The sequence below is a fragment of the Pinus tabuliformis genome, chromosome 8, assembly GCF_031772625.1.
Source record: "Pinus tabuliformis cultivar Carrire ecotype Pingquan chromosome 8, CPIR1, whole genome shotgun sequence".
In the NCBI taxonomy this organism is placed as follows: domain Eukaryota; kingdom Viridiplantae; phylum Streptophyta; class Pinopsida; order Pinales; family Pinaceae; genus Pinus; species Pinus tabuliformis.
Genome location: NC_142294.1, coordinates 1,138,631,966 through 1,138,704,054, shown reverse-complemented (window position 1 = coordinate 1,138,704,054; position 72,089 = coordinate 1,138,631,966). Strand labels below are relative to the sequence as shown.

General features: G+C 36.7%; 1 protein-coding gene across 3 annotated transcripts; it reads left to right on the top strand.

Moving 5' to 3' along the window:
- The first annotated feature begins 45,541 nt into the window (after positions 1-45,541).
- On the top strand, positions 45,542-49,093 carry LOC149239354 (WAT1-related protein At5g07050-like). Of its 3 annotated transcripts, none has more exons than XM_089367119.1 (7): positions 45,542-45,808; positions 45,919-45,981; positions 46,122-46,238; positions 46,344-46,602; positions 46,700-46,858; positions 46,989-47,140; positions 47,316-49,093. In XM_089367119.1, the coding sequence occupies exons 1-7, from the start codon at positions 45,693-45,695 to the stop codon at positions 47,572-47,574; spliced, it is 1,125 nt and encodes a 374-aa protein (XP_089223245.1). In that variant the 5' UTR covers positions 45,542-45,692; the 3' UTR covers positions 47,575-49,093. The 3 variants fall into 3 exon arrangements, with proteins under 3 accessions (XP_089223245.1, XP_089223247.1, XP_089223246.1); XM_089367121.1 differs by having other exon boundaries at positions 46,989-47,225; positions 47,316-47,452; XM_089367120.1 differs by lacking the exon at positions 45,919-45,981.
- Positions 49,094-72,089: the final 22,996 nt, after the last annotated feature.

Genomic DNA, 72,089 nt, shown 5'->3' with positions numbered 1-72,089 from the left:
GGTGATTTATGCTTTTTTGGAGGTGAAGAGGGGACTCCTTTGCTGGGAGGTTGATGCTGGATCAGGAATCATCAATTGTAACTCCTCCTGGATCTTCTTGTTATATCAATAAAACTATTTGAGTTTCTCCTACATGCTTGTGTATCATTGATGTTTGTTATATTTGCATGTTTAGCTTAAATCTGATCCTAAGCTATTTATGAATATAAATCCATGTCTTTGTGTAGTTTTCTTCTTCTGTGATCTTACAGGAACTTGGTGAAGCTGGGCAAGTAAGGGAGCAGGTAGCTGGAAGCTGTCAAGGAGGAGAGAGAGTGGATCAAAGGACTAGCGCAAGACACAGGTTGGTTCATCCTATTCCTCTTCGTTTATAGTTCGTAAAGAAGAATACGAAAGTAGTTTTCCTTGTTTGTTTCTAAGGTCATTGTCACACCTTAGTGGGATAGGGTCGTTCTGAATAGACACTTTTCCCATTAACATTAACCGTATATACTTGTGTGTTATTTTTATATTAATTTTTATTATTAGATGTATTTTTGTCTTAACCGTATATACTTGTGTGTTATTTTTATATTAATTTTTATTTTCATATTAATCTTTTAGATGAATTCCAATGATGAGATTTTTTGAAACTTTTTCCTTTGAAATGGGTCTTTAATGTCTTTCTTAACCCTGGGGTCTTGGCATCCTTCCTTTAGAGGTTAGTAAAATTAGTTTCCTTGTCCTTTCTCCTCTAAGATATTGGTTCTCTTATGTGGATTCTGAGACATGGAAGTTGCTATGGGAAACATACCTTGAGGGGAATAATTGTTTGGTCGTAGACCATTATTATTTGTTCTTTTAATGACTTGACTAGGGATGAAATCTGTGCGAGAACATTATTCACTTGTAACAATTTTATAGGTCACATTTCATTTTTTAGCTTTATTCAAATAATACCAATCTTTCTTATTATGCTTGAATGTTTTCATTTTTTTACATCATGCTCTTATAGTTAATTAAAGAATCATTATAATATATTGAAGCCTTCATCATAACATGTTGAAACCTTCATTTCTCTCTGTCTTCTATATTGAATCCATCAAATTTGGTTGTGCTCTAATTTCAAACAATCTCTGTAATACATAGGTTAGCTTAAGTCCACTAAATAAAATTTCCTAATAATAATTTTCAATAATTCTATTCTAGTATAAAAGAATTAAGTCTAGATTAGAAATACAACTCAGTTTTTTCTTTCTTTTATTTACTATTCCATTAGATTTTCCTTCGACCAAATGATATGGTTATACTTTTATGAAACCATACTTGTTTGCAAAATAAATTTATTGTGCTACCTTATTCTACTTTATTTTCCTTGTACTTTAGTTGATCTTTAATACATACACTTCTAGTTAGGCATATTAATAGAATAAGCTATGTTATCTTATTTTATTGTGATTTTACTTTACTTGATATTTTATACACAAAATTATATTAGGAAGATGTTGTAGCTTCCTTAACATCCTCCAAAACTTTGGCTTTCACTCAAATTTCAGAGACTTCCTTGGTCTTTCCCTTGATTGTTGCAAACACTCAAACTCATTTCATGAGCTTTCTTGAAGTTCTTTTACCCATTTGGCTTAGTGTATTAACTATTGTCTTTCGGCATGTCTAACTGTTATGTAATTTTTGCGAGCCTTTCGTGGTGGTTTCGAAGGTCGTTTTTTGTGTCTATGATTTTTCATAACCATTTAAACATCTGTCACATTCACATAGAAGGTCTAGAGTGTTACTGCACAAGAGTGATCATGGTCGTCCCAAGATCTATCTTAAGTGTCGCACTTGTTGCATCTTGTCATGAGGTATTCTAAGAGAGGGGAATGCTTTGCTTGTTTTTTCTGATGATCAATGTTGCCATGTCATCAAAGTATGCTAAATGTGTGATCACAATTCAAGTTCATCGAGAGTCCATCTCCCTTACCAGACTTTTCCATTCTCAAGAAATCTTTTAGACTCAACAACTTAGCTTCGCTGGGCCCTAACAGAGCTATGCACTGTGCAATCTCAACCATTTTAGAAGTGACCTTGCTACTTGGAAATACAGAGTGCACAATCATTGTCCTTGAGGGTTGCTCTTTTGTGCAATTCTATAGCCCAACAAACTTCGTTGACCTCCAGAATTGTGCAGTTGTGCCTGCGAGTCAGCCTTGAACTACACACTTCACACCTTAAACCCTCAAGATTTTCCCTTTCCTACTATAAATTTACAATACGTAGAGAGACCAGCCTCCCTTAGCCTTTGAAACTCTGTATATTCTTCCCTTAACACCCTTCCCTCATCCAAAGCTCACTGGCTACAGAAATTGTGTAGATTTTCCCTGAAGGCATCTCTGTTACTCAGTCCCCCTTCCCTCTTGAAACTACGTAGTCTGTCCTCCTAGGGCCTCATCCTGCAAAAACCATTGCTCCCTTGAACTATGCAATTTTGTCCCTCAGTGGGCACTGAACATTTTTTCTCTTCAGTTAGGACTATGCAGAAAAGTTCCTGAGTCAAGCCTAAGTTGTGCTCTACATAGTCTAGGTGATCAAGCTTTATCCCTGACAACTGGAACTATGCAATGCTTAGTCACAAAGCCCTTTCTCCCAGTCTATCACTTGTCTTGGGATCATTTCATGGATAATAAAGCATCATCTTAGAGTAGGGAGTGTTTTTATTGATGTCATCCCATCATGAGTGAATTGTAGTAACATGTATACTATCAAGTGATGGCGAGATGATAAAGAAGGAGGAGAAGGAGGGAAGCATGCCTAAAGACTCACTTGCAGCTTAAATTATGAGTGGACCTATCAAGAGAAAGGAAAGGAACACAAGTTTGCACCACCTTCCAAGACCGAAGATCATTGAAGACCCTGGATCACCAAGCTATAAGGGGGAGAAGAGAAAGCACATCCAAGAACAAATCTAGCACTCAACAACAATAGTGACTAGACATTGCCACATCGTCAAGCCATTCCATGTCAACAATGTCATGTCGAGTTGTTTCATGAGTTTTCATATGCCACATCACTAGTGTGGACCATGTATATTGTAATCAAATGTATTGTAATGTGGAATTCCAAGGGACACACATCAATATGAAGAGTCATCTAAGTTGAAAATTCATAGGAAGTTGAATAGTCATGAGGGTAGTCAAAGAGTCACAAGGGGGAAGATTCACCCCTTGATTATATATACCCCCTCATTGTATGAGTAAAGGACTTTTCACCTTGTCTCTTCCCGCAAGGCATTAGGGAGATCAGCTAGTTCTTTGAGGAGCAAGGACTGGCTCCAATGTCCCATTACTAGGGCTAGTGATGTACAATGTAAACATGTGCCTTCGAACTTTTGCTTAATAACAAAAGCCTTTTAAGGCTAACACGTTTTGCATGCATGGACTATGAATGTTTGTAATTCTATTCTATGGACGCTTTCATTTCATGTTTCATTTCACATGTACTAAGATAGTTGAACTATTTCGGTTGTTGTAGTGATTAGCTTATTGAGAATGTGCTGTAATGGTTGTTAATGATGTCCCATCCTTATGGACTATTTAGCCAGATATTAGATAGATCATTACTTGCTTGTTATTTGTAACGGTTGTCGCGTCTATTGTGGACAATTACAATAGATGTTTGAAAGGTGTTTCCTTGCTTCTTGGTTGTAACGACTGCCACATTCATTGTGGACTATTTTGTTGGATGTTAGATGAATATTTCCTTATTTGTTGGTTGTAACGACTGTCATATCCTCTTTAGACTATTTCGTTGGATGTTAGATAGGTCATTCTCATTCATGTGTGTCTCTTCCGGGGTGGTACTATTACTTCTCACTTAGAGGCCCACTTTTCTCTCTCCCTTTGCAATAGAAGAACCTTGATACAGTTGCACTACACACTCACCAGGCACACTGCCCTTTCTTTTCGAAGACACCATTACATCAGTCTCTTATAATGACAACTATATCCAAGGAAAATATTTAAGTATTTAGAACCAGGCCTTTATACTGGATGAGACTCCTACACCAAATAGTGTGAGGTATAATTGGGAATTTATGTTAGGGAGATCCCTTGAATGTTCGTAGGTCCAGAACCATCAACATTTTTGGCACTAGAAGGAGGGCCACTAGTATTTTATGGCTAATAAACCCACCAACCCCATCATTCCATATTCTCGTCAAGTGAGCAACGTTCACTCCACCTCTCATTCTCATGCTTCTGAATTTGGTGAGTCTTTTTTGCCTAGGACTGAGCGTGAAATCTCATATGATTTTCTTCGGGCCATCTGCAGCATCACCTCTCCATTTGCAAAAGATGTTAAATTGATTCCATGAGTAAACAGTCTTCCATATTATCAAAAGAAGATTAAGATCACCCCTATAGGGATAGTAGTCTCGTTTGTTGAAGAAGTGTTTCTCGCCACTCTTCAAGAGTTAGTAGACATTGTGGAAAGGGAAGAAGAGCGTCCACTTTTTCATGGAGATAATAGAGGAAACCCTTTACATTAGGTTCAACTTTTGGTGGGACAAGCAAAGAAGAATAAGAAGAAGAAGAGGAAGAGGAACCATCAGATTCAAAAAAGGAAGAGGAGGACAACGAAGAGGAAGAAATGGCAGATCAAAATCTGTACTAGATGAATCAATGTCCACTAGCACTTCTGGTTGTCCTACAAAAGATGCCAAGGCATGCAGAGATGCTCCCGATGAAGTATGACCCTGACAAGACACTGAAGGCTCAAGACCACTTGGACAACTTTTACCTACATCTACAAACACTTGACGTATGTTATCATCATGTTGCATAAAAAAAATTCCCATGTACCTTGGAGGTAGAGTAGTTGTATGGTAACACATATTTCCTCCAAACCCCATCCAGAATTAGAGGGGATTCAAAAAAAATCTTGAAAAAATTGTTGAAGATAAACCCCTTTCATGTTATTAGAGGATCTGGGTAGTATTAAGATGGAAACAAAGAAAAAGTTAAATATTTCAATCAGAGGTTCAATCACATCTTGAACAAAATTTTCGACAACACAAAACCTCATGACTCCATCACCATAGATTACTACACTTCTTTGCTGCCAGAAAATATTGCGCAGTTTGTAAAGTGAATTGCAAGATAGACATTGACAAAAAACTGTGAATATACTATTACCACTTAGAAGGACTTGCATGCTATTGGAGTAATATGAAATGATGAATGAACTAAAGAATCCAAATACATGGGTAAGAGGTCTCAAACCTCTGTGAGTAAGGCTAGGGACAAAAAGCCAAATGATCTTGAAAACCTGACTCGTCTCATTAAGCCGCTGACCACTGAAATGATAGAACTTAAAAAGAGGACAAGTGAGAATTTTGTGAGGAACAAGCTCCCCAAGTTCCTATTGAAATGGAATTCAAATTCTAGTAGTGTGAGCAATTAGCTGGAAAAGTTTGTGCAAAGTTCCAAAGTTGTGCTGAAAATCGAGACAATTGGAACAGACTCATATTTCACATTTCATAACGAGAATCATTCATAAAAGGTGTGCCAATAATGGAATCAAATCATGAGCAGAATGGTTACACAGTTTGTTGATTCAGTCATGGTTGAGGAGTAGATTGAGCTTGATGAAGGGAAAGAATAAAATACTACAGTTGATGAATCTCCAAGTATTGGGCATGCAATAAACATGTATCATTACATTCTCATAGCTTAAAGGAGCATTAAGAGTAAGCAACCTCTTAGTGATAGTCCTAGTTAGAAGTAGAAAAATTGATACAGCATCAGAAGCTAAGGCCCAACCATGTAACTGAGGTGCCGAAATAAAAATTCAAATAAAATTTGTTTAGGAAACTCAACCAACTGGCTAACTCAATGCAGAACACTCAGAGCAAGTCCAGGAAAGAAATCTCAATGAAAAATGTTTCCAACAACAGTAAGGAAAAAACCATCCCTCCAAAAACCATAAATCAAGTTACATTCAAGGACACCTCGATCAGTCTTGTCGTTGTGGATTATAACATTGTTGATGTTGTGAAGAAGGTTTGTGCAAACATCTCCATATTCGAAATCACAAATATCATGAGCCAACAAGAAATCCTTCTACTAGCACTTGGACAAACCTCTAAAGTTAATGCTTCCTTTTCGGACAAGGGATTTGATAAGTCTCCTTATGCTCTTGCATCTGTACTTAATTCTCTCATGATGGATGCAAACACACTCTGTCTACCATTTTTGCTAACATTTGAAATATTTAACTTCAATGTACACAATTGCATAGTTGATTCAGGTGAATCGGTCAATGTCATGCCATTGTCTGTTGCCAAGAAGATCAATGCTAAATGGGAAAATACAAATGCACAGATTATTTAGTTGGAAAGAACTCATGTCTAGGAAATTGGTGAACTCAAATATGGAATCATCGGTTTTTCTGATGGATGAGTGAACCAATGTATCAGGATAGTGATTGTGGACATTCTGGAATCATACGAAGTGTTACTGAGAGGAGACTAGACACACAAGCTTCAAGGGTACTTCACCATAGACTGGTCACACCTACGAATTTCGTACAGGGTCAGAACAATCACATCTAGCTTGAATCATAGAGATACATGAAGCACATGGTGACTTCTTTGAATGGACACATTGAGCCAATGGCTTTCGCAGAACTATTATTTGGAATTATTTTATGGAAACATCGATGGGGTGTTATCATGTAGAGCCATCCCCAATCCCACCAGACACATAGTTGGATTTCGTTCAACGTCCAACTAGTGATAATGAACTATGTACAATTAGTAGTAGTAGTAGTAGTGCAGTTAACAGTCCATGTACATATGATATGTGGACTATGTATTGTGATGGATCAAAAATGTAGGAGGGCTCTGGAGATAGTTGTGTTTTAATAGACCCACGATAGATAAAACACTTGATCTCTAGTCGCTTGGAATTGAAGTTCACGTATAACACTGTAGAGTACGAAGCACTTATCTTGGGCTTACAAAAGGCCATCGACCTCAACATTTCCATTTTAAAAGTGGTAGGTTACTAAGAAATAGTGGTGCATCAGGTACAAAACACTATACATTTTATGTCACCTGATCTTAAAATTTGTCACCAAGAGGTATGGTGACTCATCTCACACTTCCAAGCTTTTAATATTATTTTTGTTCCAAGAATGCATAATACAACTACGGATGACTTTTGAAATTTATATAAACCATCTGTCCTGAATACGAAATCCATGCAATACTCTTTGGGGAAGATAAAATTCCTCCGTAAGTTCATCTCTGACTATGCCCAAATTTTTAATCCAATACAAGAGATGGTGAAGAAGGATGCAGTTTACAAATGGGATAGAAGGGAAATGGATGTGTTTGCCCGTATCAAGCAAGCAATAGCATAAACACCCATGTTGTACAACCTAGATTTTGGTAAAGACTTATTGCTCTATACTTTTTCTTCTAATACCTCTATAGTTGTTGTACTCACTCAGAAGGATGAGTTGAAGAATGAATGACCCATCTCCTTCTTGAGCGGAAGTCTACAAGGACTAGAGATTAACTACCCCACCATGGAAAAATAGGCTTATGTAGTGTACAAGGTGGTAAAGCACTTTAGACCATATTTGTTAAAGAATCGTTGTGTTATTTTTGTTTCGCAGCCAACAATGATGTCACTTCTTGTTTAAGAAGAGTTGGGTGAAAGGAGGACAAACTAGATGACTAGCTTACAAGAGTATGATATAGACATCAAGACAGTTCCAACAATCAAGGGTCATGGTCTCTACCAGTTAGTAGCAGAAGCAATAAACATGAAAGAGAAAGAAGAAGAGCTCGTAGGATGGGACCAAGAGATTGAAATGTATAACATTGACCGAGCTTCTCCCATTATAGACATAAAATCTTGGTAGGTAGATGTGTGCCAATACATCGAGCGTGGCACAATTCCCTCTCATTTATCCACACGACAAAATAGGGCACTCAGACTTAAAGCACCATCATATCAATTAGTGCATGGGGTGTTATTTAGAAAGCACCACAATGGAGTACTGCTTAGGTGTTTGAAGGATGTTGTACCGGCTAAAACTACCCTCCAAAATTTGTCATTAGCTTCGTTTCGGAGCCTCCCTACCAACTTTCACAGAAACATGTCTTTCTTTGTCGAGTACACAAGCTTGAGTGATTTTCTTACAGAAAGACAACCTGTCGATCAAACATTGATGCATTACCCTCATAGGTTGTTCACCTAGTCTTGGTCGAGCAATAGGCTAAGCATCTCGTTCAAGAATTTGCGCAAATCTGGAGCAAAACTAGCCTTCCCTCCAGAAAATGTGCAATCGTGACTGGAAGCCTATCAGGTCCCAGAATTATGCAATTTTGTTGAGCAAGATTCACCCAGAAAATTGTGCAATCCTTCCTAGCTAAGCTGCTTAGCCGAGAATTCATGCAAATTTTGGCAGCAGTCAGTGGATCTGCCCAGAAATTGTGCAAATCTTCTGAGTAGCCAACCCAGCTCCTAGCCAGAAATGCAAATTTTCTCCCAGCAGTTGAGTGTCCTCTTGCATGTGCAGCTGAGTTGACCTGTTTCCTCTGAGAGTGAGGAAAATAGACTTGCATGCATGGTTTTCTTCTCCCAAGGCAGCATGCAAAGGAATCCCTTGTTTCAAGGATCTATTTTTGGCAGTTGGAAGTTACATGCAAGGGTCATTTCAGAAACCTCCCACCAAGTGTCGATTTCCCTAGATTTGTGGCACGTGTGTCACAACCTTGATTTTATCAAATCTGATTAACCAAACACTGCAGAGCTCATTCCTCAAATTAGCCTTGTAGCTTTGATATCCCACATCACATATAGGAGCTATCGGCACATTCAACTCAGATTTGTTGGGGTAAGCCCCCTTTCCATGTCCTATGTTGCATTTTTGCCGCTTTTTGTGTTTTTCTTCGTATGGATGTTTTCCTCTTAATTTCAGTGAGTTCTTGCTATCATTTTGATACATAATAGCTTATACCTGTAGGTGTCAGTGTTTTCACACCACCGTTAGTGATCAAAATTCACTCTTTTGCATTCATATTAGGAGTCCCATTCTCAATGAGCTGCATTCCATTAGGTCATGGATCAACTGATGGTAGGCACATTTCAGTTTTTCCCTCATGACACTTATCTGTTGACCTCTTATCATGTGTGATTCAGTCAATGGTTTAGGTCTAGGTTCATTTTCAGTTTGTTTCATTAAATAGGCCTTAGGTTTTAGGGTTATAGTTTCATTAGCTATTAGGGTTTCACCATGTCAAATTTTCAGTAACCATTGACTAATAATGGTCAGCAGACACTTGAGGATGACAATAATTATCAGGAAGTTTTAATATCATAATTTGTAAACTTAATAAGTTTCTCACCTCAAAATAGTTTGAGGTGAAAACAGAGCATTGATATTTATTTGTAAATTTCATCTAATTTTATCATTTCTCATATTTAATTAATGGCCTCATGGTACTCCTGGTCACCTACTAATATTCCCAAATAAATGCCACTGCAAAAAGTCAAAGAAAACAAGCATCAGTTCACCTATTTCAAGCAAAATGCAAGCATCCAAAAAATAGAGTATTTGAAAAGGCTAATAGACATTATAAGGTGGGTTTTGAAGAATGAAAAATCAAAAATTTCCAAGCCATATAAAGGTCATTTCACTCTCAATTTATTTCATTGTTTGAGCAAAAACATGATTTTAAGGTGTTATTGAGCAAAGGGAGGAAAATTGCTATGTTTTTGGAGAAAATTGCCTGGCGCTATGCACCTGGGTTTTCTCTGCTATGTTATTTTGAACTGGTGCTATGCACCAAAGTAGCACTATGCACCTGGGAGAGTGCGCTACGCACCTGGCAATTGGGCTACAAACAGTTGCAAATTTCATCAAATCGCCTCAAAACTCCCAAATTCCTCCATTGCAAGTAAGTAACATCACTATTCTTGCTAAAAAGAATTGTTGCATCAGTTTTGGGTTGTGTTGTCTCTCAAAAACATCAAACCCTAATTGTCACTAAATTATCTCATATATTGTAAAAAATACACTCATTACTATTGTCCTATATCATTTATACCGTTTTCCTAAATCCCATGCTCCCATACATAATTCCCTAAACTTTTCCCTAATTCCAAAACCCTATACACATACATCCCAAACCCTACATTATTCACTAATGCTACTCACACCCTACATCCCTTTCCCATTCTTGTTCACCCTCACCTGTTTTCATATTTCAAATCTCTTCATACTCATCTCACCGATCCACCAATCTACCACTCTTCATTCACCACAAAGAGAAATAGTTGTACAACAATGGAGATGGATAGTGAGTATGAAATGGAGGAAGAAACCCATAGTGACAGTTCCAAGGAGAGAGTTACACAGGGCAAAAGGCATCATAAGGGAGGAAAACATATCAGAGAGGAGCCCACTAGTTTGAGGGAACTGCAAACCTGCCCATTGGCCCTTCCTGTTTCAGACATCAGCCATGCTTTAGTTTCTATGAAATGGTGGAAAGGGTTAAATCCCATCATGAATTAAAAAGGTTGTTTGTGACACATTTGGATAACAATTAGCTACACCATGCTGGAGTCACATTCACTTTGTCACCAGCTTTCAGAGGCTACAGGTATTCCAAATGTGGGTGAAAAGTGGAAAAAAGGTAAGTACATTGATAGGGAGTACTATGAGCCTTACATTAAGGCTAAATATCATAACAAAATCATCAAAGTATTCCCCTTCAAATTCTTGGAGGATAGGTTTGCTCCATTGATGAACATCATCATCAAGTACTTTACTTGTGAAGGTAGGTTCTCCAAACTGCATGCCTACCACATTAGACTGTTGATGCATTTCACTAGGGTGAGAATAATGAATATCCCCTACTTCATATTCAGAAACATTGAAAAAATGGCACTCATTGTAAAGAAGAAATCATACCCCCAACAGTTAACCAGCATCTACCACTTCTCTTTGATTAAAATGATTGTTTTACATCAACTGAACCTTCTTAACATACCACGGGAAACTTTTATTTCTCATGACATTTTCAAAGGCCCTCAAGTCTTTTCATCAGTGCCTCATGAGGAAGGTGGACCTTCAGGACATGAGAAGGTCCAAGAGACTGAAACTGTTGGAGTGCCAATATTTGTAACATATGATAGTGGCACTAGGAAACTTTTTGCAAATGCCAGGCGAGTATTATCTCCACAAGGAGTGGAAGGGGGGTTTGCCTTCTTCTTTAGCTAAACAGGTACAAGTTGGGTAGAAACATAAGGGCAAAGGTAAAGGCAAGGAAAAGATGCATGAGAAGGATCCTAGTGATGGGCAAGAAAGAGTTTTTGTCCTTGTTGATCATGAGGAGACACAAGGAGTTGATGTCATTGACTTGGATGCTCAAGATCCAAGAACTATCAAAGACATGATCATTAAGGAACAAGAGGTCGAGATACAAGCCTTGTCAGTCAACTTAGAGAGGGCTAAATGGGTCATCATATATCTAGAGAAAGAGAACAAACAATTGACCAACAAGCAAGTTCTTATGGAGTTGCAAGTAATCAAGGAGAACATGCAAAATGCTAAGAAGGAAAAGTTCAAGTTGACCTCCATTGAGCAAGAGATTGAGAATGACCAGGAAAATTGACTTGAAAGGATCAACATACACCTTAAGGGGCTGCTTGAGAAGGCCAATAGAGACAAACGATGCTTCGCCACATGGCCTATCGCTATATGACCCAAAACAAAATATGCAATATAAGTATGAGGAAGCTTAAGGCAAGGTTGAGGAAGGCCTTGAGGAGCAAAAAGGGGCAAGTTAAGCTAAAAATCTTGGTTGAAGCCTCACTATCCCATTAAAGCAACTAACGAGGAAGCCTTGTGCTAAATCTGGGCAAGTTTTGATGAGTTTTTGTCATTTTGAAATTTTGAAATTTTCCAACAAAGAAAATTGCATTAAGTGCGTAGTGTCACCGACGCTACGCTTTTGAATGCAGGACTTTTTGGAGAAATGGTTTGCATATTTGGATTCAGCATGATGACAACATCAATCCCTAAAAGTTTCAACGATTTTGGAGTAAAACTTTGTCACCTAAAGCTCAAAAAACCATCAAAAAATGACCTCTTTGCCTCTTTTTGGACACACAGGAAGCAACCTTGGGAGATTCCACTTTTAAGGGGGAAAATGACCTCAAAATGAAAAAATTCAAGATGTTCAAGAAACTCAACAAGAATACCTTTCTAATGAGCTATCTTTGTCTCAATTTGGCTAATAGGAATGCCTCCAAAATCTGTTGAGAAGTGGTGTTATGCACCTGGCCAGTAGCGCTACGCATAGAGCCAGTTTGCTCAAAAATCCAAATTTCGCCTAGTTTTTCTGCAAGTTGACCATTTCTCTTATTTTGGATGAATTTATGATTGTAAATGATGCTTTTCTATGTAAATGTAATTGTAAAATGACCTTAGAGGGTAGATTCATCATTTTGAGGTGGTCTGGGAGTCAATGAATCAGTTTCCATGGTTTCAGACGCAAGTTGTTCCACTGCCTATATTCTTGTTGCTAGTTTAGATATGGTTGAAACAGTCCCTTATCTCTTGGATTTGACCCCTGATGGATAGAATAGGTGGTTTTGATGTCTATATTATGTATTTTTTCAATCATTAGCAAAGGTTGGACTCTCTTGGATGCTTTGAGCTACATTGTACATCTCTATAGTAGTTTGGCAAGGAAATAAACCAGGATTTGCAGCTATTTTTGTGGGATTCTTGTGGTAAAGTGTTTTTGCATTGTATCTCCTTCTGTCATTAGTTTTCCTCATGTGTTATGTGTGCAAAAATATAATTCATTCTTCTAAACTAAATGAATCAAGATAGAAAGGTATAATACATTGGTTACAGTGCTCTGCCTTGGGAATACATTTAGTTTTTGATGTTTTCAGTAGTTTGAAGAGGACTCGTGATATTTGCATGCCCTCCTTAGCTCCTGACCAGTCCTAGACCTACCATCTCACTTCATTTCAAGTGCTAAAACACCTACCTACCTCGCCCCATAGAACACCCTCCATTCTTGACTTGATTTCCCGGACCCAAAGTTGCCTGCTTGATTTGATCCAGCAACAAAACCATCAAAATCAACCAAACAATCCTAGAGCTACTATACCTAGCCTAAAATCCATATTTAATTCAATCATCTCCGCTGAGATTGACAAGGAGAGAGCCCTATCCTGACCTATTAGGGCTAGCTACGAGGTTAAGGTTGGTTTTTGGTTATCCTAGGATTGCCTCCCTTCAGCCTGAGGTCAATCTAGGCTCTAACATTACCAACACCATTCCAGATTTCATTAACATCTCACTCTTGTCACATGCATGAAACTGTCTTTTAAGAACGATCACGGATTCAAAAACTTGTCTCACCCACATGCATGTTGTTCCATTTTCTGAATCTATCATTCATTGTTTGTGTGCACGGTCATTATCTTATGCTTACACTAAGTATCGCCATGCATTCAATTTCAGATTTGCGTTCAGTTGCCCGTCGGCGAGTTTGGGTAGCCTCGGCTCGAACTTTGCCTCACCAACACAACATTGCACAATTTTGGGAAGGAAGGCTTTGTCTTCCTCTCCAGAAATGTGGATTTCTACACAAGATCTGTTCTCTAGGCTTGCTTTGTGCAAATCTGTGCTAGAGTGACTGCTGGCCCAAAGAATTTCGCAATGAAGTCACTGAGCCTGCACCCATTGCCAGCTGAGATTACACATTGCGCAATTCCAGCACTCAACAGCCAGACTATACTATGCATTGCATAGTTCTAGTAGTCAGTCAGCCTCCCAATAGCCTAGACTGTGCCTTACATAGTTTTGGCACTTAGTCTCCTGACCTTCCTCCAAAAATTGCGTGACCTTCATGATCAGTCACACAGGTATGTTTCAATTCAGTTATCAAGTTCATTTTCATTTTCGACTGACAAATTGCTTGCCATGATTTTTTCCATGTCTCTAGGTATCACAGGTGTTCATCTGCCTCTCAGCATCACAGGTACAAAGGTTTCCACGAGAGCAGAGTCGAAGAAACCATTCAGAGCATACTTAGGGTTGCAGTCGATCAAGTGTCTATGAGATTGCCTACTCACAAATATATCAATTTGTTCATAGGAAATGACATCACGATATGATGGCCACAACATCGTAGTGCACAGTATCATCAACAACAGCTCAAGGCAACATACCGGATGAAAGAATGCAAGAGGAAGGTTTTTGACAACATGGAGGCAGAACAAGGTTGCAAGCTCAAGCAGATCCGCTGATGATGAAATCAACTTTGCACACTCAAGCCATGAGGCGACGATGCGACATGAAGATCGCACGAAGACAGAGAATGGAACAAAGAAGGAGTTGCATGTGCTGAAGCAACAACTCAAGGAAGAACATGAGCTGCATAGACAAGTGGATGAGTTGCGACAGGAACATGAACAGTAAGGGGTGCATAATGCTCTCACAGATGAAATTGCACTCGTACAAGTTATAGATCCATCCCAGCAACTAGCACGGAGTAGACATGGTGAGTAGTGTTGTTGATCACGTGCAAGGGATTCAGCAACGTGCATTTCATTGTGCGTATGCATGTGATCCAACCCATTCAACACACTCACCAAGGAAAAGACAAGAAGCAAGTCCAATTGGAGCTAAACATGTAGTTGACAATTGATGTGCATGACTACCAGCACACATTGGAAGATCAGCACGCACACTATCCATCAATGTGTTTCCAGTTCATCCACACGAAAGAAGACCATGTGCATTTTGCCAGATGGGTTGGATGAAGGAGCCATACTAATGCACCTAGATGCAACGGAGGCAAGAGTTGGCTTTAGCAAGATGTAACCATGGGGTGCATGCACACCATCACAGATGACCAAGCTTGGCATTAGCTCACCACCTTCACTATCACAAGCATGTCAAAGAGTTGGTCCCATCACAATGGACAGAGTGTGAGTGATGTCATGCATGACTAACTCAAGCCATGTTGTCTCACATGAGTACATTTGCATTTTAATGTAATGTCTTGTCAAGTGTAAGTCAAATGTCGATAGTTGGATGTAATCGTCATAGAGTAGATGAATAGTCATGAGGGTGGATGAACTATCGCAAAGGGGAATGTCAAGGGTCACCCCACCCTTTGATATAAAGAGAACCTCATAACTCATTGTAAAGGCCCTTTTTTAGCCAAGCTTCGATAGGAGTATCTGAGAGAAAGCTTGGATAGTATTGTAATGAGCCTTGGCTTCTCCACTGCACAGAGCTAATACATCTCTTTGGAGGAGTAGGCAGTTGTGGCTGTAACGTTCCACTATTGGAACTAGTGGTTTGACATCTCATAACTCATTATAAATGCTTTTGTTTAGCCAATCTTTGATAGGAGTATCTTAGAGAAAGCTTGGACAATATTGTTATGAGCCTTGGCTTCTCCACTACAGAGAGCCAGTACATCTCTTTGGAGGAGCAGGTGGTTGTGGTTGTAACGTTCTACTATTGGAACTAGTGGTTGGACAGGGATGTATTATATGAATGGAACTTACACTTAGTATAACAGAGCCAACACGTTTCATGCATATGTTGTATTGTATTCTATGCTATCTGGTTTACCTTAAATGATATATGTATATGTTTTCTTACGCATGCATATATGGGCTATTCTGTATAACTATGTATGAATATTTCTAAAATGTCTTGTTGGTTTAACCATCACTTTAGATTGCTTGCTAACTTTCTTTCTAGATTGTGATGTATCTTCGCTCGTGTGTTCCCTTCCAAGCTGCATACTATTATAGGTTTCCAAGGAGTGCACTCACCTCACCCTCAGTGTGTTAGAACCTCTCATTCACCTTCCTTGGTTTGTTGCAGCTGTCACACCCTTGCTACCAACAGAGACATCTTACTTTCCTCTGTGCGAAATCACGGTCAAGACATTACTGTACAAACCAATGCTAGGACTCCTACACAAAACAGTCCGAGATCTAATTAGGACTTCTTACCAGGGATATCTCCTTAAATGTTGGCAGGTACAGCACCATCAACATTTTGGCGGTAGAAGGAGGGCCAAATGACAAGCTGAGTCCTTGCATCTGTTTTGAATCTCTACATATCTATCATGAATAACTACCAAGTTGCTCTTCCGGAGTGCATGTCTTATGGAAACGACTTCATTATCTTGGAAAATCTATCATATAACATGTCTCATAAAAAATATGATGGTGGTAGTGTTGGTTAAGCACGTGGTCGGTGTTGTAGGCTCATGTGAAAGACATGGATTATTTGAATAATACATGAGTTGGGTGCTATTCATCTACAAGCTTTGAGGACACCCAATCCACTGGTGTTTCATGCCACCCGAAAAATCTATTCATTCTTTTGTTCATCTGGTTGCAGATATAGATTGTTCTTTCTATCACTTTGACCGTAAAGCAGTCAAAAAAGAAATTCTAAAATTACAAAAAGCACCCGATGAATCCATTGAATAGTTTCACACATGCTTTTGTAATCTTGCATACCGATGCCACGAAGATGATATTGATTGGGAATTTCTCGATAGGAGATTTGATTATCTTCTTTACATATCTAAAAATACGCAATTATTGAAATCCCTCGAATCCTGCTCATACTTCGGTGATGGAATTGCACAATCAAGACCAGACATAGTTGTTGTCACAAGTGACTATCCCCCTTCACCTCATCAAACATATCCACCACTGCAGAGTGATGTGGGAGATCATGCACATACCTCTGTTGAACTGTCACATCCTCCCACCCCACCTGCTTTTGGTTTCTGCACAGATTTGGCTTGCAAGCCTGTTGGTTGTCACGTGGATTCATTCCCTCGACCTCTGTCCTTACGTTCTGTTGATCCTCCAGATTATATTATCTTGTGTTCTTCAATTCCGAACTCCTCACCTATTGTGAATGAGGATCAAGTTGTTGACGGAGTTAGTGTTATGTAGCCAATGTGCACCATCATTCATGATGAATGTGTGTAATAATCTAAAGAGGAACCCGCAGTGAGGGATGACTCCCTTCTAGCCACACCTCATATTCTTCATCCTGACATCCCTCGTGAATTTACTAGTACCGATTTCCCTTGTGAAAATCCATTCCCGGATGTTTCTACTTCCGATCATTCACACGACACGTCAAATATCTGTTTATCATCACAATGTGGAGAGGACACATCTTCCTCTGGAAATTTGTCCAATCTGTCATCTGTCATTTCTGAAAACACAAACGGTGAACATCTTTGCTTCTCATTTACCCCTCTACCCGATTCATCAAATCATGAGGATGCCGACAAACATCCTAAATCTTCTAATGTTGGCTGTCATTATCTCTCTACTTCTTCATCTAATCATGATGTTGATCCAATCGTTTTTAATCTATATAAGACATTGGTCTACAATGATCTATCTGTCAAAGAAGTTGAAACCTCGCAAACTGTGGAGGCACTTCAGCCTGAGCTAATGGTTATGTTAGGCCCTCGCTCTCCTGAGGTTGCTTTCACATATAGTCAGGAAATTGTTGAAACACTCAAGGCTCCTCATCACTCTTTTCTTTGCATTCAAGATCAACCAAACACCCATATTTTACTTCCTCCACTCGAAATACACAATCCCATCGCTCATGCATTCGAGGAATCTTACACAACAATCACACATGCACAACAAAAGTGGTCTACCTTTCTCACGTTTTCTTACATGTCATAGTCAAGAGAATGCATACACTCAACATTTGCACGCAGTGTAGCAGAACACCATGGTAGCTCCACAGAATGCATGTCATGTGCTTTCACTCATTTTTGTTATGTGGACGCTTTTAAACTCGAAGTGTGTTTGTCTTCACTGTTACATCTTTCTTATTTGTTGGTTCGCATAGCTATCTTGCTCGTGAACCATGCCTTCACCAACATGGGTCAACCAATGGACCGATGGCTGCATTGGAACTATCCATTCACGTGAGATGGCCCATGCACTGTTATCTTAGGAGTAGGAGTAGTGTTTGCTTTCAATTTTTTTGCTTGCAGGCTTGTTTACTTGCTTTGTTGGTTTGTTTGTTTGCTTGCTTGTTTTCTTACTCGCTTAACATTCACTTTTTCTTATGCTTCTTCTTTGCTTTGTTTCTTTTTTTCTTGTTTCATTCGTACATTTGTTTCTGTTATGAAACTAGCTCACAAAAAGATAGAAAAGAGAGATCCACGCCTTAGAATTCAGCCTCTTCGAGGGGGCAACCTCCTTTACATAACATAAATGAACAATTCTTGGATGATGCAAATGACAAAACCTCCTTTCAATATATAGGAGTCTAAATAGTCACAATATAATCCAGCTGACCTAACAATAATAATATAAAGCCACAAAAATAACAATAGAGGGATTCTATGGGGCACAGAAATAACAATATGGGGGTAATAGGGGCACAACAATATAAATAAGGGGTATAACTACAATAGTAATGGGGTAATCACTAGTATTATAGGGACCCAACATGCCCCTCTCCTTCAAAAAAGTGTTGTGCTCAACGCTTGAGTAGTTCTGGATACTTTTGCATAAAATTCTCATCCTCCCATGTGGAATCTTCAGCGGATAAGTTCTTCCACTTGATAAGATACTCTGAAATTGATCGATTTCGTAGCTGTCGAGTTCTTGTTTCTGTGACTGCTTCCGGTTCCAATATAATTTTTCCTTCCTCGTCAAGTTCTGGCAATATTGTTTGAACTGGGAGCTTGTCGCCTATAACCTTCTTTAAACATGAAACATGGAAAACTGGGTGCAATCGAGAAGCTGCAGGAAGCTCCAATTTGTATGCCATAGTACCAATCTTTTGCAACACCTTGTATGGACCATAATACTTTGGTGATAATTTATTATCCTTCTTAGCTTGCTTTAGGGACATTTTCTTATATGGTTGTAGCTGTAGGAATACCCAATCACCTACATCAAAACTTCTTTCACTGCGATGTTGATCTGCCTGTTGTTTCATTCTATTTTGTGCCAACACGAGGTTATCCTTTAAGAGTTGGAGGACTTGTTGTTGATGTTCGATGTGATGTTCCACTGCCTGAACCTTAGAATTTTCTCTTAAATATGATGTGATGGATGGTGGTTGATACCCATAAAGTGCCATAAATGGGGTCATTTTTGTTGTTGTATGGAAGGAAGTGTTATACCACCATTCAGCCAGAGGCAACCATTTGACCCATTGTGTCTGTTTATCAGATACAAAGCAACGAAGATATCCTTCCAAACATTTGTTTACTATCTCAGTTTGCCCATCAGATTGAGGATGATAAGATGAGCTATGAGCTAACTGAGTACCAAGACAAGAAAATAATTCTGTCCAAAAATTTCCAGTGAAAATGGGATCTCTGTCACTTACAATAATCTTTGGGTTTCCATGTAGCTTTTGAACTGTTTCCATAAATGCAGTAGAAACTGTACTGGCTTTAAATGGATGTGATAATGCACAAAAGTGTGCATACTTGGTAAGTCTGTCAACTACCACCATGATGACACTCTTTCCCTCAGACTTGGGTAAACCTGTGATAAAATCCATTGAAACCTCCTCCCAACGTTGGCTTGGAATGGATAAAGGTTGTAATAGACCTGGTGTCTTAATTGTTTCAACTTTATTTTGTTGGCAAACCAAACATTCTGCCACAAACTTTTGAATATCTGATTTAAGGCCATCCCAAAAAAATTCCTTCTTAACCCTGTGGTAAGTTTTTAAAAATCCTGAGTGCCCTCCTAAGGGAGAAGTGTGCAATTCCATAAGAATCTTTTGTTTTAGCTGGGAATTCTTACAGAGGTATAAGCGATCTTTGTACCATAACGAATCATTTTGCCAGCTAAATGTATCAGAAGTACTGGAATCTTGTTGTAGCTTTCGAATAAGTGCCCACACTTCTTCGTCATTCTTCCATTCCTCCCTTGCTTCGTTTATCCAATCTGGTTGGATAATAGAAATGGCACACAACAATGCTTCCACATCCTCATCCTTTCTTGAGAGTGCATCTGCCACCACATTTTGCTTCCCTTTTTTGTAGATGATTTCAAAGTCATAACCCAACATCTTTGTGACCCACTTTTTTTGCTCTTCAGAGGATAATCTTTGTTCTAAAAAGTATTTAAGGCTATCATGATCCGTTTTTACCTTGAAGTGTCTTCCCATTAGGTAGGGTCGCCATTTCTTAAGTGCATGGAGTATTGCCAACATTTCCTTCTCATAAATAGCTTTGCTTAAAAACTTTCCCTTGATTGGACGACTTTCAAAAGCAATGGGTCTTTCATCTTGCATTAGAACAGCACCAATTCCATTTCCTGAAGCATCACATTCCACAATAAAGGTTTTTGTGAAGTCCGGTGTAGCTAAGACCGGTGCTTGGCACATTGCCTCTTTAAGATGTTCAAAGGCCTTTGTTGCTTCCGGAGTCCATGAAAATGAATCTTTCTTCAATAATGTTGTTAGAGGTGCTGCTATTCTCCCATAATTCTTAACAAACTTGCGATAATACCCTGTCAACCCAAGAAATCCTCGCAGATGCTTTATGGATGTGGGGATTTTCCATTCCTTAATGGCTTTAATTTTGCTAGGGTCTACCTTAACTCCTTCATGAGATACAATATGACCCAAATATTCCACCTCCTGGACTCCAAAGAAACATTTGGATCTTTTTGCATATAATTGTTTCTCCTCCAATAGTTGTAGCACCTTGTCAACATGTTCAACATGATACTTCCAAGACTTGCTGTAGATTAGTATATCATCAAAAAATACTAACACAAATTTTCTAAGGAATGGTTTGAAAATTGAATTCATCAAACCTTGAAATGTTGAAGGTGCATTGGTAAGGCCAAAAGGCATGACCAAAAATTCATAATGACCCTCATGAGTTCTAAATGTCGTTTTCGGAATGTCCTTCATTCTGATTTGATGATATCCCGAATGAAGATCCAACTTGGTGAAGTAAATTGATCCATGCAATTCATCCAGTAATTCATCAATGACATGAATGGGGAAATTATCTTTAATAGTGAGCTTGTTGAGCTCCCTATAATCTGGACACATGCGCCATGATCCATCCTTCTTGTGCACCAATACTACTGGAGCTGAGAAAGAACTTTGACTCGGTTGAATTATACCAGCCTCTAGCATTTCTGCAACCATACGTTCAATTTCACTTTTTTGGACATAGGGATATCTGTATGGCCTGATGTTTGGAGGAACACTTCCTGGAATCAGATGAATAGCATGATCATGATCACGCATAGGTGGGAGACCTTTGGGAGTCTCAAATACCTTGGAATGATTGTCCAGGACTTTTTGGAGATCTGGAGAAATAGATGATTCCAATGTGGAAACATCTAGCGAACATAATTGTGCAATTACACCTCTTTGCTCCTTTTTTAGAAGCTTTGTCATGCCATTAGAGCTGATTATCTTTCCTGGTTTCCCTGCAATACCCCTTAATTCAACTTCCTTTCCTTCCACAGAAAATTTCATGAAAAGTTCTTGAAAATTAAAAGCTATTGTACCCAAGGATTGTAGCCATTGGACTCCTAGTACAACATCAGCACCTCCCATTGGAATGGAAAGCATTGGGCTAGTCAATACATATTCTCCCATGGATAGCTTGATATTATGGCACTTTCCAGAGCAATTTATTGTTCCTCCATTTGCAATCATCACTTGACACTCTGGTGCTGGATATAGGAAGCAATTCAATTCTTTTGCTACCCTACAATGAATAAAATTGTGGGTGCTTCCTGAATCAATCAACACTATTACCTTTTTCTTCTTGATTTGTCCTTCTATCTTGATGGTTTGAGGAGTGGTAATTCCCGCCAATGCATTACAAGATATGGTCGGATTTATTTTTTCTTCATCTAGGCTTTGTTCCTGGGGTATATCCTCTTCTTTTGACCTTTCTTGCTCCTTTTCTTCTTCCTCTTCACAATCTATGTAGAATAATTTCTTCTCAGCACACTTATGACCTTTTGTGTATTTGCTATCACAATTGTAACAAAGCCCTTTTGCTCTTTTTTCTTCCAATTGTTGTGGTGTCAACCTTGTAGGTTGTGGAAGACTATGGGCAACAACACTTCCGTCTTTATAGTTGTGAATGGTATGCTTCCTAGTTGCCATAATTTTGCTTTCCATTTTTCTTGCTAACCTGAATGCCTTCTCTAATGAATCAGGTTCCCAAAGGCGAACATCATGTTGGATATTATCCTTTAAAGACCCTATGAACACATCAATCCTATGCTCCTCTGGAATATCTTTTACCCTTATGTTCAATTTTTGGAACTCCTCAATGTGCTCCATTACTGAACCCTTTTGTTTGAGACTTATCAATTGGCTAAAAAAAGTGTTGCTTTTTGTATCTTCATAATGTGCTATCAATTCTTCCGTAAAAATTGCCCAAGTGATAAATTTTTTACGAGAGCAAAGCCATTGATACCATACAAACTGATTTGGTTCCAAATATACAATTGCCATACGTACCTTTTGTGTGTTTTGCACATTATTGAGATCGAAGAATTGCTCCATCTGTAATATCCATGTGGCGGGATCCTTGCCATCAAACTTCCTCATATCGATTTTTGGAATATGGTGGGTCTTCGATCCAACATTAGCGTCTATGGAATCATGATTAACATTTCTTTTGTTCACATCATGAGTTTCCTTTACAACCTTTTCACCATTAGTAAGTATTTCTTGTAGAAAATTTGTCAAATATGTCTTCAAATCTGCCATGTCTGTCTTCAAATCTGCCATGTCTCTCTTCAAATCTATCTTCAAATCATCCATCTTAGCTTCCATGCCCTTTATCTTAGATTCCACGCCACTTATCTTAGTTTCTGTTAGCTTTTGTGAGCGTGACATTTGTTGCACTTGTTCTTGTAATTTTGATATATCATGTAGCATTTCTTCTTCTTCTTCATGAGTCATGCTAGAGCTTTCAGGTTCCTTACTAGGTGTTTGCATTTTCTTTCCTCGGGGCATCAGTTACCGATAATAATGCTTTACTATGCCCTTTGAATTCCGTTAAACCAAGCTTACACCAAAAAAATAAAAATAAAAACTACACACCTTTTTTCACTTTATAGAAGCCTGATATTGAATCTGATGTATCTCTGTAATTTCGGATCATTCAGTTCTGAAATTGCTACATGTAGTAGCCTTCTGCGTCCTCTTTCCAATGCCACAAGTCTGAGCCAAATTGGATTCTCCAAGGAAGAGTTATGTGAAATCTCCCACAGTGACTTTCTTTTAGACTGGTTCAGTAGAGCGAACTTGTACGACGTGCCACGAGTCACTGTTTCAACCTTTGAATCTGAAACACACACACAAGAAACTACAGTTCGTCCTCTTTCTGTACCTTTTTACGAAATTTCAATCCGATCCTCAGCGAGATAGTTATGACAATTTTCCCCAGGTCACCTATTTTGAATGTAATTTAGGTGTCTACAAAAAGGCCAACTTCCTCAGATCATATCTCCGAACATATCGCGCGAAAAGTTCTGAAATTCGGACCCAAGGTTCAGCACCAATTCTTCTCAAATGGGTGTTTTTTGCAACTTCTGAAACGTCACAGAAAAAAAGTTATAGCGAAAATGCCACGATGACCTGTTTGGAGCAGCGAAACCCTAGAATCCAAAGCTTTGATACCAAATGTTATGAAACCAGCTCACAAAAAGATAGAAAAGAGAGATCCACGCCTTAGAATGAAGCCTCTTCGAGGGGGCAACCTCCTTTACATTACATAAATGAACAATTCTTGGATGATACAAATGACAAAACCTCCTTTCTATATATAGCAGTCTAAGGAGTCACAATATAATCCAGCCGACCTAACAATAATAATATAAAGCCACAAAAATAACAATAGAGGGATTCTATGGGGCACAGAAATAACAATATGGGGGTAATAGGGGCACAAAAATATAAATAAGGGGTATAACTACAATAGTAATGGGGTAATCACTAGTATTATAGGGACCCAACAATTTCACATGAAACCATGTATGACTTGTGAAACAAGCTGGATAAATTATGAGAGGACTTGTACAACTATCAACATTTGGTTATCTGTTGTTCGCTCTCTTATGTAATAACTTGTTATCTTCAGTCCATGATACATCAATGGAAAATATGTACTATTCTTGGCTGTCATTATCTCTCTACTTCTTCATCTAATCATGATGTTGATTCAATCTTTTTTAATCTATATAAGACACTAGTCTACAATGATCAATCTGTCAAAGAAGTCGAAACCCCGCAGACTATCGAGGCACTTCAGCCTGAGCTAATGGTTATGTTAGGCCCTCTCTCTCCTGAGGTTGCTTTCACATATGGTCAGGAAATTGTTGAAACACTCAAGGTTCCTCATCACTCTCTTCTTTGCATTCAATATCAACCAAACACCCATATTTTAGTTCCTCCACTCAAACTACACAATCCCATCGCTCATGCATTGGAGGAATCTTACACAACAAGCACACATTCAAAGCAAAAGTGGTCTACCTTTCTCACGTTTGCTTACATGTCACAGTCAAGAGAATGCATACACTCAACATTTTCATGCAGTGTAGCAGAACACCATGGTAGCTCCACAGAATGCATGTCATGCGCTTTCATTCATTTTTGTAATGTGGACGCTTTTAAACTAGAAGTGTGTTTGTCTTCACTGTTACATCTTTCTTGTTTGTTGGTTCACATAGCTTTCTTGTTCGTGAACCATGGCTTCACCAACATGGGTCAACCAATGGACCGATGGCTGCATTGGAACTATCCATTCACGTGAGATGGCCCATGCACTATTATCGTAGGAGTAGGAGTAGTGTTTGCTTTCAGTTTGTTTGCTTGCAGGCTTGTTTACTTGCTTTGTTGGTTTGTTTGTCTGCTTGCTTGCTTTCTTACTTGCTTCACTTTCACTTTTGCTTCTGCTTCTTCTTTGCTTTGTTTCTTTTTTGCTTGTTTCATTCATACATTTGTTTCACATGAAACCATGTATGACTTGTGAAACAAGCTAGATAAATTATGAGAGGACTTGTACAACTATCAACATTTCTTTATCTGTTGTCTACTCTCTTATGTAAGAACTTGTTATCTTCAGTCCATGATACACCAATGGAAAATATGTATCACCTACTCTAGTCAGTTTTTTTTGGGGTAATCCTTATCAGATAAGTCAAGTAGAGTAAGGTGAGGGAAAACCTTAACGCGCACATGAGAGCTATAACAAACTACTTCTCTGCAGGAATAATCTCTTCTTCTCTCAATAAGTAGGGATCCCTCTTTTGCCTGTGAAATGAATAAGCTCTATGCAGTTATGAAGTGAAAAAAAGTTACAAAAAATGAAAAATGAATAAGGTGAAATAACAGAAAGGATTGATGCACAAACAGGTGATGCAACTAACTTCACTGGGGTACCGACCGGGCTTTTTGGCAGCAGAGCTATGCTTGTATTCCTATGTGACTCTGCCACGGTATTGTGTAGGTGTGCTAGCAGCGGAGAAACACCAAAGATGAAACTAAGACTCTGACGACTATATTGTTTCTGCACTAATATACCCCTCAACCCCAATCGAAACAATTGTGTTGACTTGGCTTGCAATGTGTGTCAATCGACCAAAAGCGTGGCAGATGATAGATCTCACAATCAAGGAAGTGTGGAAACTAAGACGAACTTAGAACTGAAAAATATGGCTGGAGGTCTTAGACTTGCTTTTCATGAACAAGGTCCACTTAGAGAGCTGGAGTTCCACCAATGAGTCACGAAGTGTTGTAGTGGCTACAAGCACCCTCTAAAATTTTTCCTTGGCTTCATTTAGAACCCTCCCTACCAAACATCATAGCAACATGTCCTGCTTTGTCATGTACACAAGCTCTAGTGATTTTCTTGCAGAAAGACAACCAGTCAATCAAACATTGATGCATTACACTCACAAGATGTTCGTTTGGTCTTGGTCCAGCAGTAAGCTGAGAAAATCATTCAATAATTTGCGCAAATATAGATGGAAACCTTCCTTCCCTCCAGAAATTGTGCAATCCTTACTAGCAGCCTGCTGGGCCCTAGAATTGCACAATTATGATGAGCAAGCTTCACCCAGAAAATTTTGCAATCCCTCCTAGTTAGGCTGCTCAGCCCAGAATTTGGTAAATGTAGGCATCATTCGGCTGCTTTACCTAGAAATTGCGCAAATCATCTAAGAAGCCAGCCTGACTCCTAGCCAAAAATGTGCACTTTCTCCCAGCAGTTGAGCAGCCTTTTACATGTGCAGCTGAGTTGACCTGTTTCCTTCAAGACCAAGCAAAATAGACTTGCATGCATGGGTTGCTTCTCCCAAGGCAACATGCAAAGGCATCCCTTATTTCAGGGATCTATTTCGGTAGTTGGAGGCTACATGCAAGGATCATTTCAAAAATCTCCCACCAAGTGTCACTTTCCCTAGATTTGTAACATGCACGTCACAACCTCGATTTGATCAAAACTCATCAACCTGACCGCTATCACCAAAAAATTCATCATCTAGCCTAATTTACTAGATAGATCGAAGTATACCATGTAAAACCAATTTTACCCTAGCAAAATTGCTTTCACTGTGAGAAATTACCTAATAAAGCACCTTTATTAAGTAATTTATAGTTAAACCCACAAAGAATAATTAAATAAACCACTATTTATTTGATTCTCTTCCAGGAATAGTTAATTAAATCATTGTTTTATTATTATTCCTTGTTGAATTTGACCCAATTATGAAAAATAGATAGATAAATCATTATTTTTCTTATTTTTCTCTAAGAATGATTAATTAATCACTAATTAATTATTATTCTTTGTTAAATTTGACTAAATCCCTTAGGAATAATTAAATAAATCATTATTTGTTCATTATTCCTTAACTAATTCAATGAGATAATAAATAAATCATTTATTTATTTATTATTTCTAAATACAAGTTTAAATACCTTTTCCCACCTAAAGAAATATAACAAAATATTCCACGTGGTTATTCCAAGAATAGGATGAATAATATTTTATTATTGCTCATTATTCAGGGATAACTCAATATTTTGTTATAAATAGGAGTGTTGTCCATTCATAATTCACTTCTGATTATTTTCATTATTGCACTCATTGTTGTAACTTTGATTATTTTCATTGTCGCACACCATATTTTTGTTGGGTTTATGCATTATAGAGGAGAGAGACTCTACAGAAGATGAAAGTGTTTGAGGATTGCCAAGAACCCATCCCATAGAGGGGGCTGGTAACATACATTTGTTCCCTTGACAAGTGGTATAGTAAAATCATTCTTTACATATCTAGTTTCCATTGGATGTTTTGGAGTTATTACTCTTTATTTCATTGTTTAACAATGATTGCGGCATATATCAGAATTTTAGTAGGTTTTGTTTCTATTAATAGCTATGGATCTACAATGTTTAGCAGTTATTTCTACTGCTGATATCAGTTTTCATCCCCGATCTTAAGTGGGTTATTTTCATACATCATTGAGAGGAAAACACTACAACAAATTGGGGACTCCGCTCGGTTTTATACTTCAGATCCAGAAACCTAGGAGACCTTTTGGTTTTTAGCTTAGGGTTTCTTCTTTTTTCAATTCTATTAATGTTTCCTAGTGTTTTAACCCTAGATTTGATAAATTTCTGACTTCTGCAAGCTTTCTGGTCATTTCCATAGGTGAAAAGAACCAGCAACAGCAAAGGTGACACTTTTTTCTGAAATTTGCAAACCGGAAGCCTAAGAGTAGAAATCGTAGTTTTCAGCCCAAAATGTGCGATCTAGGCTCCAGTACGTAGCTTTCTGCCCAAAAAGTGTGATTTCATTAGAAAATAGGTGACAAGCTACGATTTCTGGGTTTTAAGGTTTCTCTCAGATCTATTTCTAGGTTTCTCTGATAGCTGTATGTTGGGTTTGTAGCCTTTGTCTCATCCCTCGTAGGCCTTGATCCATTTTGTTTTACTCGTCAAAGTCAAATTCAGCCGCCTTTTAGGCTTTTAGTATTCTGCCTTTATAGGAGGATTTTAGCTGACTGAGAAGTCTGAGTTTCTCCAGCACTTTCAACCACATTTTCCAGATCTGTAACCTTTTGTTTCATATCTAATAAGACAGGTTTCTACCATCCATAGTTTCACATTCAAACTTGTTTGGTAATTCCCTTAGGGTCCCATCAGTTGCCCTAGGTGTTTCACCCATCTCCCTATCTTTTTGTAGCAACCTTTTCCTATGGTTTTATGTTGTTGCTACACCACTTTCCAGCAGCTTAGAGTCCCTTGATCCTAGTCACACCGACATTCAAATCTCTTGACTATTTTAGTGTATTTTCCATCTGTTTAGCCACATGCTAGTACAGTGTTTGCAAACCCAGTTTGGGTGGGGTTTAGTTAATTGTTTTGCTGTTTATTTTATGTTACTTATTTCAGTTTATTTGTAGCAAGCTTTTTTCTTTTTTATAAACATTATTTGGGCTTAATTAATTAATACACTTGCACACAAAATCACACCTTAAGTGAAGGGCGCTTGGTTTACACTGCCAATCCAAGACTTAAGATAATACATTTATCACACCACATCAGAGACGGAGGATATATTGTTGATCTCCCTTCACCATTTCTGTGTTTTGTGTGTCCTTCCATCATTGCACCACCAAGGCATGAGTCGCGAAGAGTATTAGACCATCAATCTCAGTTTCCTCTTGAGCCTATTACTCCTCCCCATTGGGTTCGAGTTCATAGCCCTCTGAGTCCCCATCTTGACCCTTATCTTGATTACTCATCTAATTTCGAGCGTCCTTCACTGCATATTGTCAGCAATTTTGGACCCAGAGCTGGTGCAAAAACCAAACCTGGTGGTGGCTCCAGTTCTACACCAGTAATCACATCAGGTGGAGTAGTCTTAGGAACCATTCTGGAAACCCCCATGCTCCCTTTTATGGTTGGGTTAAGTCTACTGGATCTTAACCAGTTGATAAACAACCTGATAAACCATGATGTTAGTTGGCCCTCTATGCCGACTAAGCTTCCCTTAGACATCCCAAAGTTTGAGGGTATTGTTGCAGAGGATCCTACCAACCATGACTAATTCTTCCACATGTGGTTTTTCTCCAACTCCATAACCGATGACTCCATTTGTCTTCGGCTCTTCCAATGCACGCTCACTGGAGACACTTCAAAATGGTCTATAGACCAGCCCTCCACCTCTCATTCCATTTTCGTGACACTTTCTAAAGTGTTCTTATCATATTTCTCACTACCTCTGTAGTATGACATTGGTACTGAGATTTTGACCACGTTCCATCAATCCTCCACTACTCACCTTTCTGACCATGTTCAATAGTGGCATTGAAGAAGGAGCACATGTTGTACCTTGCCTTTCGAAGACCGTGTTTATCTAGATTGGTTTCTCAAGATCCTTTTACCACCCATCAGGAAAGATGTCACATCCCATTTTCCTCAAACTGAGGAAGAAACTCTCAAGACCGCTTTGAGATATGATCTGATTTATGCTCAATCAAGTTATGTCTATACCGTTATTCCATACCTCCCTCGTCCTGGTAGTGCGAATGCACCGGGGGAATCTCATGCCACCGATGGTATCGTTGGATCCATTTCACACTCTTTGCCCTATTCTCAGCAGAGTTATGGCTACCCACAGGGGGGCACTAGTTCCACCAACATTTATGCCACTCTTACTAGCAACATGTTTCTAGGGCCCCAACCCATATACCAAACCGTTGCTTCTTCTTATGCACAACCTGGCGCTCCAACCCCTTAAGGATTAGTGTCGTAGCCTCCCATGCATCCTTAGCCCCAGTAGCCACCACCCCCTCAAGGTCAGGTGTTTGCATAGCAGGGTGATACCAATCCCTAGAATTTGAACAAAAAGGATAAGGGCAAGGGTAACAAGGGTAACCAAGGTAACTAAGGTAACCAGCCTAGTGAATCCCAGGGGAACCAGCCTAACACCAACAACTAGCAACAGGGCAGCTAGCTAAAGAAGAAAAAGGTTATTCGTACAAATAACTGTTGTGCATGATGTGGTGTACATGGCCACTACACACATGATTGTCCCCTTTTACCCTAGATGTGCCAACTATGGGAAGCTCAAGTAGCTTCTCGAGGTCAACAATCACCTCAAAATCCTAGGCCACCTCAACAGCCGTGGTTACAAATCCTTTCCCTTAGCAAGGATTTGTTGTTGTCAACCCTAGCTAGGTCAAGTAGCCCACCTCCCCCAACCTTCTACTACTGATGACTACCAGATCCTGATGATGAACTTTGATGAGGTTAACCACTACAATATCAACCTCCAAAATCGGTTGCACCAATATGACAAGCCCTCCACTTCGTCAGTTGTCGGGCCCAAAACCTAAGTGTCCACTAAGCCTCTTACGACACCAAATGGTCCTTTACAAATCCATTAACCCAAAGCTGAGGCCATTCCCAAGATCCAAAAGGGACCATTTTGTCATAATGTGGCTTCTAACAGAGCTGCCATACATATAGTATACTAGACGACTTGGCGCAATCACATGCCTTCATGTCGACACTGGAAGTCCTTGAGTCATGCCCTTCTGAAAAGAAGGCTCTACTAACTACGTTGGGTGCCGTGGATCCTTCAGACGGTCACTTGATTGTCTTCCCAGTTGATACATTAGAGCACCCCCTATTACCTTCATCTATTGATTTCCAGATACTAGTTACAGTCTATAATGCCATCATCTACAAATGTATTATTGATGAAGGCATATCCACCTACTTAGAAACTCAATGTCTTGTATGGAAGTTAGTAAAATTTGCTTTTAAGTTGTAAAAATACCAATTTTATAGGAATTTTGATCTTTTAATAATTTTATTGGAGATTGGAGCTAGGAGGTTGGTAATTATGTACTTAATTTTCTAATATTCAAAAGACTTATGGGCCATTTCTATAATTTTATGGTTACATAGATCTTGTTCTTATTTTTTAATATTGTAGAACATTTCATGTATGTGTGTGCTTTATGGAATATATGATGTTGAGTTATGGACAACTTTGTAAGTTAGATGATATCTCTAACATGATTTCTATTTCAGTTTTTGCACATTCATTTATCAACACTTTTTAGACCTAAATGTTCATTTCTCTTCATTTTTTATACAAAGTTGAAATCCTAATGTTGTTTTGGATTACATCTAATTTTTTCTTGCCTATGCGGTTGTGTCTTTACTAACTCATTTTCTCCCTAATCTTATGTATTTCACGGGTAGCTAGCTTACCCATTTTCTATCCTAGTGCATTAGATAGTTTTTACATAGGATATATATATATATATATATATATATATATATATATATATATATATATATATATATATATATATATATATATATATATATATATATATATATATATATATATATATATATATATATATATATATATATATCACTTTTGTGACAGTAATTTACATCTCAAAGAATTATCAAAATGAAGAATGATTATGAAGCTAAAATTAAAATAGATTTGTTATCCTAGACAATGTGAGCTCAAATTAGAACCTCATACTGAAGATAACTATTGATTATTCTAAGGACATTTTTCTCTATCAATATCAAGATAAACCACTTTCATCCACTTGAGGACATTTTGGAGTTTTTCATTGCATAATGTCCAGTCTAGGTAGGGATGATCAACCTATAACATGGAACTCTTAAAATATTTTTTGTGGACATACATTATTGAAAGGGAATCATATGTACTTATGGGTAGCTTCTAACATGTTGCAATTTTGAACAAGAGGTTGTGCAAAAGGAAGTTCTTCATCAAGAAGTTTTTAACAAGTCACCTCTTTAATTTCATATATATAATAATGAGGTCAAAGAAAATAGATCGTCCTCTAATCATCCACATAATGTTTTCTAATGGAATATTCATTATAGGGTCATTCTTTGTGATAAAACCTACATTCTCTTTTCTAAAAGTATGTCTTTCAAAACCTACCCTCTCATTTTCTCTTATTTCAATGATATTTTCTTTTGTTCTTTTTTTCCTCGATGAAGTTGTTTTTCGACTATGATGGTTTCCAATGTTTAAATGTATTGCAATTACAAGGAGATCAAAACATCCTTCCAATAAAAAATAATTATAGAAATCATCTTCCAATTACAAAATTTGTCCTCCATTTATATGAGAAGACAAATATTGTCATACAATATTACAGAAAAGGACAAAAAATTGTGTCTCAATTTCATAGCAAGATAAAAAAAGTTTCCAATTACTTAACAACAAAAAAATATATTTTTGATCTCCTAAAAAATGTAATAATTTTCCTCATATTACTCAAATTTCCTTTTTTTACGCAAAATCTTGTCTTCTAGTTCCATAATAATACAAAATCTTGACGGAAAAAGGTATGGAAGTTATCATTTTTCTTCGCTTTGGCTTTGAAAAAGTACTAAGGGTTGTATCACATGGTGAATAGGGTTTTATTGTGAATCTAGTGGGTAAATGTATTTTTTACTGTTAGTAGAAATGGAGGACTTCATGTTCTTGGAGCTAGACCTAGGGGATATTCTGGAAGTTCATGGTCTCAAGCCTACTCACCAAAATGTGGATTGGGTGCACGCTCTAGCTAGTGGCTTGTTCAAGATTTTTGCAGGGTCATTAGCACATACAACAAACATTAGTGTTATAGGTTCAATTACCTCTTCTATTGGTGGAGATTATGATGAGGCTCAAAGGGTTTATTGGGATGATATGGTGAGAGGTATCACTGGTCTGGGAACTATATATCATACTTCCCTTTGTTGCCCATTTGGTGTTATTTATTCAAATTGACTAGGACAAGTGACAACTTTAAACCTTGGTGTGGTGAACAATTTTTTATGTTTTGGGGGTTTCTTTCTTGATGCTCTAAGTCATCCGTCAACTATAGATATTAAAGACTTTGTTCGAAGTAGTTCTATTCTATACATAGTAGGCGGTGAAACTCACACATTCCCTTAGGTATTGAATCTTGTGAAAACCCTAGAGTAATTAAACACCAAGGAGGGGTGTTGAAAGGTGTTTATAATAGGTCACAAGACCCAAAGGTGGAGCAAACTTGTCTTGAGGGAAGGAATGATGTTGGATACCATCCTACTAAAATTTTAGGAGCAACACATAGGGTTCTAAAAACCGTAGGACTTGATCTAAAAGTGGGAGAGAAGAAGATGTAGAACCCAGAGGAATGGTAGGAATTTAGGCTGGTGGATAGGGCCATTGGAACTGAAGAAAATTATCATATTTGTGTAAGATTGAAAAGAAAGAATGGAAAATGTATTCAAGCGAGACCAAAAAACATAATTTATTTATGAGGGAAGCTATAGAACTTGAAGACATGAATATGTTTGAACATGTTCTAAGTTGTGGAGTGTATGGTAGAATCCACAAGGTGGAGTGCTTATGAAAATGGATAAACAAGGCATGGAGGAAAACCCTAGAAAATCTTATGGAGGTAAGCTTCCTTAAGTGTAACTCGTCTATGATTAAATTTGAGTCGATAAAGCTATTACATGGGTTTTGGAAAGACACTACTGCATTGACTCCTCATCAATTATTTTCAAGGAATGGAACATATAATTTGATGCCCATCGTGAACAATTGGGCATTTCCTTAGTGTGGGTTTTACTATGAGGGATCCCTAAAAAACTGTGGACTTTGAATGTGCGTTGTGAAATTGCAAATAAATTGGGGGATTTTCTTGAAGCTGACATGACGTTGAGGACCTCAAAACTTAAAACTTTTATAAGAATCTTGGTTCACCTTAACCCAAGGGAAGGGATGTTCACAGTCCTTAATATTTCATATAGGGGCTATAGCCACTATCAATAGATGGACTATGAGGAATTAGTCTTCTAGTGTAGACAGTGTGATTTCCAGGGCCTTGCTGGAGATTTTTCTATCTTGTATAAGAGAAACAAAGGTCGTAGGTTTGAACTGCTTAATTATGGAAGAGGTAATTAGAATGGGGTTAATATATGTTTAATGAGTTTACCTCCACAAACAAACACTCTAAATATAGTTCCATCAACAAATATGGCTCTTGTGGGAAATAAAAGATAGGCCAGTATCATGTAGAAGGTGGGAAAGTAGCATGATCACATGGAAAAACTCGTAGATGACGAGACTGCCACTATTGTAGGTAATGTTGTTTCTCCTCCTCCTCTTCCCATTTAAAACCTTATTAATTCTTATTTCTCTATAGATATAGAGTGTGGTCCTTATAGACCCACACTCTCCTCACGCATATCCTCATTATCTATTTCTAACGTTGAACCAAATGCAAGCACAATTGCACTAGTCCTTCCATTGTTCTATTCTCCAAAACCTATGTCATGCTCAGACCCTCTACTCTCTACAGATTTGCACTATAACCTTAGACCTGGGAAGACCAAGGTTTACTCCTTTGATGCAATGGGTGGTCTAGGTGCATTGTCCCCAAAATTTGATAAAGGTTGGTTGAGAGGCAGATAATCCAATATATATTAGGAAACGTTGAAGCCTCATATTGATATTACTGAGGGCAAGTAGAAATTCATTAATGGATTTCTTAGATCAATGCAAACCCTTGAAATAGTTTTATCATGAATTTTATTTCATTAAAATATAGGGGTTATGCTAGCCCAAGAAAAATATAGCACTAAGAAGGATGATTCATACTGAAAACCCATATATATTATTGCTTCAGGAGACCCTTGAGGAGGATTATAATATTATAGAAGCACTTAAGAAACTAGCTCATTGGTATTTTTTTTTATTTTCTAATGATTTTAGAGGACATTTGGGGGGCATAGCTATGGGTTTCAACCTAAAATATATAACGGTAACTAGCTTCTCAGGAGTTGTCTTGGTTCTAGGGGTACACATTTTCTCCTCTAAGATGAGGTTAGGCCTTACATTAGTCTCTATATATATCTCTTTAAAAGAAACAACCTCATTCTCGAATAATATATTGAAAAATTCCTTCATGAAGAAGGATAATCTCATAATTGGAGGGGACTTGAATTTTTCTTTGGGTGCCTCAAAGGTATGGGGGCCATAATTTCTTATAGATTCAATGGCTTATTTTTTGATAAGGAATCTAGTTGATAGCTATATCATTAATGTCAATCTCATTAAATATAAAACCTCATGGATAAATAGGAGAACCAATGATGTGATGGTGGCTAAACAACTTGACAATTTTTTTATGGAAGAAGATCTTGTCGGAAGGATACCCATCTTTCAAAAATCGATCGAGGTGGGTTTCTAATAATGAACAAATGTTCCTAAACCTAAAAGGTGGAAACTAAAAACCTGGAAGTCTATTTAAATTCAATCCCTTATGGTTGGCTAATGAAGTCTTTGTGTAGCTAAGAAAAGAGATCTAGATTCCATATAACCATGACTTGGACATCCTCATCACTTGAAATTTTAAAAAGGGTTAAACATGCCACTAGAAAATGGGAAATGCATAATAGGAATAGAGATGACATGAAACTAAAATCTCTGGAATAAGAATTGTAAATGATAGAATCTCCAAAATGTGGTAGTTATGATTTAATGGAAGACAAACAAAGGATTCTGCGTTAGGGGAAATTTCCGGGGCTAATATTCATATGTGGGCTAGTTTTTCATGTTTTTTCCAAATAAAGTATTTTCAAATTTCCATTTTTTGAAAAAATGATTTGTTAAAATTTTATAGTGTAGAATTCATTTACCTTTAAAATCACCAAATTGTTTTCGAGACTATATGTAAAAGCATTAAAAGTTTGAATATATTTACAAATATATCACTAAAGATTTTACAGTTTGCATATGAAGGACAAGTAAAATTCGCCAAGGTTTCTAAATTATGAGGTAAATTTCCATCCTTAAAATTTTCCATATTTTTCATTTGGATGCAATGAAAATGAGACTATTGGATGAAAAAGGTAGCATAGTGGTGATAAAAGCGTAGGGAGATTTGGTTGAAGTGTGGTGACAAGAGTAGAAAGTTCTTCCAAAATTATGCCAAAGGGCACAAAAGTTGTAATACTATTTGGGAATTAAACAATCATAAAGGAGGAAAAGCTAATTTGAGGAATTATCCTCACTGGGGAAGATTCATTTCAAAAATATTTATAAGGTGTCAGAGGGAACCATTAATGCTAAAGTGGTTCTTCTTGCTCAATTCTTTCACTATTTCACATATGAAGAAGGTAATCAGATACTGATGGAATCTATCATAGATGGGGAATTTTACATTGCTACGAAGAATATGAACAGAGATAAGAGTTGAGTCCCTGATGGCTACAGTGACAAATTTTATTTGGTTTATATGAATTGGTAGGGGATGACTTGCTCAGGGTGGTAGAGTAATCTCTTCAAATTGGGGGAGTCTTTCAATCTCTCAACTTGAATTTTATTTCCCTCATTTTGAAGGTGGATGATCCCAAATTATGCAATGAATTCAAGCCAATTTATGTGTGCAACGTTTTCTGTACAATAATTGCTAAGATCATAGCTAGATTTAAACCAATCTTGTCGAGGAATGATTCTATACAATAGTTTGGATTCCTGAAGGGGATTTAGATTCACAAAGTGATTAGTATGGCACAATAGGTTACGAATAACCTTAATATATGAAATATTAAAGTTATCATCGTCAAAATTTACCTTTCCAAAGCCTAAAATATGGTCAATTGGGCCTTTATTTATCTGATTCTCACTAACTTGGGTTTTGAAGATCCTTTCATCAATTAGGAAATTAGTTTCATAACATCCATATCTTTTGTTTCTCTAATCAATGGATCAACATCTAAGTTTCTTCATGCTTAGAATGGATAGAGGCAATGATGCCCTTTGTCCATATCATTGTTTTTATTAGTAGTTGATGGGTTGAGAATATTAATATTGGCAGCTAAAAGGTGGGGTGACCTTATGGGGATTAAGGTAGTGTAAAATATATTCATTATCCATCTGATATTTTTTGATGATATTCTCCTATTTAGAAATGGGTTAAGAAAATATCTTGAAACCATCAAGGAGCCCTAGTTTTATTTTAAAAATCTACATGAATGGTAATAAATGTATAAAAATCTATGCTCTTGTATCCTAGTCTATTGAATGGTGAAGTTAGAAGGGTACAAACTATTCTCCCTTATATAGCTAAAAATTTATAGGATAACCTGAAATACCTATGGTTTCATCTAAAACTAAGTACTTAATAGAATGTTTACTAGTTATGGTTTCTCGCAAAGTTGTGAAAGAGGCTAAAACACTCACATTTAAGATGGCATTCATATGTGTGGATATTGGTTCTAATAAAACTGGTCCTTCAAGTTTACCAGTACGAGATGGCTCTTACAACAGTACCCAAAGGAATCATAGAATCTATGAGAAAGCTTTGTGGGTGTCTTTTGTGGCCTGGTTCCAACGAAGATGCCATACTCCCCTAGGTGAGATGGGATAAGTTTTCTCTCCCAAAAGCATGGGGAGGATGGGGTTTAAAATATCTTCCCATTTTCGCAAAATATTTGCTTAAAAGGTGGGTTGGAGGTTACTTTACACTGACAATCTTTTGACCGTGGTTTCTTTGAAGAAATATAATTTCCCCCTCTCTATTGATGATTGGATAAGACTTCCGAATAAAAGGACAAAAAATCCTTCTACCATTTGGAAGGTAATCATTTCATCCTTTCTTGCGGTTGGCAGTGGACTAGAATGAGAGTTAAAAATGGTGAAAGGTTAAGAAGACTGACGGACAGCTAGTCTGATTGTAAGCAAAAACTTTAGGCTCTCTCATGAGCTAGTAACAATTTTAAATATTTAGGGAGTAACATTTCTAAATTAGATAGTAGATGATAGTCAAAGAATAATGTGGGCTCAACGATGGAAAGATGTTGATTAACTGAATTTGTATGGAGAATTTTTTTATATTTGGGAAAATTATAATAATTCTGTAAAAGTATCACATGTGAAAATCAGAAACATGGAGGACACTCTTAGTTGGGTCCATTTTACTTCTAGGGTTTACACTCCTAAAACTAGTTATTTATATCAAATAATGGATAGGGAAAGGGATGATAGAGAATGGTGGTGGAATAAGATATGGAAGCTTCAGTGCCCAACTAAGACTAGGCTTTTCCCTTGGTTGCTTATTGAAAACACAATTCCAACCTCAGATAATTTACAAAAGTGTCAAAAGGAAAGCCCTAGCTAGTGCATGTTATGCAAGGATGCAGGGGTATTTGTTGTACATTTTCTTCTTCAATGTCCTTTAACATTATATATACGGAACAAATTTAAATAGATCCTACATTGTAACCTAGAATGGAGGGGTGATACTTTCCTTAATAAGGCCGCTTTTAGGGATATGTCATATGCTCCTGATCTTATATAATCTCAAATCAATGCAATATATACTCTTGAAATCCACTAATATCCCCTAATTTCCTCAAATTATTACGAAAGAGGTTATTGATCATCAGGTACCATGGGATTACTTTGATGGAGATTTAAAAAATAATGGCATTTGTGGGTGTGGTCTTATCCTATACCTTAATGATCATCATTTCCTCAAGTCACAAATTGGTATGGGTAGTGGATATAACAACTATGCAAAAGTAGATTCTCTTGAACTATTTCTATTTTAGGCTCTTGCAAAAATTTGTCACTTTATTCAAGTTTTTGGAGACTCCATGAATGTTATGAATTAGTTATATGTTTCTCAAAGATGTCACAACCACACACTACTCCTAATAATGGAGAAGATATTTTAGTTAAAACATGTTTTTGAATGTATATCTTGCTACCATATTGATAGGGAAATAAATAATGAGGTGGACATTTTGTCTAAGGAGGGCACTTAATAGGATCTGGGTACTTGGAAGATCTCAAAGCATATAGGTAGGAAGGTGCTGGATTACCTTCATCATCCTTCGTTAGAAGGATAATCACCCAATGATCACTATTATGATCATTTTTAGCTTTTTCTTTATATAGTGATATATATCATATGCTCCTCTTATACATACTACTTATATAACTTCTATGAATATGCTTTTAGATTTCATATCAGTTGTATATGACAATAAAATTTCTATATATGTTTGATGTGATTTCTGTTAGAACTCAGTGTTAGATGTGCACATATTTTATTTGGTGGACCACAAGGTGAGTTTCATGGACCAATTTTTGTTTTTTCCTACATTTTTGGACCAAAAATAGAATCCACGGGATCATATCTATAGTATGTTACTATTTATTTAACAGAAAATTAAAATTTTCTGCATGAAGAAAGAAAAATACTAAATCGTGATTCCCAATAAGGAAAGTGGAAAGAATTATTCTTTGTAACTACATAGAAACTCATATCAAGTGCTAAGATAGCCATTGTTCTTTTATGCTTATTTTATATATATATTTTTTGGATGTCAAGTGAGTTCCAAGAGGACGGAGAGAATACTAAAAAAAAAGCATGCAAACATGCTTAGGAATGCAAATGCCTTCCTAAGGCTAATGTTCAAAACATTAAATTCCCTACCTAGCTTCTTCTCTCACCTTCTCACAATTTCTTACCCATGGTAGGACCACACATGAATTATAGAATGTGTATGTACTTTTGTGACATTACGTTTCTCCTTTCTCTCTCATTTCTCGTCCTTTCCCCTCTCTTTCCCACGTCCATTTTTTCCTCTATCTTTCTCCCTTTGTACCTTCTATCTCCCTTCCTTTTTCTATTCCTCCATCATTCTCATTTTCTTCCTTTCTTTCCTCTTCCCTCTCTATGCCCACTTGATTTTTGTCTTTATCTCCCTCCCTCTCTGCTTTTTATGTCTTCCACACTCCCTCATTATCTTTGTCCCTCTTCCCTCCATCAATGTTTGTCCCTCTCTCCACTGCTCCCTCTACCTCTCTCTCTCCATCTCTTCCTTTGTCCCTCCCTCTCTCCATCTCTCCCTTCTTCCCTCTCTATCCACCCTCCATATATGCCTCTATCTCCCTCTCTCTCCCCTACTCATTCTCACTCTCCCCCTCACTCCATAACCATATATTTACCTCCCTCCTTCTCTCTAGTTATCTCTCTTTTTTCCCTTTCTATTGCCCCTTCATTCTCTCTCCATATCTCCTCTCTCAATTTATCTCCCCACCTTCTTTGTCTTCTCCCTTGCCATGTCCTTCCCTTTATATTTCCATTAATATATTTGTCTTTGTCTCTTCTATCTTATTCCATCTCTTTCTTTATCCCTTCCTCCACCCTCTAGCTCCAACTCTCTCTCTCTCTCTCTCTCTCCCTCTCTCTCTCTTTGTCTTTCTTGGATTCACTCTTTACCCCCTCTCCATCCCTCTCACTTTCTCCCTCCCTCTCTCCTTATTTTTATATCTATCTCACCTACCTATTCACTCTCTATGATTATACCTATATTTCTATTTTCCTCCCTCCTTCTCTCCCTCCTTCCTCTCTCATTATCTGTCTCCATACTTTACTCCCTTCACCCCCCTTCTCTCTCCCTCTCTCCCCCCTTCTCTCTCTACTCTCTCCCTCTTTGCTTCACCACCTCTCTTTCCCTGCATATTCCCCCTTCTTTCTCTATATTCCTGTCTCTCCTCCCTCCCTCTTTTATTCTCCCTCTCTTTTTTCCCCTATTCTCTCTCTCTCCACATTTGTGTATATATATAGGTGTATGTGTGTGTGTATCTCGCTCTCTCATTCCCTATTTATCCCCCTTCTATATTTATCTCTCTCTCACTCACCTCCCCACTCTCCCTAGAATATCTACCCATATATCCCTTCATCTCTCGTTTATCTCTCCCTCACTCCCTTACACCTCTCCATTTCTCTCTCTCTCTCTCTCTCTCTCTCTCTCTCTTCTTCCCTATTTATGAATCACTCTCTATCCACCTTTTATTTATTTTTCTATCTCCTATCTTAATCTCCCTTATCTCTTTATCCTCCCCTACATCACCATCTCCTTCCCTCTCTCTCTTCATATCCAATCCACTCTCTATCTCTCTATTTTCATTTACAATTTTTTTTTTATCTTTATTTCTCTCTCTTCTATCCTTGCTCCCTCATTATTTCCCTCTCTCTCACATGCACACTCTTTGTTTCTCTATTATTCCCCCTCTCTCCCCCTTCTTTACCCCTCATCTCACTTCTCTTCTCCACTCTCTCTTTTTCCTTTCATCTCCATTTCAATCTACATCCCTCGCTCTTCCTCTCCATGAATCTCTCTCTCTACCCCCCCCCCTCTCTCTCTTTATCTCCGCCCTCTTCTAGATCTGTCTCTTTATTTGTCCCTATCTTCATATTTGCCTCCATTTCTCACCACACACACTCTCTCTCCCCATATTCACTTATCACTTTCTCTCAATCCCTCTTCCTCTCACACTATGTATTCTCTTCTTTCTTCCCCACCCATCCCCCTCACCCCCGTGTCTCCTTCTCTCTGTCTCCATCCCTCTCTCCTTGTATCCCTCCCTCCCTAACAATCATTCCCCTCTCTTCCTTCCCCTCTTTATATATCCATCCCTTGCTCCCTCAATCCTTCATTCTCAACAAAATCCTTCCATGTATATCTCTCCCTCTCTCCCTCAAACAATCTCCTCACTTTATGTCACTCTCTTACATCCTATCCTTCTCTCCTTCCTCCCTCTCTCCTCTCTACCTCACACTCTCTCCACCTTTTCTCACATTATTCTCCATCTCTCTCCACTTATCTCTCTCTCTCTCTATGTCTCGTCTTCTCTCTCCCTTTATGTCAATCTATGTCCCCAAAACTCCATGTCTATCTCCCTGCTTCTCTCTCTCTATTTATCTTCCATTCCCCTCTGTATCTCCCTCTATCTCCCACCTCCATCTTTTAATTCATCTCCCTCCTTGCCTCTTTATATTTCTCCCTTACTCTCTCCCCCTCTCCATCACTCTCTCTTCCACCACCAAATCTACCTCTATATCTCTCAATCCTCCCACCCCCCTCCCACCCATCTCTCTTTCTCTCTCTCACTCTCTACTGAATTCTCTCTTTCCATCCAACTCTACGTCTATCTCCATTCATCTCTCCTCATTTCCCCCCCACTCCTTCTTTCTATCTCTCGTCCCCTTTTCCTCCTCATTTCCTATTTCTCTATTTCTCTATCCCTCCCTTAGTCCCTACTTTGCAACAACCCCCCCGCCCCTCTCTCTCTCTCTCTCTCTCTCGTCCACATATTTTTTTATCTCCCTCTCATATACTCCCTCTCCCTCACCCTCTCCCAATATTCACCCCCAACGTTTTTTTCTTTAATTCTCACTCTTCCTCTCACTTCCACCACCCTCTCTCATTCTCTTCACCCCATCTTTTTTTTCTAATTCTCACTCTTCCACTCACTTTATTATCTAATATGTTCCCCCCTCTCTCACTTTCTCGCCCCACCAGTGTCTCTCTCACCCCCTTCCAGAGTAACATTTTCCAACTCTGTGACTCTCCTCCTCCCTATGTCAACCACAAATATCTTCATCCCTCTCCCTTCCCCTCACTCCTTCCATATATATTTCACTCTTGACCAACTCATTTTCTTCCATCAATCATTGAGTCATACTTTCCCACCTCACTCATTAAGACCCTTTTATGTTGCACTAACATAATCCCTTGTAATTTGACGTATATAATGATATTCATAAGATATATATATATATATATATATATATATATATATATATGGGGTGAAAAATTATATCCTCTTTACTTGCGAGCAAACTGAAGAGAAAACTAGGAAAAATATATGAAAAAAATCGAAGCCAAAGGTGATAATAATCACATAATTTATCTTATTTTCCTTTCTTTTCTTTTTTTGGACGTTCACGTGAGTTGTTTGTTATAACCATTTCCAACTCACTTCATGATGTCTTCAATGGCGTTTTCTTTTCTAAGTCTAAGCTCTCATAAACATGAGCTCTCTTTGTACCCCACCTCCCATTTATGTCGTGTGCCCTCTTTTTCTATTTTTTTAGTGTTTGTATCTCTTCTAATTTGGGGCCCTTCTAGATATGGGTAGCTTTTCCATTATGAAATGGTGGATTCCCTTCTACTTTAATTGTAGGGTTCTCTCTAGTTTCTTCTTCCTCTAAGATTATAAATCCTGGAAAAATAACTATGCATAACAACAACACTTTGTTTATAAATCTTGGAAAAATAACTATGCATAACAACAACACTTTGTCTACAACTCCATAATTTTATGTAGAAGGATTTCATCATTTAGGTATTCAAAGATTGCACTAATGAGAAAAGAATGTATTATATTTTTTGCATGAAAAATAACATACCAACATTAGAAAACTGAAAATTCACATAGTTGGAGAAAATTTCTATAAATAGAATTATAAATTTAGGAAACTAACTCATTTCATTTTTTTACACTTCATCTTTTTACACCATCTTCAAATTCATTGCTATAATACCTCTAATTTTAGATTTGCATATGAGAAACCATCATTAGCCTACAACTATTGTTATTCTTATGCTTATAAATGCCCAATTTTGATACAATTGTTTGGGCATATGTTCTAGATTTTGTAGTGTTCAAAGTTGCACAATAAGTACCTTGTAGTAGTGAAAGCATATATATTTATGTTTTTTGAATGTGAATAACATCATTAATTAATATTTATATAACTATTCTCTTATTACTAAGAATCATATAACTATCTTCATTAATGTTAAAGCATTTTATTCATATTTATTTTTCATACATGTTGGAGAGTTATTAGATCTATTTTCCAATCTAATTTACCTAGATTCCACTCAAAATTTAATTTCCACGGTCTAAGTTCCCATAATTTTCTTAGCGTCTCTCATCTATATATGCCAAACACATTTCCCAAACATTTTCCCAAACGTTGTACTCTACTCGTACCTAAACCATATGCATCAAAGGTATATTCGAATGTATATATATGATATATAAATTCCCTTTATAAATATGCCATAATCTTTACGTTTTGATAGATATGAGATGCATTATATGTATATGTAAATGTGTGTATATTTATATCCGAAATGTGTAAATGTATTTATATTAATGTAAACGAAATGGCCGAGAATGGATGTCATATTTTTCTAATAAGTTATCGTACGTGTCGGCATGCTTAAACTAGAAAAGACTTTCTGAAATTCTCTCATCCACTAATCTATAATTTTTTAAATACATCTAACTTCAATCATTCAAAAGATTACACGACACCGGTTGGCCTAATGAAATTCGTGACGAGGGCAATTGTTACGGACTGATGACATTTTCACCATTATTGTTACTTAAATATTAAGATCACATAGAATCTCTTAATTGACAACTCATTTCCAATTCTTCCCTCCAACGGCACGCCCTTTATGTAATCCAATCTGCATATTTGTTAATATTATATATTCCTACTTTATGTTATTTTACAGCTTTTTATATTATAGGAGTCTGCTTTAAGCGATTGTATAGACATTAACAAAAATATTAAGGTAATGATAACGACTTGACAATGTAGCGTATATTGAGATAATCTTTCTCAATGATATGAAAGTTTATGACAAAGCTACCTAAAATCTGTTCACGATGTAAATCATAGAATAGCCTCAATAATATAAAAATCACGGCATTCTGGTTTCTTGCCAATTTGTTAGGGTTAATTTTGATATAGATTTTTAATAACGCTAAATTTGAATTTTGTAATTCAATTTGAGGTTTTTATTTTTTATTATTTTAACACATATTACATAAATTAACATAAGAATTGTATGTTAAAATTATAAGTATTACCATCTAAATGTTTTAATGATGAAAATGAATTCATTTGTAAATTTTGAAACATATTTTCTAATTATTGAAAAAAAAAAACGCGATTTTGCTCGGTACAAAAAACCAAAACACATATTAGTTAGAATCAACCCAAAAACAATATCTTTTATAATCCACCAAAAAAATCATCGAACACATCAATCAACTAAATGTAAACCTGGACATGCAATTTTTGTTGTCATTTTAAAACATTAACTATGCCACCTGATCCAAATCCCTTACCAGTTACATGGCCTAGTTCTCACGTCTAATACAGAAAGCAAGCCATAACAACAACTATGGTTAACGTGACGCGGCATGAATCTGTGCTTCTTCTACACCAATTGTACTTCATCTTTGCCATATTCCTTCAATCATCAATTTTCGTTAATAAATTGTCACGTGCCGATAATTCGCTGATGCATCGATTCGCTTTCTTCACGTATTTATTTAACTGACTCAGATCTCCGATGGCCCATAAACCGAAAGATATCGAATATGATATCCGCGATTGCCCATAACCCATATGTTCTTGCAATGTAGAACTCTCAAACTTTGTACGTCAACAGTGTGTATTGGCGGGTCATATCAGCTTTGGTTTTGTTCATTTATAAGCATGAGTGCAGCCAGTGTCAATTATGAAACCTCGGGTGTCCTCAAAGTTAGTGCAAAGAGGACAGAAGAAGCTCTAGTGATCACTGTGCATTGACAATTTGAAGAAGAGGGTTTTTATTTGATTATCAATTGGGGAGCTAATTGAGAAATCAAAACCTTATGTAGCCATGATTGTTTGCAGTTTGGATATGCTGGCATGAATGTTATCTCTAAAGTTTCTCTTAATAGAGGGATGAACCACTTTGTGCTTGTAGTGTACAGGCACGCTGCTGCTACGGTAGTCCTTGCTCCTTTTGCCTTCTTCATTGAAAGGTAAAGCTATTCTATTCATGCATGTCATTGTAACTTTACTTAACAACCTCTGCAATGAATTCCTAGCTAGATAATCAGGTCATGAGTCAACAACTTACATTTAATTGCAGGAAAGTGCGACCCAAACTCACTTTTTCCATATTCTGGCAAATTTTTATATTGGGTTTGTTGGGGTATGTACTATTTCATAATTTCAGGCCTTTTGCTTCATTGTACAGTATCATCCCTTCCATCGCATTTTCGTTTGATTCAATGAAAATGGTTGGCGAATATTTTAATACAGATATTGGACATTCTTAATGCATTTTTTCAGGCCCGTAATTGACCAGAATTTCTACTACTTGGGCTTGAAATTAACCTCTCCAACATATGCCTGTGCGCTGAGTAATGTTCTTCCGGCTATGACTTTCGTGATGGCTCTTCTATTCAGGTAATCAAATCATATTGTTCCATTCAAGTCACATAACCGAGGGCGTAACCGTTGCAATCAATTACTTTATTTGATGGCCTTCATGGAAAATCTTTATTGGTGTAGGATGGAGAAAGTGAATATCAAAAATCTACGCAGTCAAGCAAAGATAGTGGGAACAATTGTGTGCGTCGGGGGAGCAATGCTGATGACGCTGTACAAAGGCCCTATTGTTCCCATGCTTTGGTCTCCACGTCATCAATCCCCCAAGACATCTTCAAGTCGAACGTCAGCAGCTTCTGGCATTGATAATAAAGACTGGCTAATAGGTTCCCTTCTGATAATTGCGGCCACTCTTGTTTGGTCAGCGTTGTTCTTTCTGCAGGTGATCATTTATTTTTTACATGTTTGTCTCCCCAAACATATATGTATGATGAATCATCCTCAAATTATAACATTAATTTACTATTTTGAATGTGCAGGCTGCAGTACTGAAGAAATATTCTGCTCCACTATCACTTGCCACCTTAATATGTTTTATGGGAACATTACAGGCAACAGTTCTCAGCTTAGCTGTCGTACGTGATTCCTCCCAATGGACTTTAGGATGGAACATCAACCTTCTCACTGCAGTGTACTCTGTAAGTTTGCCTGTTTTCCTTCAACCAGGGGAAATCGTTTAACGCTTTTGTTCAGGATTGATTTCGAGAACATGACATCGGGCTATGAAGGTAAATTACAGAGTAAAGGAATTTCTATTTCTGGGTGCAGGGAGTGGTGACGTCAGCAATTGCATATTACGTACAAGGGTTGTGCATGCGCGTAAAAGGACCTGTATTTGCCACAGCATTCAGTCCGTTGATGATGATAATCGTGGCAATTATGGGCTCTGTCATCCTCTCTGAAAGCATCTTTCTGGGCAGGTTCGTTTTTGAAATATTTTTCAACTCCCCAAATTGAAATCGAGGTCAATAATGTCGGCAAACAGGATGCTTCAAGGCACTAACAGTAGGTTTTTTTTTTTTTTTTTTTTATTATTATGAAAAAAAAAACGCTTCTGTATTCAAGGTACTAACAGTACTTATTAACTGAATACAGCGTGTTGGGAGGCGTTATGATAGCAACCGGGCTATACTCCGTTCTCTGGGGAAAATTGAAGGATATCAAGATCTCGGAGCTTAAAAATTGTTCAGAAGTGGTTCCCAATTCTCAAGTAATGTTCCCGATAAGTCAAAATAAGGTCGATGACATAGAAGCTGGGTCTAACCAGCCAATGACTCCGGGACTTCAGCCTCAACAATTCATTGCCGAAGATACGGCCATTTCTGTCACTGAAAACAACAATCCAAACATGTAAGCATGGTGGTCAAACAGTTTTTACAACAGAGGTTATAGTTATCGTCATTCAAACTGAACCAGTCAGAGAGACTTAGGCTTCCACTGGCGTCGTCCATCGTAATTCCAAGAAACGGATTTACAAATGTTACAATGTTAGTTGCAGGAGCCGATATTTACTAGTCTGTTTGCAGTTCTCATACATGCTAGAGATGATAAAGAGAGATGCGTATTGTTGAAATCGTAATTTCAACGCAGCGGCAACATCGCCAGAAAACTTTAACCTACACGCCTGGAACTTCTCGGACCAGCTTTCCGATGAAGGAATAATCCGGCAAGGAGCTCCGAGAAAATATGGAGCTGACACGTGGTTTACCACTGACGTAACGCAACGTAAGTTTCTCGGGAGGTATTGTTCAGTCACATGATGTCTTCCGATATTGTTGTCAGCCGTCCGATGGGGCTCTTCGTTCTCCCGCCGTCGATCTCCGAAGATGCAATCAGCCCGCATCAATTCAATGAGTTGCGTGGAGTGAATGTCAAATTTTTGGTTGACCATACGTTTTTTCTTAATGCATTGTCATAGGAGTAGGTGAATACTTAAGTTTTACATACCGCAAGTGAGTTTTTTTTTATATATGTGTTAGTTGTATGTTTTAACATGTATGTTTTCGTATTAAGTTTTTGACATATATATGAGCCATGTGAAATGCGCTCTAAGTGGTAGCGTTAACCATTGTAAAAAAAGAACGATGGAGCAGTAAAAAGAGTGTGCTCTGTATTGTGTTAATTACACATGGGAGGTATGTAAGTGTGAAGCAGTGAAAGAGCAGAGCGCAGCGAAAAACAATGTATTGAACGCACAGCAGTGCGAAGAAATTACAAGGAACAGATTGTAATGTTTTTGTGTTGTATTGTAAAAACAAAGGAGTAGCAAAAACCATGTGTGGTTTTGCACAGTAGTGCATGAAGAAAAGAAATGAAGTGGAGCGCATGTGTTTTGAATAAGTTTTTTTTTATAGGTTGGATTTGCATTGAAATGCAAATGAAAAGAGCGCTCAGGTATTTTTTGAGATTGTGAATGTAATGTAAAGATTACTGTATGTGTAAAATATTTTTACAGCAGTATGTGTAAAAATAGTTTTACACCAGCAAATGTAAGAATGGGTTTTACTGCAGTAAACCCAGCACAGTAATTTCTCACGTGAAAACAGAGTTTTGATGGGTGAAAGTAATTTTGGTGAATCCCTCTCAGCAAAGAGGATGAATGTTGTTTCAGGCTTTATATTTTAATCAATAGAGATATTTTTATGGCTGTGTAATGGGCTGTTATGAGTATATTTGATTTAAAGCTTCCCTGCACAAGGATCCTGGAACAGTGGAAACAGGGCATTGGCTCTGTGGTGTTTGTTTGTTTGGTTTTTGGTATTTTCCCACCGAAAAATACCCAACAGTGGTATCGGAGCTAGTCCAGGCTCTTTGAAGACTCAAAGAAGCTGAAGGAAGGTGTGGTTGCAGCACAGAAAGCTTCTCCAGCAGTGTGAAGTTTCAGCCAAAGGGATTCAGGTATTTCTTAAGTTTTTGTGTTACTGTTAAAGGAACAGTCAGTGATTTAAAAGAAAACACAGTCAAGTATTTAAAGCCTAGATAAGAATGGCAAGGTCAAAGAAGAAAGCCTCCAAGACTGCTAAAAATGTGTCTCCCTTCTCTACTAAACTAGAAGGCAATCTGTTTGAAAGCATTGTATTTGAGGTTCCAAAGTTTGATGGAAACTTTGATGTATGGGAAATAATGATGAGGGCTTTCCTAATGTCTGAGGGGATTGAAGTCTGGGAGTCAGTGATTGATGACAGCAAGATGGATAAAGAATCCATGGAGTATGATGCACAAGTAGAAAAACTAATCTTGGATGGACTACCTGATTCTGTGAAGAGGAATCTAGGAAAATATACATCAGCAAAGGATATATGGGACAGACTGCATGACCTTCATGCAAAGGGAGCACTGACCATGACAATGAGTCAAGAAGAACCCATCATAGAAGCTGAGAATGAAAAGCTTGACCTCATCAAGCTTCAAGTAAAGGAAAGAGATGAAGAGCTAGCCAAGCTCAAGAAGGAGCTTGACCAATGCAAGAAGAAACATCATGAAGAAGTCATATCTATGACAAATCAGCTGAATGAAGCAAAGAAGCAGGCAGATGCCTTGACAAGTCAACTTGAACAAAGGCACATGAGAGTGAATAAGCTTGTAGAAGAGATTGGACAGTACAAGGTAGAGGTCTCCTCCCTTAAGTCAGAACTACAAGAAGCCAGGAAGCAGGCACAAGAAGCTGAGAAGAAAATGGAGAGCAGTCAAGCAGAAATCTCCAAAATGAAGACAGATATTATCTCCCTCAAAATAGTAGCAGCTGAAGCTACTCGTAGAAAGGAAGAAACTGAGGGACAACTAGCAAAGAAAAATAATGAATGTGAAAAGTTAGAAGAAGAGATTGTCCTCCTCAGGAAGAATGTTGAAGGGATGAATAAGATCATGAAGAGCTCTCAAGCTTTGGATGACATGCTCAGCTATCACAGATCTCCATTTGATAAATCAGGACTTGGGTATGTAGCTGAATCCTCAAACAAGGATGAGGATGCTTTAAGCAAAGGAGATGTGAAGAAGCCAGAAAGAAGTTGTGAAACTCCTAGTTCCAACAAAGGCAAGGAGAAAAATGAAGGCTGCAATAGAAGAAATCCTACTCCAAGCAGAAAACCAGCTCCAAGAAGAAATGTAGCTGATGGCAAAGAGGCAAGATGCAATGGTCATCAACAAAGGATCTCAAGGCAGCAAGGCTTCAGAAGTACATCAAGGAAACCTCCATCTCCCAGGTACCAAAGTTCATTTTATGGTTATTGTTACTCTTGTTCAAACTTTGGTCATATGGCAAAAGATTGTAGAGCGTTTCATGGAGATAGATGTTGTGGTCCCCGACAATCTCCAAGAAATAATTTCACAAGAAGAAATCATGAATTCTTATTCATGAATAAAATTGAATGCTTCAAGTGTCATAACATTGGGCATATGGCACGTGACTGTAACTTGAGATGGGCTGCTATGCAAGCTAGACCCACACAAAAGAAGAAAGTTACACAAGTATGGAGAAGGAAGGAAAGGCAATCTGAAAACCCCTTGAACTCCCCAGTGGATCTAAATTTATTTTGAGAAAAGTCTACCAAAAGAAGACAAGCATACACTAAAGGGGAGTTTGAATTTTTTTTTGTTTGCTGAACTGTATTAACAGTCATTTGTTGATGGAGGATGTATTGCAGCGCAACAGTTGCAAATGAAATCTTTGTTAATCCCTCTGAAAGGTAATATGCAGCAGTGATGAAATCAACAATGTTTTTGCTTTGTGTTTATGCAATATGCACAGAAATGCATAAAGAAGAAAAGATGGCAGCGCTGAAATATAAAGAGCAGCAGCGAGATAAGAGAAAAATGCAGAGCATGGAGACCCTCACAGCAGTGGGAAGACAAAATACAAAACAGCAGTTTTGAAATTTTTGTTATGCAGCACATGCATTGAAATGCATAGCAATGGAATGTAGTTTCCCTTCTATGTAATGTGAGAGAATATACTCACAGTAGAGTGAGTACAATACACAGCAGTAAAAAAAATGTAATGTTTTTTTATGCAACGCAGCATGCAAAGAAATGCATAAAGAAAAACAAGGACAGCAGATTTTTAATGCACATTGGATGTATAAGGATGTGTGTGGCAGCAGAAAGCCAAATGAGTTGCACAGTAGTGCATTGTGTAAAAAAAATGAAGACTAAGATTGTGTGAAGCAAGGGTGCATGAGAAAAGGCAGCAGCCTGTGTTATTTTTTTGTAGAGAATGAAGTGCCAAGAGTATGGGCACACAGCAGTATGATGAAACAAAAGGCAGCGACAGTGCAAATTGCAGAGGCAATGGAGTAGCAAGAAGTTATGGGCAGCAGCATGATGGCAAGAAGGAGAAGCACACAGCAATGCAAATAAGAAAATGCAGCAGCATGAAGTTTTGTTGAAGAAATGAAAGGTAATGGACAGCAGGACATGTAAAAGAAATTTTTTTCTTTACAGCAGTATATGTAACTGTAATGAATGTGTTGTTCATTGAATTGAAATGCAATATATGCAACAGCAGTGAGTGTAAGAAATGTTTACACACAGCAGTGTAAATTTGTAAGTTGGGACAGTGTAATTGTTCCAAGAAAGACAGAGTATTTTGTCTTTGAAAAGTGCAGAAGCAGTGCAAGTGTAGACACAGCAGTGTGGGATAGACGCAGTAAAGAAGATGGCACAACAGTGCAGCAAAGAATATGCAGCAGCATAAAAGAACAATGTAATGAGTTTGCACACACAGCAGTGCAATGATTGTTTGTTTTGGAACTGCATTTGAAGCAGTCATTTGGTGAAACCCTCTATTAAAGAGGAAGGTGCTTTTCAGCACAGTGTCATGGTGAATCCCTCAGTCAAGAGGAAGATGCTTTTCAGCATAGTGTGGTAAATCCCTCTATCAAGAGGATGATGCTTTTCAGCATAGTCACAGGTGAATCCCTCTGTCATGAGGAAGGTGCTCTTCAGCACATTGTTATGGTGAATCCCTCTGTCATGAGGAAGGTGCTCTTAAGCACAGTTTCAGGTTAATCCCTCTATTAAGAGGAAGACAACTTTGTTTGTTTGTGAACTGCATCAGAAGCAGTTGGTGAATCCCTCTATGTGAGGAAGATGTCTTTGTAACAACAGTGTTAGTGAATCCCTCTACGAGAGGAAGAGTCTGGGTATGACCGAATGCCCTGCTGTTGAAATTAAAGGGGAGTGTTCAAATCGTAATTTCAACGCAGCGGCAACATCGCCAGAAAACGTTAAGCTACACGCCTGGAACTTCTCGAACCAGCTTTCCGATGAAGGAATAATCCGGCAAGGAGCTCCGAGAAAATATGGAGCTGACACGTGGTTTACCACTGACGTAACGCAACGTAAGTTTCTCGGGAGGTATTGTTCAGTCACATGATGTCTTCCGATATTGTTGTCAGCCGTCCGATGGGGCTCTTCGTTCTCCGCCGTCGATCTCCGAAGATGCAGTCAGCCCGCGTCAATTCAATGCGTTGCGTGGAGTGAATGTCAAATTTTTGGTTGACCATACGTTTTTTCTTAATGCATTGTCATAGGAGTAGGTGAATACTTAAGTTTTACATACGGCAAGTGAGTTTTTTTTATATATGTGTTAGTTGTATGTTTTAACATGTATGTTTTCGTATTAAGTTTTTGACATATATATGAGCCATGTGAAATGCGCTCTAAGTGGTAGCGTTGACCATTGTAAAAAAGAACGATGGAGCAGTAAAAAGAGTGTGCTCTGTATTGTGTTAATTACACATGGGAGGTATGTAAGTGTGAAGCAGTGAAAGAGCAGAGCGCAGCGAAAAACAATGTATTGAACGCACAGCAGTGCGAAGAAATTACAAGGAACAGATTGTAATGTTTTTGTGTTGTATTGTAAAAACAGAGGAGTAGCAAAAACCATGTGTGGTTTTGCACAGTAGTGCATGAAGAAAAGAAACGAAGTGGAGCGCATGTGTTTTGAGTAAGTTTTTTTTTATAGGTTGGATTTGCATTGAAATGCAAATGAAAAGAGCGCTCAGGTATTTTTTGAGATTGTGAATGTAATGTAAAGATTACTGTATGTGTAAAATATTTTTACAGCAATATGTGTAAAAATAGTTTTACACCAGCGAATGTAAGAATGGGTTTTACTGCAGTAAACCCAGCACAGTAATTTCTCAGGTGAAAACAGAGTTTTGATGGGTGAAAGTAATTTTGGTGAATCCCTCTCAGCAAAGAGGATGAATGTTGTTTCAGGCTTTATATTTTAAATCAATAGAAATATTTTTATGGCTGTGTAATGGGTTGTTATGAGTATATTTGATTTAAAGCTTCCCTGCACAAGGATCCTGGAACAGTGGAAACAGGGCATTGGCTCTGTGGTGTTTGTTTGTTTGGTTTTTGGTATTTTCCCACCGAAAAATACCCAACACGTATGAAGCGCCTACAAAATTACAGATCAGTAGTGGTACAACAAATAACACAACAGGAATGATAGAATACATTACTATGCTTTGATATATATGCGTGCAATTATATTACTGTCAAAATTTCTTCTGGTTGGTATGCTTACTTAATCATATCCTTTTTCCCATATAATCCCTAATCAAATTTAAATATTTTATTGAAAAAGGTTCATTATAATATTTTATTGATAAGTTCATTATTCTCATTATTCGCATCTTGAAAAATTAGCTATGTATTAAGTTTTAGCCTAATTAATTTGAAAGTGTACTAAATTGTAGGCTAACTAATATAAAGGTGTTAGAGAAAATTACAAAATTCATCGAACTTTTTCCATTTTTCATCACATCATCCAGTATAATTCCAGACATTTATGAAACTCGAATAAATATTCAATATACATTAAAATTATTGTTGGATAAGATGTATAATTCCAGACACTTATGAAACTCGAATAAATATTCAATATACATTAAAATTATTATTGAATACATCTTATCCAACATGTGAGGAAGTCAAATCTCAAATAGTTTCAATATAATAAAATTATCCTTGAAGACATGTTATTCAACATGTAGAACATGGTGATGAAGGCAAATCTGAAATAGTTCACACTTTACAACAGCTAACATACTACATGAATGATCAGGTTTTAGCGCGTGCGCCCTCTTCTTCTTTTTTTCGCCTTTTTCAAAATAAAATGTATAGAAGTGTGGTAAGTTCTCTAATCTTTAATAAGCTTATTTTGTTTTTTTAAAGCATAAAATGGATAGAAGTGTCATAATTTTGTTATTTTTTCATAATTGTGAAATAATTAATAGGAATGTATTTTAAATAAAGATTGTAGAGAAGGATCAAATATTTTTAAAATATATATATATAATTAAATAAAAGTTTTATTCATAATTTTTTTAATGACATATAATATATACATAATTCACATTAAAATATCTTACATAACATGTACATCCAAATTGAAATGATTTTTTAATTATATATTTATTTGCAAATATATGTCAATATTAATTTGTAAATATTTTATTGATAACTCATATTGAATATTTTTTATATACAACATTAAAATATTTTATTTTAACAATTTGCTTCTATGAAGTTGATATCCAAATTAGTTAATATAGATACTCAAATAGTTTATTTGTTCAAATATTTTTGAAAAATATAAGATTTAAACATCTTACTCACATATTTTTTTACTTTTAATTACTTTACACCATATTCATAAATTTATTATAGCTTACATTATTTTTCAATTTATAAAAGATTTTTTATTTTTTATTTTTATTTTTATTTTAAGGATAAAAAACACAAACTCACACATATATTCTTATAGTGGGCTATAAAATGAGCATCTCCCTTAAATACTAGTTATCTCTAAGGTAAACCTAAGAAATAGAATGTTTATAATATAATCTTTAATATATGATTTTTATAAACATCAATTTAATAATGGTTTTTTTTCATATAAAGATATTTGGCTGAATAGCAATTTAAGAAAAGAAAATTAAGACACTGTTAAACATATTTTTCGACTGAATTGTTTAAGTTAAGGCTATTTTTTTCTTACTAGTGTCTTAAATATTGTATTTAAGTTAATTATTGTCTTAAAAATTGTCTTTATAAATACAATATAAAATACACATTATTATTGTGTCTATATAAACTATGTCCTTAATTCCAAGTATTATTTCTCTAAAAACAATTCTATATAAATACAATATAAAAGAAAAATTATTATTGTTTCTATATAGAATGTCTTTATTTCATTGTTATCTAGCTAAAGACAATAGTTGAAATTGGCATTAAAATTATTATTGTCTCTATATAGATTGCATTTACTTCATTGTTATCTAGCTAAAGAAAATAGTTGAATTGACATTAAAATGATATTGCAGAGAGGTTTTACTTAAGATATAAGTTCATTAAGTTTTAAATAGGATATGTGTTTATACCCCAGACTGCTCCATGCCATCTTGTGCTTGACAGTTAATGTTTGAAATATGTTGAAATGGTTTTTCATTATATGTGAGCATGGCTTCAACCATATGATCAATGTTTGATATCTTTTTAGATCTGGAAGTGAAGAGGCAAAAGGATGCCTTTGCATTGAAATGCATAAAATAATGTGTCGATGACAACATTCTACCCCTGATTTCAGAAGCCAAGACAACCAAGGAGGCTTGGGATACCCTTGAAAGGTGTTTTGATCCAACGGGGAGTATTGAAGTTGAAGATGAAGGTGGATCTATAGCAACAGATCTACATCCAGATGAATAGATTGTTGAAACCAACTGTGCTCAGTCACACGTGGATGATGTCTGTGAAGAAGTCACAGAAGCAAGAGAGAAGGAGCACGTAGATGCTCAAGAACCCCATTGTGCACACACATAGGTGGAGGCAAATTTTGTGATTCCAGCAATAGAGCTTGGTCATGAAGGTTTGGTGAATCCAACAACAGAGCTTGCTGATGAAATTTTGGTAAATCGAGCAACAAAGCTTGCTGATGAAGATTTGGTAAATCCAGCAATAGAGCTTGTTGATGAAGATATGGTAAAACCAACAACAAAGCTTGCTGAGGACAATGAAACTCTCATTGGAGTAGTCTATGTTAAAGTGAATCCAACAAAGAATATTGTTGATGTAAAATTTGATGAAGAATTGTTGGCTAATGATGAATGGTTGCAGGTGATGCATCAAAAACATCATATTGACGTGATTCTATTTTCTGAGACAGTTGAAGTCAACCTGTTTGTAATAGCACGAGTTAGTACAGAAACATAGGAAGAGGCAAAGAAGGAAGCCCAGAAAGAGAAAACACAGACAGATGTAGAAGCAGAGTTGGAAGTGCAAGAGCTAGAAGTACAACAGGAAAAATCTCTCATTGGAACGGAGAAAGAACATAACCAATGTGGTTCGGAAGATGTTTTTAAACTTCTCATTAATTTCCAATGTGCAGGTAAAAGGAATGATTTTGAAGAGTAGTTAAATTTTCTTAAAGCATGGCTTGCAACACCATGTTTAGATGAAGTCTGCATAGATGCCGCAGAAATCATCATTGAATAAAGCTTGGATGGTGAAAAATAATAAAATTTTCAGGTATTGGAGTCGTGAGGATATGACATTATAGTATGGTCTAACATTGCATCAGATTCAAGACGAAAAGTGCACTACAAAAGATAATATGTGGGAGCAGCTCACATACAACTCATTTATTGAAGAAGTTCAGGGTATGCTTAGAAATCCTAGAAGAACGAAAAGCATGTACCAACAAATGAAGAAATTGAGGTTTGAATGATACAACAAAGAGAAAAAGCTGAAACAATTTAGAGGCTATAGGATTTGGAAAAGGAGAAGAAGAAAATTTGAAGTCAATTTTTAAATTGTAAACCTAGTTGAGACATAGACCAACAGGTATCTTAATTGAACTTTTTATGTGATTGTAATTAAGGGGGAGTGTTGGAGAATCTAATCCCAACCACTTGTTAGGTGTCAAAACCATCCCTCCAAGTGTCATAGTTAAGATTCAGTTAAGCCCAATTTAGTCGATTTTGACTCGAGTCGTTTATGAGAGATGTTTCCAATGTAATCTTATTTAAGTGATTTGTAATACTAAGAAGAGAAAGTAGAGCAAGTCCTCTACTCTACATTTTGTGCTCTTCAATTTTTGTCACCTTCTATAAGGAAACGTTTTTTTGCCTTGAATAAGTACTTACATTCAAGTACTTACTATGTTAGTGGGGTATACACTATTTCTTTCCTAGAAAGGTTTTTAATTCCAACCCTACATAGAACTTTAATGTTATGTTCGAGCTCGTAAATTTTCTTTCTATTTTGCAATGATTATTTGTAACCAATTATAAAAGTTGAGATTGGCTTGTTTTAGCGTTGTTTGCTAAGCATGTACTTAACACTGCCTAGAAAACTCATCTACATACTATCCTTACCTTTTATATTAAACCCTAATCATTGTGAGGACATTCCGGTAAATAGTTATTTTTTTAAATAAAATTTTTAAATAATTTCTCTATATTTAATCTGTTCTCATTAAATAAAGCTGGGATTTTTAGCCAAAAATCGTGGTATATTATGCCTTCCCACCATTTTAGAAATTTGGGTTGAAATTATTTTGGTATATACAATTCTACTTTTATTTTAAAACCACAACTCTATATTATATTTCTAATAAGTATGGTTCCTTTTTGTGTGCGGAAATTCGACACCTACTTCTAGTTTTTATGAATTTTTTTTGTTCAACCATTTTTTTAATCATTCTTTACTTGTTGAAGCTATCATATGTATTTGTGTCTTAACTATATATATTTGTGTGTTATTTTTATGTTAATTTTTTGGGTGAAACTTTTTCTTTTGAAATGGGTCTTTAAAGCCTTTTAAGAACATGGGACTTGACATGCTTCTTTTACATGTGGGTAGACTCAGTTTCCTTGTCCTTTTTTCTCTAAGATATTGATTCTCTTATGTTTTAGTTTTGAGACATGGAGGTTGCTATGGGAAACATAGCGTGAGGGGAATTTTATGGTTATAAACCATTATTATTTGTTCTTTTAATGACTTGACTAGGTATGAAATCCTTGTGAGAACATTATTATCTTGTAACAATTTTATAAGTATTTTCCATCTTTTTATTTAACAAACTTTTCTTGTAATTTGTATTGAAACTGTGTTTAGTTTTTAGCTCTATTCAAATAGAACCAAACTTTCTTATTAGGCTCTAATGCTGTCATTGTTTTATATCATGCTCTTATAGTTAATTAAAGGATCATTATAATATATTGAAGCCTTCATCATAGTAGGTTGAAACCTTAATTTATCTTAGTCTTGGGTATTGAAGCCAACAAATTTGGTTGTGCCATGAGTTCAGACAGTCTCTAATACATAGGTTAGTTTCAATCCACTAAATAAAATTTCCTAATAATTATTTATAGTAATTCTATTTTAGTCTAAAAGAAATAAGTTTTAGATTAGAAATGCAACTGAGTTTTTTCTTTCTTTTATTTACTATTCCATTAGATTTTTTTTAAGCCAAATGATATGGTTATAATATTAACAGAATATGTTATGTTATCTTATTTTACTTTCCTAGTAGTTTACTTAATCTTTAATACACAAACTTATGTTAGGCATATTAACACTTTACTAAATTATCTGAACTCAATTACATTTTGTGTAACAAAAGTAATAAGCAATTTTACAAAACTACTATAAGAAAAACAACTTTGTGATATACAAATTACCAATACTATTCTTATGTAAATAATTAATAATTTCATTCTTTTAACTATACCATCATTTGTACCATATTTGTTGTTCAAGGCAAGATTTTCTTATGTTTTTTCTCATAATTTGGATAAATTCATATAGAATATTTCATCTTTAAATCACTCTCATAAAATAATTAATAATTAACAAACATTAAAACACCAAAATGTTAAAATACCTTGTTGTTAAACTATTACAATTAGAAATTAGAAATTAGAGATTTAAAGTGTTTGAAGCACTCACTTGAATATTGTATTCTAGAAATTAAGACGGGAGCTATCCACACTACTGATCTCAACCATGAATTTATATTTCCAACCAAAGTCCCCTGCAATTGTTGGTAGTTGGTCACTACCTCCCCCTCATCTACAAATGGAATGTAGTTACTAGCTCATTAATAGCTCCACTTCTCCACTCTTAAAGACACCTCCCGTATTTAAAAGAATTTATCGATCAATGTTCTCCATCATCATTAATAACGTAATAATTTATATTAGATTCCTAGAAATTAATAAATATGGATAATCATTCTCCATTATTAACTTGCAATCTTATCTCTTTCACCTAGGTTTAGCAATAACATTAATTTCCAAATTACTTTATTTTTTATTAATAGCATAAATAATCATATATTTACACTAAATACTTATGAGTGATATAACGCTATCAAATATTTTTCCAATCAGTCAATAAAGTGACAAGAAACACATATAATATATACAAATTGACAATATATACTCCAAGTCATGGGATATCACATCCTCTGGGTGTCGTGTCAGCCTTGGCCAACCCAACAATCATGTTATTCGAGGGATATTTAGGAATCCTTAGGCATATTAACTGTCAAGATGCCAACCCAACAAGCATGCTTCTCTAGGCCTATTCAGGCATCTTCCCTGCATTAACCAAAATAGTTTCTAGCTTGCATTAGTATCCAAACCTAGGGCCGAAAGGGGGGTTAGTTAGGACTCAATTGTTTTTTTCTAATAGGAATGGATATTTATTTTTTAAGAACATCTACCAATTCCCAAGTGGCCTCTTATAGCTATAATGTTTCCCAAGTTGAACTTTAACATGACTATGTTATATTCTATAGTATGACTTCCTTCCGACCAAGAATAAGTAGAGGTCTACGAGGAACTATCTCTTTGGTTCTAGTTGTACAGCATTCCAATCAATGGTGTGAGTTGGGTCATGTACATATTTATTTAACAAAGATACATGAAATACATTTTGAAACTTTATGCTTGATGGGAGAGCAAGTTGATAAGCCACTGGAAAAATTCTATTAAATACTTTAAAGGGTCCATAGTATTTATCTCATAGCTTTCCACAACTACCAAGTTTAAAAGTGCTCTTCCTGGTTTCACCTTCACATAGAGATACATGTGATCCACCACATTTAATTTTTTTATTCCTTTTCAAATCTGCACAACTCTTTAGTAGATCATGTGTTCTTTTCAGGTTCTATTTACACTTTTAACTATCTCTTTCATTTATTCAATAATGTTTGTACTTAAGATCACCATATCTTCAATATGGTTCCAAATCAAAATTCCTTAGAATTATCTCCCATATGTTACCTCAAAAGAACTCACTTTTAATGAAGTCTAATAGCCATTACTATAGGCAAATTCAGCTAGATATAAATAGTCTTCCCACATAGTGAGCCTATCCATCACATACATTTTTAGCACGTCTTTCAGAAATAAATTGGCTCTTTGTTATTAGTATAAGGATAACAACTTACGCTAAAATTCAACTTTGTACCCATTCCTTTCAATAATCCCTTGAAAAACTTAGAAGTAAATTGTGCATCATGCTTCAAGATGAGAGTCTTAGGCATACCATGAAATCTAAAGACTAACTTCATTAATATTTCTTCTATGTTAATGGCATTGATGGTAGACTTTACAAAAATGAATATTTTATCTTACTAAGTTTGTGTAGGAAAACAATTATAAAGTCATTTTATGTCCTTGTTTTTAGAAAACTAGGGATAAAATCCATGGATATTACCTCCCATTTGCATTCTAGAAAGCGTAAAGGTTGTAATAATCAAACTGGATGTTGATGGCAGGGTTTAACATGTTCACAATTCTAAACATTGAGCTAGATACTCTGTTGTTTCTCATTTCATATTAGGCCGAAATAAATCCTTTGTGAACATGGTCATTAGCTTATAATAGCCAATACTTCCACTTATCAAATTTTTATGTAGTTCATTAAGAACAAACAATTTTATGTTTTAGTCATTGGGTATGTAAATTCTGTATATATACATCAACAAATCCTCCTTGTTATTAAATTGAAATAAAAGTCATTCTCTTAGTCATCTTATGAATGTGATTTATGAATTATTTTTCCTAATTTTTACATATTCTTCATCAAGATATGCAACTTTTTTCAATTCTTTTTAGCTAGGTTTGTTTTCCAACTCCTTACAGAAATAACACAAATCTAATTTAGTTTTATGCTAAAAGAGTCTACTATTTTGTTTTCTTTTCCTTTACTGTGTATGATTTCAAAATGATTTTCATTAAAGAATGAGAGCCTATGTAGCAATATACATACATTTTACACAACATAAACTCACCGGTATTACATGTTTCTTTAGTGACAAAAATATCTTCAAAAATATTTGGCCAGTAAATTTCCTATCAAAACCTTGAGTATTATCTTTAGAGGAAAATAAAATGTGCCCAATCCTTCAAAACCCTTAGTTTCAATTTCATTATGGTTATTATAGAAGAAATTTTTCTCTTCATCGTTGATCTAACAATTTTCTATTGTAAGAGGAATGACACCTTGCAAGTTTAAAATATGGTATTATAACCATATCATTCATTTGCCAGTGCAAGATCCATAAAACCTTTTAAATATGGGATCATAATCATATCATGCATTTGTCGGTTCAAGATCCATATCACCTTTTAATACTTTTAATTGGGAAAATATGAAAACCTAAGTTTACTTGTACTCCTTCGACTTTTTGCTTCTTCATTGTCAAATACTTGTTAACATGTTGCGTAGACAATTCCCACAAACACATAAATTATTTTCCAATTTGTTAACATGAATAATCTATTTTCTAAAATTGAAGATATTCTTTCTTAGAGATAAAAGTCAAAATCAAGCTTATGGGATACTATATAACACAACTTAGTAGTATATTCAAAGGTTTTAATCTCTATTGGCATACTGGAATAAAGTTTGAAATATCCCATTAAACCTTATGAAAAGTTAATCTATGTTTATTTTAGTGGAATAAGACTAAGAAGATAGTAGTAAAAGATTTATTTTAATGAATTCTAATGATGAAGATGAAGAATTTATATCATTCTTTCAATGTATTAAAAAAAATATTTTCAAATATAGATGTAAGGATATTAAATGCCTGAGTAACAAAACCATTGTTTCTTGAAAGTTCATCATGTAGATATTTTTATGGATATTAAATGCCTCAGTAACAAAACCATTGTTTCTTAAAGGTTCATCATGTACATACTTTTTTTTACAATAAACTCCTTTTTATTCCCATTGAAGGAATTCCTTCCCAATGGAGTCTTCATCCATATGGAGTACACATGCTAGAATATTCCTTCAATGAATTTATTGAAATAATCCAAGCTATATGTTTTTTTGGTTATTTTTCTCAAGCAAGTAACACAAATTTTATTCACCAAGGAAAGAAGTCTTTCAAAATCACTTTGTGGCAACAATACAAAAAATGGATGTCATTCCTTAGTTTCTTTGCTTTTCTTAAAGGAGAAACCCACTCGAGTCCAAATTATGAGTGCCCAAAAGCATGATTATTTTCTCATTATATTTCCAAAAGAGGGAGTGAAAACCACTTGAAATAAGGGCATTCCATTAGCACATACACCAAGGTGCATTCCACCAAAGAATTTATGTATGTTGCACTTTGAAATGAAAATATATTGTTTCCATACCTCTACAAATGCTTCGAGTGTTAAGGTTTCAATTTGTAAGTATTTTCACCAACAAGGTTGTTCCTCAATATAGAGTTTGCAATTGATTTCAAAACTAACAAATGATCGGGTATGTACATGACTAGATTAGGTAGAAACATGTTTGTTTAGGGTTTACTAAGTCATAAGCATATCATTACAAAAAATAAGGTTTTCATTGTAATCAACCAATAACTCGACCAATCAAATAGTTTAGTTCATCTAGGGGTAAAGTCTTTATGTTTCCCCTTATATCCTTACTTTGCATAAAATATTATTCTTTGCTATTTCTTTCCCTTGAACACATTTAAAAGTAATAAAAATGAGGTTTTCCTCAATCCTTTATTTTTTTTAAAACTATGATTTTATTTATTTTTCTAAATATATTTCTAGTCAAATTTTTATTTCTAATTTTCCTTGTGGCTTTATTTTCCTCCAGCCATCATGATAGATTACTGGTTAGCTAATATGTAGCCAATATCCTTCATATAAAACTCAAAAAATTTGACATATTAAAAAACCAAGCCTCTTCCCCTTCTTTATATTCTCTATCAAAGTGTCAGGGAGTAATCATTTTAAATTCACCTTGCAACTGTGATGCAACCCTTTTCTTGTTAGATAGAGGTACCACTTCCATATTTTTGTTCTTCCCTTTCATCATCAAATTTAGGTGTTCTAATTTCACTAGAACTTTTAGACATAGTTCTATTAGTAGATTCACTTCTACGTATTTTCTTAAAAGTAACTTCCATTTTTTTACTGTAGTTTCTTTCTTCCAACCTTGTAAGTAGGTAACCATTGATATCCCCGTGCTCGTCCTTAGCCTTAGGAATATTTTCATCATAGATATTAATAATGTATATGTCTTATTTTAGGTTGTGGACTACTTGAAGAATACAAGGCTCATGATTCTTTAGATTTCTGTTTCCTTATCCCATTATTCCTAATTCAGAATCATGGTGTCTACTCTCTTTAGGTAATCCTACAAAAGTGTGCTTATTGTTATCTTCAACCATCTTTCAATTTGTCTTTTTGCACTGTTATCTGTATGCTACAAAAATAATGTATTTATTTCAAGAACCATAAAGAACCATGTTTAAACCTCATCTATGATACCACTTATAATATAGCTCTAGCAATAATTTTTTTAAAGAAAATAAAAACAATAATTGATGAATATTCTCTTTGTCTATACATCAATATTTCATTATTACTTCTCATACATTTAATCTTAAATTCTACCATAAAGCCTATACACAATTTAAGCCTCTATTAATTAAATTAAATCAAAGACCTAAGTCTTTATATTATAAGCCATACATTTAATTAAGCTTAAAATTCCCTAACTTTCTCGATCTAATATATTATATATAAGTACTTTCCTATTATATCTCAAAATATAATAGCACTGTCACTTCTCATTCATTTAATGTATAATTCTGTCATAATGCACATACACAATTTAAGCTTATATGAATTAAAATAAATTAAATAAAAAACCCATATATTTATATTGTAAGCCAATTAAATTAAAGACCCTTTTCTTTATATTGTAAGCCCATACATTATACACAATTTAAACTTATATTAATTAAATTAAATTAAGTTAATAACCCCTACCTTTATATTGTAAGCCCATTAAATTAAAACCGCTTGCTTGATATGGTAAACCCATACATTTAGTTAGCCTTAAAATTGATTAACGTTCCTGATCTAATATATAATCCAATGATGGCTTGTTATTCAATTGTATGTTTATTCAGTTTTTTACTGCCATACCATGTCACTAAGGGTAAGTGACCTTTATGACCTTAAGTTTGAGAATTTGTTGGAACATAGGTTTTATGTAGGATATTTATTTGCAAGTGATTATATGATGGTTCAATACTTGGGGTATTTCCTATATCCTACTTTTGATATAAACATAATTACATGACCGAATACCCCGTATAACACTTATCCTTGATACTTGATGTTCGAAATGTCATTTGATAATTTTTAATTTTTAATTATATGTTAGCATACCTTTAACAACATGATCGATTTGATATTACATAACACGAATTTTTTTGACTCTTTTATATTCGTTGCCTCACTTTGTAATTCCATATATCCTCTAGCAGTATGGCACAAATCTTTTTGCAAACCTTAGCTTCAATAACTATGATTACATCTTAAAGAATCTGCGATTGTCAAAGTCTTTGGCGTTTTCTCATCATTTGATTGACAATTCCTCTGTCCACGGATTTTGGTATTGTTGTCTCGTAGGGTTGCAGACAGATCTCTGATGTGTTCTACTACCCATCGAGAAAGATTTCGATTGCTTCCAACTCTAACAGTGAAACATTACCCTCTCTTTGACTTGGTTATTTGCTTTGGGATTTAAGCAATGTGATGCGCTTCCACGGCTTTTCACATGAAGTACAGGTATGAAGTGGCTCTGTAAAAGATTATGAGCTCTTTTTCGTTGTAACTTTTAACACTGTATGTTTATTGTTAGTTAAATTAATTTTTTCTCTATTGTTGTTTTTTGTTTGCAGGCTTAAACCTTCGTCATTTCTTATACAGATTTAGAAGTACAAATTCACAACGAACACAAGTGACCAATTTTTTTACATAACAAGGTACAACAATAAATTTACTACCAAAATTATACCTACGCTTGCTCTCTAATTTAATAATGCTTCTACCTTCCCTCTTAATGAACTGTACATTTTATTCTTTAGGTAAATACATAGTATCTATTGTTGTCTTTTGTGTGCAGGTTTAAACCCTCGTCATTTCTTATACAGATTTAGAAGTAAAAATTCACAATGAACACAAGTGCCAAGTTTTGTACATAACAAGGTACAATGATAAATTTAATACCAAAATTATACCTACGCTTGTTCTCTAATTTAATAATATTTCTATTTTCCCTTTTAATGAACTGTACATTTTGTTCTGGTAGGTAAATACATAGTATCCTCTATAAGGAATTTTTAAAACTTCTTCATAGTTTAAGGTGTCGAAAGAGTTTCTTACTATTTCGCCCTGTTACTATTCTAACGAGACACACGTATGATTTCCCTCATATTTTCCCTTAGGTAATTCTTGAAACACTAACTGTTTTTTTTGTTTTTCTTCCGTATTTGACATTTTTGATAGAAGATTACACATGGGGTTCTACACTAGTTTATTTTTCTCTCCTATATAAAATTACCACTATAATTTGAGAATAAAATTTCCAACTTCATGTTTTCAACGTATTTTAATGTAAATATATATGGGGAAATATTTTTGGGCTCGAACAATATCCATGGTATACATTATCTTTTCCTTTCAAGCTTTTTTTTTTCCAATCATATATACAACTTTAAGGTTATTTTCAACATGGTAAGTTTTCTTTCTATATTACAATGATTATTTGTACCCAATTATGAAAGTTGAGATTGGCTTGGTTTAACATGGTTTCCTAAGTCTTGTAGTAACAAAACCTACAAAACTCATCTATAATATACTATCCAAACCTTATGTAGTAAACCCTAATCTTGCTCAAGACTTTCCTCTAAAGGGTTTTGTTATTTTTGAAATAAAATTCTTAAATAATTTTCTATATTTAATCTCTTCTTGATAAATTTTGGATTCTTAGCCGAAAATCCTAGTCTATCATTTCCTGTGGTCATCATTTTGGGCTGAAATTCTGTTGTTACATAGAATTCTAATTTTATTTTATGACTACAACTCTATATAGTAAATTATAACAAGGATTGCTAGTAATAATAGTCACGGGCCATTTGACCAGAGATAGAGAAATTTTGACAAGGAGCTCTGACTCGATCATTATTTACTAAAATTAAATTTAAATTTGTGTGAGTGGTATATATTAGACAGTTCGACATATCTAAACCAATGTTCTTGGATGCGAGGAAGCACAATTCTACCTATCTAAAACAATGTTCTTAGATGACAGAAAGCACAATTCTACCTATCTAAACCAATGTTCTTGGATGCCAGAAAACATAGCTTAGCTGAGCACGGTAAAGTTGACTGCAACAAAATAATTATTCACATCCTGTTGAGATGAGCGTAAAACAAGACCCTGCCCTACCCTCATGTAGGAATATAGAATATAGTTACATAAAATAGGTGCCTGTAAGGTGACCTAAAACACGTGAATTTAAGGTGACATAGAATAGAGGTGAAAATAAAAACAGAGACAAAGATTGCTTTGGAAAGGCTATGTGGCAATCATGATATTTATTCGCTCCACGTGTAATGGATAGGTGACATAGGTCAAAATAAAATTAGAGACTGAGATTGCTCCTAAAAGTGGCCTTTATGCAGTGAGGATGGCAGTTGCAAGGGACTGCCATTCACGGTGGGACATATACATCCTCCAATTCCATTAAAATATGTGTCAACTATTTATTTGTAAATGCCACGTCAGAGTAATTAGAATAATGTAAATTGAAGTATGAGTTTTATTCACGGCAATGGCTAACGAGCCTGCCATAGTTGCATACTTCTTAAGCCGATAACACACACGCGTGGTGACTAGAGAAATAAAAAATAATAACGGTGTGTTATTGGCTTAAGGAGAGTATGTAGCTAAGCCGGAATTTAATGCCCTATGGCAGGCTCGTTAGCCATTGCCTTTTATTCACTGCGCGATTTGTACTCCACCCTGAAGAGATTTATTGAGACTCAATGTTTGTAAATGCAATACAAGAGGAATTAAAATAATGTAAATTGAGGTAAGGTTTTTATCACTGCGTGATTTTTACTCCACCCTGTAGAGCTTTGGTGAGACTTAGTGTGGGACATCATGATACCTTTTTCACTATCTATGAATTAATCTTTCAATGTCCATACTTCCACAAAGTGATTTGGTTATTCATTTCTTACTGCTATAAGGACGTCTCACGTTAAAGCCATAGGTTATCTCTGCTATAATGGAATCATGGGTAGCTATGTGTTGAATTGATCTTCCACTGCCTTTTTCTGTTTAGTCTTGTGATTGCGCTTTACTGTAATGGCACTATTGGCAGCTCTATATTGATTGGGTTTCCCAGTGCATTCTTTTTTTGTGTTGTCCTTATTGGTTGTGTTTTGTTGTGAAGGAAGTTGTGGCTCGTTTGTGTTGTGTGGGATAGTAGGATTAGTAGTTTAAGCCTTTCAAATAATAGTTTAATAGTGTTGTTTGGGATAATAGGATTAGCAGTTTAAGCCTTTTAAATAATAGTTTAATTATAAGGGCATGGAGGAAGAGGGATTTTCAGTACAGCTATCGACAACCAGGAAGGTGTTTATGGGATGTAGAGTGTCACGCCCCTACACCTGCGGTAGTCTTCCAACCACCGCACCACCGAACGCTTTCTTTTCACCAATACTAACATTCGTGGACTACGCCTACTTTCACGTTAACATACTTAGCTTGTGTTTCGCAAATAAGTAAAAGCAATTATCCTTTATACTTAATGAAGCCCATACTCATTCATTATCATCATGCAATTATACCAAGAACAACAACAATTGCAACAAGTATAAAGGGGAGGGGCAACTCCCCGTAATGTGAGTCTGCCCGACAATTTTATTAAGAATATCAGTTTACAATACAAGTGTGTCTTGGCTGAACCAAGTCTCACACTTAGACAAATTTACAAAGATAAGCAACCTGCTTTTACAATCATGTGCACCCTTGCACAAAGAGAAGTGCTCACCCGAGCCACTTTTCCTCTCTACCAAGTCCTGCACAAATCTGCATACAAACCGAACCCCGGCACACTTGCCTACACCTCAACCGGCACAAGAATATACCAAATCTGCACTTAGATAGTGCGCATGAGATGTGCGCATCTCCTATCTCCCCTTGCGCAGATTTACTCCTCTCCTTATGCGTAGAAGTGATGATTCAATTCGATGATTTATGAGCCTTCATGCTCCACATATATATACCAAGTCTACGTGGGTTTACATGGGGTGTGCAGCCCCATGGCCGACCCCAAAACCACTAACGCATGCCCATATGCTTCATTTTCAAGTCGGCTTTCATATATTTTAATATTGCATATATATATATGCTCACGTCCAACACTTAGTCGCATACGTTTTCTCCATTTTTTCGCATTTAACGTCGCATTCCGTCGCATGCTTTTTTCGCACATGTCGCACATTTCCTCCGCGCGCCCATGCGCCCACCCGCGCGCCCGCTCTCGTGCACGACTCGCTGGTGCCCGTTGCACTCTTCTCCCGAAGGCCTTACATCCTCCTCCACCTGAAATCGTTGTCGTCCTCGACAACATACCATCCCGGTAGCCATCCACCAAGATCATCACTCATCCGTGATGTGAACTCCTCTTCGCAAGGCAAACATCCTTGCAACATATGTAGAGACTCTTCTCCACTATGTCCCAGCTCAATGACCAGCTGCCACCAAGCTCACCATACCAAGGCATGCACCTCCACGGTATGCTCTACATCAAATATCTTCTTGATCCATGATTGCTGACCTCTTGTATTCATCATGTGTCCCCATGTGAATCTTCGTCATGATACTCCAGCTTAATGCCAACACATCTCTGTACACTTCCGGACCTCATGTCTGAACTAGTCGGGTGATCAGTCCAACCATACGCTCAAACCATAAGAGTGAACATCCTCATGTCATCATCAGTTGTTCCTCAAACATCTGCCACATCCTTGACTCATCAAGAATCTATCTCCATAGTCCATGCTCAGGTCCATGGAACTCCATCCATCTCATCTGCAACATGTCATGATGCTTGATGCATCATTATACCTGCTCCATATGCTTGAGGGCTCACTGCCATGAGCAGCTAACAATGAGCCCATCTTCTTACTCATCTAAGAAGATGTAGAGGGAGTAGAGCCTGAAGGCTCTCCCTCACTAATCAACTCGATCCACCTATCAGGATCTTCGGTCTCCATCCTTTGTAGATAAGCAACCTGGTCTTCCCTTTGGACATCCGGTCTCACATACACCTCATCATCATCATCATCATCCTCCACCAGCTCTAGCCTTCTTGTCAAATCCAAGATGCTATCTGAAAGTGTCTTGATGACCAATGACTGCTCCACAAGCTTTGTCTCAACACTAGACAACCGCTTGTTCACCTTCTCCTTATCCTCCATTTGCATCACTCCTAATTTACAATCAGGCCTTGTCACACCAATGGGTACATCTTCCCTTCCATCATAAATGTAGAGCTTCTTCAAATGTGGTACAATCATAGCATCGAATTGTTTCATAAACTCCATCCCTAATACAGCCTCATAGTCATCAATCTGCACTATAGTGAAGTCCACCTTCCCGGTCCATTCACCAAGTGTAGTGTCCACCCTCTCAGCTATACCAAGAATCTCAATAGGAGGAGAATTCACTGTCTTCATTTGTGCCTTTGCCGGTACAAACTTCAGCCCAATTCTTCTCGCAGTATCTTCACCCATGAAGTTGTGAGAAGCCCCACTATCCACCATAGTGAGCACATCAGCACCTCCAACCTTCATTCGAACATACTCCAACTTGTTCCTTTCAGGATCCCTTCTAGAGGCCACTTCCATAGTAGCAGAAGCACCAAGTATCTACATCATCCCCACAGAAGCATCTTCATTCTTTCCATCATACTGTGCAATAGCGGCCACCTTCGGTTTAGAGGGACAATTCTTCGCCATGTGTGGTCCTGCACATATCCAACACTTCAAAGGTTTCTTCGTCTTTGAACCATCATCCGATTTCGAAGCATCATCCTTCTTCTTTTTTTCAGCTTGTCAGACTTCTTTTTCTCATCAGAAGTCTCATCATAATGATCCACCAACCTATCAACCGCAGCAAAAGCTTCCTCAAGTGTCCTAATCTTCTGCCTCTTCACCTCATTGCATGCCCAAGGCTTCAACCCAATAATGAAGTTGAACACCTTGTCCCTCTCTGCCATGTCGGGAAGTTCCAGAGCTGCACTTGCAAACTCTTGCTGGTATGCTTGTAGGCTTCCGGTTTGCTTGATGTACTTAATCTTTGTCCTTGCCTCCCACATTTCATCCTGAGGACTGAAATGGGTCTGCAAAGCCTTCTTCATGTCATCCCACGAAGTGATGTCATCAGCACTGCCATTGACAATCTAATCCACCCTCCTTCGCCACCACATCTTAGCATCCTTTGTTAAGAACTGAGTAGCCACCTTGACTTGTGTCTCACCATCAGGAAGACTCAATCGTTCCAAGTACTGCTCCATGTCCCATAGAAAGTTGCCAAGAGTCTTTACATTCCTTGTGCCATCATAAGATTCTGGTTCCTTGACCTTCACATGAGGCACTCCTCCACCTAGTTATGCCTCACGGCCTTCTTCAACACCGCGATCTCATCCTTGGCTTCATCAAGAGATTTTTTTACCCTGTCAAGAGATTCCTTCAAGTTCACGATCTCTGCAAGACCCTGATCCCTTGCTTCTTTAACCTCCTTGACCCTTATTTCAAGTTGTGTACACATAAGATCAGTGTACTCATGCTGCATTCGGAGCTCATCAAGTTCTTCCCTTAGCTTCAAGCTGGCCTCTTGCTCCTTAGTGAGCAATTCCTCCCTCGTGTCCCAGGAAGACTCCATGGCTTCCATCCTCTGGAGTATTCTTTCCATAAGTGATAAAGTCCCGGCTTCATGGCTAAACCCAACTTGAGACCTGACTGCCATCTCTAACAGCTTCTTCTTCCTTTGCGATCTAGTCTCCACCATCCAACAACTTCACCGAACTAAAGCTCTGATACCACCTTCACTTTAGTGAAGGTGTGTAGCAGCTACAACCTTCAATACCCGGAATCAGCTGCTCTGATACCACCTGTCACGCCCCTACACCTGCGGTAGTCTTCCAACCGCTTGTAGCAAGGTGTGGCGCCACCAAACGCTTTCTTTTCACCAATACTAACATTCGTGGACTATGCCTACTTTCACGTTAACATACTTAGCTTGTGTTTCGCAACTAAGTAAAAGCAATTATCCTTTATACTTAATGAAGCCCATACTCATTCATTATCATCATGCAATTATACCAAGAACAACAACAATTACAACATGTATAAAGGGGAGGGGCGACTCCCCGTAATGTGAGTCTGCCCAAAAATTTTATTAAGAATATCAGTTTAGAATACAAGTGTGTCTTGGCTGAACCATACACGTATGACCATT

Coding starts and splice junctions, on each gene's coding strand:
- LOC149239354 (XM_089367119.1), top strand. CDS start 45,693: ATGAATGTTATCTCTAAAGTTTCTCTTAATAGAGGGATGAACCACTTT. Junction 45,982..46,121: donor TTTATATTGGGTTTGTTGGG/GTATGTACTATT, acceptor GCATTTTTTCAG/GCCCGTAATTGACCAGAATT. Junction 46,239..46,343: donor GTGATGGCTCTTCTATTCAG/GTAATCAAATCA, acceptor TTATTGGTGTAG/GATGGAGAAAGTGAATATCA.